This window comes from Microtus pennsylvanicus, chromosome 9, assembly GCF_037038515.1.
Source record: "Microtus pennsylvanicus isolate mMicPen1 chromosome 9, mMicPen1.hap1, whole genome shotgun sequence".
NCBI classification, from domain to species: domain Eukaryota; kingdom Metazoa; phylum Chordata; class Mammalia; order Rodentia; family Cricetidae; genus Microtus; species Microtus pennsylvanicus.
The window spans coordinates 10,273,339-10,345,427 of NC_134587.1; the positions used below are offsets into that span (position 1 = coordinate 10,273,339).

The 72,089-nt window shown below is 43.7% G+C and overlaps 1 long non-coding RNA gene across 2 annotated transcripts; it reads left to right on the top strand.

The window, feature by feature from the left end:
* The first annotated feature begins 1,370 nt into the window (after positions 1 to 1,370).
* Positions 1,371 to 54,707, top strand: LOC142856736 (uncharacterized). Of its 2 annotated transcripts, none has more exons than XR_012911712.1 (5): positions 1,371 to 1,612; positions 19,197 to 19,356; positions 42,307 to 42,564; positions 49,552 to 49,702; positions 54,527 to 54,707. It is a non-coding gene; the product is annotated as an uncharacterized LOC142856736 (long non-coding RNA). The 2 variants fall into 2 exon arrangements; XR_012911713.1 differs by lacking the exon at positions 1,371 to 1,612 and adding an exon at positions 3,001 to 3,041.
* Positions 54,708 to 72,089: the final 17,382 nt, after the last annotated feature.

Here is a 72,089-nt window from a genome sequence, read left to right on the forward strand (position 1 = left end):
TTCATTTTGTCCCATAAATGCAGGTACATTGCATATTCATTTTCATTCAGTTCTAGAAAGTCTTTAATTTCTGTCTTGACCCCTTTCTTTTGTTGTTGCTGAGTAGAGAGTTTTTTAGTTTTCATGAGTTTGTAAGTTTTCCATTGTTTCTGTTGTTGATATTGAGTTTTACTATGTGGTGGTCAGCTAGGATGCAGGATATTTCAATTTCCTTGTATCTGTTGAGACTTCCTTTGTGTCCGAGTGTGTGATCAGCTTTGGAGAAAGTTCCATGAGGTTCTGAGAAGAAGGTATGTTCTTTTGTGTTTAGGTGAAATGATCTTTAAATATGTTAGAGCCATTTGATTTATAACCTCAGTGAGCTCCAACATTTTGCTGTTTAGCTTTTGTCTGGATGACCTGTCTATTGTCAAGAGCTGGGTAGTGAAGTCTCCCACGGCCAGTGTGTGGGGGTCAATATGTGATCTAAGCTGTTGAAGTGTTTCTTTTACAAACTTCAGTTCCCTTGCGCCTGGTGCACAGATGTAAAGAATTGCCATGTCCCCTTGGTAGATTTTTCCTTTGATGAGTATGGAGTGGCCTTCCCATTCTCTTCTGATCACTTTTGGTTTGAAGTCTATTTTGTCAGATATTAAAATGGCATCACCAGCTTGTTTCATTCATTTGCTTGTAATATCTTTTCCCAACCCTTTACCCTGAGTGCTGTCTAGCCTTGATGTTAAGGTGTGTTTCTTGGATGCAGCAGAAGGATGGATCCTGGTTTTGTATCCATTCTGTTAGTCTGTATCTTTTTTGGGGCTGGGCGTGGGGGATTGAGACCTTTGATATTGGGAGATACCCATGAACTGTGTTTGCTGATTCCTGTTATTTTGTTGTTGTAGTGATGTGTGTGTGTGTGTGTGTGTGTGTGTGTGTGTGTGTGTGTATTTCTCCTCTTTTGATTTGCTGGTATGGGATTATTTATTCCTTATGTTTCCTCGGGTGTGGCTACCTCTTTTGGTTGGAGTTTTCCTCGAAGTACCTTCTGAAGAACTGGATACTTCTTAACTTTGGTTTTATCATGCAATGTCCTACTTTCTCCATCTATTTTGATTGACAGTTTTGCTGGTTATAGTAGCCTGGGCTGGTATCTGTGGTCTCGTAGCATCTGTAGAACATCTATCCAGAACTTTCTGTCTTTCAGAGTCTCCATTGAGAAGTCAGGCGTTACTCTGCTTATTATGCTTTCATAGATTTCTTTACGGGTTTTATTCATTTCCTCTTTAAGGTCTGTCGTAGTTTGAGTGTAATTGGCCCCCATAATCTCTAGGGAGCGGCACTACTGGGAATTGTGGCTTCGCTGGGGTGGGTGTGGCCTTCTTGGAGGACGTGTGTCGCTGTGGGTGCAGACTCAGATTTCCTACGCTCAGGATACCGCCTAGTGTTTCAGTTAACTTTCTGTTGCCTCCAAGATGCACGATTCTCAGCTCTTCCAGCGCTAAGAAGTCTGCCCACATGCCGCCATGCTCCCACCCTCTGGAACTGTAAGAGAGCCTCCCCAATTCAATGTTTTCTTTGTAAGAGTTGCTGTGGTCATGGTGTCCCGTCACAGCAATAACAAATCCTCACTCAGGTAAGGACCACTATTATATTCATAAAGGCTGTTTTATGGTCTTTGTTTTGTGCGTCAAATATGTTGCAATACTCAGGGCCTGCTGTGGTACGTTGCTGGGCTTTCACGGAAGCATATTGTCTTGACTGTTATTGACTGTGTTTTTACACTGGTGTCTAGGCATCTGGATTCGGAAACATAATGGTCCGTGCTGGTATCTGGTCTTGTCTTTGTTGGGTGGGTGTTTTGTTTCTTGTTTTCTATTGCCCTCTCTGCTTCTTAGGAGAGTGTTGTAGCTGTGTGTTGCCTGGTAGAAAATTATTTTAGGATCCCGATAGGTGTACTCACTGGGGTCCTGGGTATTATTGGGAGCTGACAGAAGGGTCTGAGGGAGTCCATAGGAGGGGGTAATCAGGGTATTCCACCAGGATCTTCTTAACCCCCTGGGAATGGGGGCAGAGAGTGAGAAAAAGTCTGGTATAGAGCTGGAGATGGGACTGGGAATTGGATTTGGAGGAGAGACGGAGAGGGAAGATCTGAGGCTTGCCTACCTGCTTTGCTGGCCTACTTGCTCCCCTGTCAGGCAAGTTGGAGGAGAAGAACTTTAGGATCTGCCAGAGACAGAGGGGCAGGTGGGCAGAGGCCACCCCGGGTGGTCTGACACACAGATGGGGGTGAGGTTGGGGGATCCGAATTGAAGCAGAGGAAGGCAAGGTGAGAGTCTGCGGTGAGGCTACCACTTCTCTGGCCAGAGAGGCCTGCAGGTTCCCGGGGAAGGCCTGCTGAGGTTGGGGGCGGGGATAAAATGGTGAGCAGGTTGAAGGATGGTTAGCACAGATCCATGCGATCTGATCCGTTGGAGATGGGGACAGAGAGGAAGTGGAGACCGAGGAGGTGGCTTGTTAGAGGAGGCGGGATTGGCCTCTGAGGAGCGGAGGGAGAGGTGAAGATCTGCGGTTAGCACACCTCTTTCTCTCCGTAGTTGATTTTTTGGTTTTTCAAGACAGGGTTTCCATTGTGCTCTGGCTGTCCTGGAACTCACTTTGTAGACCAGGCTGGCCCTGAACTCACAGAAATCTGGCTGCCTCTGTCTCCTGAGTGCTGGGAGCACAAGAGTGTGCCATCACCCCCCCCCCCCCCATAGCCATTTCTTAACCAAAACTGTTAATTAAAGCAGAAAGAGAGGGGGACTCAGTCTGCTGAGAAACAGTTTTACTTGGCAGAGGGAGTCACAGCTTTTGAGTGATGGTTTTATTCGTGAATGCTAAAGACGTTCGTAACTGGAAGTTGTCTTGTGAACACAAGCCTGACGTTTTCCCACGGAGGATCCTGGTTGGCCCATTCTGTACTGGGGTGCAGTGATGGCTCAGCAGCTACTGTAACTTTGAAGTGCTGGGTGTCAAGGATCCCTTGGCGTCACTGCAGCAACCGGTCTGTCTACTCTGTGAACGTCAGTGACTTCTCTTGGTGCCAAGGTCACAGGTGCTATGATACTGGGGTGATTTGTTGTCCATATTTCTGGTGGAAGGAGTTACTAAGTTTCAGTTGGAGGTTGGTGAGAATCGGCTTTTTCAGAAACCTGTGGGGCAGAAGGTGATGTCTGTTTTGGTCAAGGCCAGGACTTTTTGAAGTTTTCTGCTTCCAACCCTTTCCCCTGGGAAATGTTTGTGTGACCTTGGGTTTATAAATACATAAAATAGGTTTGCAAATAAAACATGAATTGTTAGTAAGCCATATGGAAACATTTTAAAACAATTCTTTGCTATCACATAATTTACTATTTATGAGAGAGGAAAGAAAATCTGTATACTAAAGAGATGATATACTTTGCTTGTTTTTTGGTAGAGAAGTAAGTCTTGGCTGAATATTTGTTACTGTAGGATGCTGAATGCCTTCTGCATTTTCCAGAGTTGATCTGTATTTTGATTTTAAAATCATCAATGCCAAGGAAGCCACTTCAAATATATATAAAGTACAGAATGACAAAGCTGTGTTTAGAGCCATTTCAGGAATTGCTGGAAAGTCTGTGTTAATCCTGAGTAAAATTAATTCAGTGCTTTAAATTTTTTTTTGTTTGTTTTACAAAACTTAAGTCAGGTACTCAAATGTCAACATTTAAAATTAAACGGTCTCCCACAATCCAATCAAAGATACTGAAGATCCACAAACCGAGGCTTGAAAGCGGGAAATGGTAAAAATCTTTGTTTTCTGTAATTGACCTGCTGTGTTTTTATAAGGGCAGACCGCTTTGTGTGTTCGGCGAAATGGGCTTCTCAGTGTGCAGTACTTTGGAATCGGAGCTGAGGTGTTTCAGGCAGGGTTTGCTAGCATAGTGTGTGGACGCAGCATGGGCCATGCACAGCAAACCCTCGAGTCGTGTGTTTGGAACCCAGGTGGCCATGAAGAGGCAACAGGGCCAAGCGCTACCAGAAACACCGCAGATTCATTGCAAGTTTGAGATGGAGTCCATTTTTGGTTGTTGCAGGCTCAGAGATGTTTCACTGTTGCCATTTTTCCCCCCAACTTCAATTATGTGACCCTCGTTCAAGAGGCAGGGATCTAGGGTGACCTATTCTCTCACTTTTCTGCACGGCCCACTACATCCCCATCGGATGCGTGTACTTGTTCTGGTCCAAATCGCCATCCACTCTGTAACCACTATGTCAGCATCTGCAGAATGTACGTTTCCTGTCACACACCCTGCTAGTCGCTCGCTCCTCAGCTGTCTGCCTCGGCTGTTAGCATAGAGACCAAAGGCCTGGGTCTCAGCCGCGTGGGCCCCTTCCCGTGTTGTGACCTCCCCCTTCTCCACGGGGCTTTTGCATGTTTGCATGTGTGCGCTCTTCACTGTCTTCACGGGCTATTTGGGAAGTCTTCCAGGTCCTTTCCGATCAGGGCCACTCCTCAGAAGTGCGGTTGCGCTACTTTGTGTCATTCATTGGTTGAATAACGTCTGTCAACTCAACAGCTGAAGCATCCAGAAGGAAGGGTCCCATGCCACACGCAGGACAGCGCTTGACAGAGAGTAAAGGCTCGTTAAATATTTGAGTGAAGAAACAAACTAGTTACTAATCCTAACAAGCATTTTAGGAACAGAAAGTCCTCTGATGGGGTAGGAGTTAGGAGAAAGATTGTTAGAGGCTGGGAGGTTAATCTGGGTTGTCAATGTTACTGGATTGGGGACCGGGTAGAAAACGGGTAAACCGTGTTCCTACATAGATCAGAGAGGAGGTTTCCTGAGACAATTGGAGTGTAGGTAGGTGAGCGGAGTACAGAAGACCTACCCTGAACGGGGTGGAACCGTCTAGCAGTCTGGGGACCTGGCGGAAGGACAGCCGAGAAGAAGGGGGTCCAGAGTGCAGGCCTGCTCCCGTTGCACGGCACCGCAGGGCACTCTGCGTTCTTCAGCCTTTGAAAAGCACCGCACCAGCGCCTCACAGGGTCTCCCACACCTTCGGCCTCCAACTGAGGCTGTATCTTCGTTTTTTCTTGTTCTGAGGCTTCTGGCTTTTCCCACTAAGTAGTTCCTGGCTTTCCTGGCTCCCCTCCAGCCTACAGACAGCCACTGTGGTACACCCTCAGCTTCTGAATATGTGAGCCAACCTGGTAACCCCATCTTATTTGGTGGAAGCTATCGGTTCTGTTCCTCTGCAGAATCCTGACTCACAGCAGGGCCAGCGATCGGCCTTCCTTTAGGGCAGAGGCTAAGCAAGCCGGGAAGTAGGAAAAAGCGTTTACCCTGAATTGATGTCTTTTAGTGTAACAGCAAAAGGGAACTCTTCCGGCATTAACGAGCCCCAAGAACACCGCTGTGCTGCATGAGAGAGTGACTTACGTGACTAAGGTCATCTCCAAATATGAAGAAAAGGTGAAGCTACATTACTGATAGTCACATACTTAAAAGCTACAAAAAATGACTTGAAAAAGGTACTTGGAAAATAAATATTTAAGTTCTTATCATGATACTGTACATGTGCTTATGTGTATACATATGCTTATTTCCTGGAAATACATTATTTGATGTCAACATGCAGATATTTGTCATTATATTTAAAGCGTCCCTTTAACAATATAGCTGGGAGATGAAATTTTCCGTGGGGTGATGATATCGGGAAAGAATGATATTAATCAGGCCACATTATGGGTAATTTCCTCCTGACTAGTTCTTCTGTTCTGTGATGAGGTCTGCTCAGCGCCGTGGTGGTGATTCCCACCTCCAGCCAAACGCGATGCAGATGTAGCCTCCCGGGGAGAAGGCAATCGCAAGGCTGGGTGGTAGAGGTCCAACCTCCATAGCTAAGAAATGCCCCGCTGTCATACTGGCTTGGGTGACATCGTGGTGAGCACCTGTCACATTCAGGGCTTAGCAGCAGACGCCAGGTGGAAGTCAAGCCATCACCGCGGCGACAGCATCCGTCCTCCTGTCCTCCGTAAATAAATAATTACTGACACTAGACTGTTATATGAGGACTCTTTTTGGGGGGTGGGGGGGAAGTCTATAGTTATTAGTGCTGGGTTGGCACAAAATAGAGTGCCTTTTCCCTGATCCCTACAGGAAAAACTGAGTCACTGAGCAAGCTGTTCTACGCTTCAAATATGAGGCAAAGCTTGGAGCATTAATTCCCAAGAAACTGTTGCCATGTGATATTCCAGGTTTGCGAGCACCCCAGAACCTTGTCCAGGGCTTAGACTGAGCACCAAGTTAGCTGGTTGGTTTCTTTCCGCCTTGGCTGAGTTTCAGCCTCTTAAAGCCAAAGCACACAAAAACCCTCCCTTGCATGGGTCCAGTTGACGAGCCCAGTGTGGAAAAGCCATTGCTGCGCCAGCTGGGGCGAAGGGCTTGGTCCGCAGCCATCGGTGACTCATCGGGGCATTTTCGTTCCCTCTTCTTCACTGGGCATGGACCCAGCGGCCTAAAGCAGGACCTATGAAGCTGTCACAGCCTGTCGTATCAAAGTGACTTGAGGTCCTCTGGCCTGGGACCATTGAGATGATAGACTGTGGCTGTCTTCCCTGGGAACGCCCATGTAATGCCTGTTCAGGGAGCACTTCAGTCACATGCTAGACTCCTGCAGTTGTGGCTGGGAATTATGTATTGCTTTTACAGAGGAGTTCAGCTCCTGTCTGAATGAGTCCCTCGTACTTTACAGACGGGTCCGCACGCCCGTATCTAAACTGTGTGCGATATGACTGGCCATGGACTCACAGTACAAAATCTTTAATGAAAAGCTACTCAGATTAAAAAAAAAAAAGAAGTTGTCATTTTGCTTATAGTATTTTTTTAATGAAGAACTGAGAAGAATTAGTGTGTGAAATGAGCTTTAGACTGGAGATTTATTACAGTACCTGTATCTTAGGTCTGTTAGGGAGAATACTAATGTCAGATGGAGACCAAAGATGGAGCTACCAATCAGGTTATTATGCTTCATTTTTATTGGGTAATTTCAGAGATTATCTATAAATAATCTTTCTTATTTCTGTGTCATTAAGCTAAAACAGAAGCTGGTGATATATATAAAATTTAAGACAAAAACTTAAAATAAAAAATCCAGAAAAGACTAGAAGACTAGCATTGACCTAGGAGATCTCATTCTAATCAAATATAAAACACATGAAAATTCTTTATAAAATTAAAGTTCTCTCTGGGTATGGAAGTATATGCCTTTAATCTCAGCAGAGACAGGCAAAATCCTGAATTTGAGACCAACTTGGTCTACAAAGCAAGTTCCAGGACAATCAGGGCTGCCTGGAGTAACTCTGTCTCCAAAAACCAAGCAAGCAATAACAAAAAACAAAATCAAAAAACAAAGTAAAACAAAACACGCCTCCCCCCCCCAAAAAAAACAAGAAAGAAAAGTGAAATTCAAGTTCTAACGTGTCGAAGAACTGGCTGGGGATTAAGGAAGTGCTTCTGTTCTAGGTACACAGTCCACTCAAGCTCATCACAAATGGCCAGAGCGAGAACTTTAAAACCACCGTGACAAGGATAAAATTAAACTTTAGTCCCCTTTTCTTCTTTAGATATGGTCTCATATTGCTCAGGGTGGCCTTGAACTCTTGGTCCTCCTGCCCGTACCTTCTAGGGTGTTGGAATTCCATAAAAGTGCCATTACATACATAGGCCTTTCTATACCCTAGGGTGTGTGTAAAGTAACAGAGCCTGTGTTTTAGACTGTTTATCTTTTAGTTGGAATAAGAAATTAAAGAGTTGTTTAGGGAGCATTTCTTGGAAGGAAGAATACAGATGTTTCAAGTTGCGGGATGAACGGAGTCTCCAAAAATTGGAAGAAAGATCTTTCCTCCAACTACACAGACATTTTAAAAGAATAACGACATCATTTCAAGAGTCAGTAAGACATTCGTGGGCTGGAGAGATGGCTCAGCGGTTAAGAGCACTTCTTATTCTTGTTAGCAAGTGGGTTCGATGTTAGTAGCACCCACATGTTGGGTTACAACTGCCAAAACCTCAGTTACAGCATGCACATGCTATAGAAATCTACTCGAGCCAACAGTCAGACATAAAACACAAAACCTAAACAAAACATTTTCGGGAGATTTTGCTGAGCATAAGTATTTTTATTTAAAAAGCTGCGTTTTCATTTAAAAAGTTGGCTTATCTGTGGTTTGAAATACACAAAATAGAAATGGGTGGGTTCTGAACTGGAGTTCATATCACTAATTTATGAGAGTGGTGTGGTTGGCAACAATTTAGTATGTCTTGTAGGGCCTCCGTCAAAAGCCAGCCTTAGTTCCACACCTCTGGTTTTGAAATGCATTTCCCCTCAGTAATTGTGAAGCCAGCAATGACTCTCTGCACCTGGTTCATGGTGCCTTTTACTGCTCACAGTGTTCCGTGAATGTAACACCCGGGGGTTTGGATGAGTTGGGTGAGTGCTTTATTTCTGCTCCACGCATCCTGAGATAGCGCGTGTAAATGGGTCTCCATTTTCCAAAGCTGACTGAGCACTGTGAAGGGATTTGTGGTCCCTGTAGAAAAGGTATTATAAAGCAGAGGGGAAGAAAAATGGAAAATACAAAAAGCTCAGAGAAAATTCCCCAAACAGCACAACAAAAAGATTTCCTGTAGCCATGGAGAGCCCTTTAGCACCCCAAATCCCATTTGAATGGCAGTCCCCACCTCATGAATAACGAGAAGAGAGCTGGCTACAGAGAAGATGCCGATGCACGAGGTCCCATCTGTTGTTTGCTTGTTTAACTTCTCAGGTAGGTTCTGGATTTTTGCAGGAGCTTTGCACCTTCTCTTCCTGGCCTCCGGGAGCTCAGCATCCCATCTGTTGTTTTTCTCCTCAGTTAGTGATGTCTGGACCTCACACTCATCTGAGGCCAGAGTCTAGAAGGTTAGACTGGGCAGGGGAGGCTGCGGACCGCACCATTTGTTCAGACTCCATGAAATCATCTAACACTCTCCCTCTGGACTTTGCTCATTAGACTGCAGACTCTTTATTCTTCCTGCCCTCCTCCCTCTACCTCATAAAGAGTTTTAGATTTATCATAGGAAGACACTAGGCTTTGCTGATTTTCTTTACCTTGTTTTTCTGTTTCTTTCCATTCTGTGCTTATACTTTTACCATTCTTGTTTTTTATTCAGTGGCCAAATGAGATGCTTCCTAATCCTCCCCCCACCCCCCCAAAAAAAGAAAAATAGGGTTTCTCTGTGTAGCTTTTTAGAGGCTGTCCTGGAGCTTATTTTGTAGACTGCGCTGGCCTCGAACTCACAGAGATCCACCCACCTGCCTCTGCCTCCCAAGTGCTGGGATTAAAGGTGTGTGCCACCACTACCTAGTTGGTTTTAAAAACCTCCCAATACAGTCAGTGATGGATATATACCTCTCTGTGTGTTGCAACATCGATGAGGTTTGATACACTGGATTTTCATTGCTTTCTGCGGAAATCCATTCTTTTTGAGTTGTGGTGTTGGGAATGGAATCTAGTGCCTTGTGTACAAGTGTGTTCCAATGAGCTATGACCCCATCCCTTAGCTTTCTGTCACTGACATCTGATCTCATACCATCCACCTGCCCTATGATCAGAAAGCATGTTCTTTTTGATACTGGGTTTTGAATGTTTGTCCATGTGCTTGTTGGCTTAGAATTGTGGTCAGTTTTTTCATATGTTCTCTGTATGTGCTTGGGAAGAAATATGTGTCCCTTAATTGTTGGATCTGGGGTTCTAGTCTCATTTGTCAGCATCCTACCAATCTGTTAACTCATCCTTATATGTTTGGGGTCTTCTAAGCCATCTTCATATTGTCTCACTTACAAGGTGCTTCGGAAAGTTGTGTGCATGTATGTGTGGGCTCTCACAGGGGTTTCCTGGCTTCTTTGGACTTGACCAGTGGGGGATGCTGGAATGAGACCTGGAATCCTTAGTCCTCAGCTCCTTCCTAGTGGCCTTTTGCCAAGGTCTGCAATCCTTTAAGGCCTGGGAACTCAGAGCTGGTCTCATGGATACATCACTGCTCACAGTTATGTGGTCATGTCTGGGAGTCACCTGTCACGTCTGGAGGTCACCTGTTAGGGTCCTTTTCCATTCTTGGTCGGGATCCCTTGTAAAGCCCAATCTGCTGTGGGACAATGGTTTGTACCCTGTCACTTGTATTTTAATAAAACACTGATTGACCAGTAGCTAGGCAGGAAGTATAGGCGAGGTGACCAGGCAGAAGGTAGAGGCAGGGCGATAAGAACAGGAGAATTCTGGGAAGAGGAAAGACACAGTCTGCAATCCTCACCCAGACACAGAGGAAAGAAGATGAGAATGCCTCACTGAGAAAAGGTACCAAGACATGTGGCTAACACAGACAAGAATTACGGGTTACTGTAAGATGTAAGAATTAGTTAATAAGAAGCCTGAGCTAATAGACCTACCAGTTTATAAATAATGTAGACCTCTGTGTGTTTCTTTGGAACTGAATGGCTGTGGGACTGGGCTGGACAGAAACCTCTGTCAACACCAATCTTTTCACAAAGTCATTGTACGACCCAACCGTGACAATCTCAATAGATGCCCAAGTCTCAGTAGTTTACCCTGAGGCAATACCTGGCTCTGATATAGACCACAAACTGAGACTACCCAGGCACCATCCAGGAACAGACCACCCAAAGGAAGGAAATTCCTAACATTCCAACCATTGTAGATAGGATCACCTTCGAGCACACATCCATTGCTTTTCACCAGAACACCCCTAGACAAATGTCAGCCAATCAGGAGTCCTGAACCTTAGAAATCCGCCCCCACCTTTGCTGCTACAAAAACCCAACTCTAACTGAGCTCAGGGTTTTCCAACCACTCCAAATACGATGGACACATGGAGAGTCGGAATTTGTAAACTTGTGTAAGAATAAAGGCTCTTTGCTTTTACATATAGGACTCAGTCTCCTAGTTGGTTTGGGGGGGACTCCGTGATCTGGGCATAACACTCAGGTGTGGCACCTTTATCTGCTGAGGGTTTTCCTACCTTTCTCACAGGCATCTTACTTAAGCAGGAACTTTGAGCTCTTTTTGAGTAATGAGAGGGAATTACCTTGAAATTCCCTTATCTAACTCCAGGGAGATCTCTTCCCAGAAAGAGAGTTAACAGCTGATCACCCAGGATTAGTCTGCTGGAGAACCTGCTGAAAGTCAGACATTAGCCTAGAGGGACTGTTACAAGACAGTGTCTGTCCTTTTGGCCACTAATTTCTAGATAGATACATCTTTATCATTACTGTTAGAAATTAAAATTTGTAAAGATTAAAATGTTAATTAATGTTAGTCCATTTATTTAAATAAGTTATTTAGGAATAAGCATAAACTCTTTAACATAGCATTTTAAAATGCTTTAGAAATTTATGAAACCAATGTAAAATGTATTATTGTTTGGTGATTCATGTCTTAGTTTGTTCTACCATACCTGAATACATGGATTCTCACATCTGTTTCTGTGTGGGCAGATTTTTCTTTGGGCCACCAGATCACCAAAAAGGACACAGAGACTTATCATTACACGAAAGTTTGGCCTTATCTTATACTTGTTCTTAACTAGCTTTTATAACTTAAATTAACCCATATTTTTTAATCTATGTTCTTCCATGTGCCCATTACCTCAACTCCATTTTGCCCATCCTGCTTCCTCTGCATCTGATTGACAATTTCCCTTTCTTCTTCCCTGAGCTTTCTCTGTCCAGAAGTCCTGCTGCTATCTACTGTCTAGCTGTTGGCCATTTGGTTTTTTTATTAAATCAATCACAGTGACACAACTTCACACAGTATAAAAGAATATTCCATAACATTTCCCCCCTTTTGTCTAAATAAAAGAAGAAAGATTTTGACTCTAACATAATAAAAATATAAGCAATAAGAGCTTTATTATTCTAAATAGTTTGTAATAATAACTTTCAAGGACTAAAAATTTACATTACATTGTTAAATGAACTGAATAGGTACAATGCCTTAAATACAAGTAGAAACATACATACACTATGTTCTAACAAAAATAACCTTAAATTTGCATCAATATACAAAATTCTATACCAATGTAAAATATTTGAGACTAGTGGTTGATCAAAAGTAGACTCACCAATTTTTACCCCTTTATTCCATCATTTTTATACTATATTCCCCCTTTTTCCCCTTTAGAAAGAGATCCTTGAATCTAATCTTTTTTTAGCTTTCTCCCTGACCATTGGCAATAACAATTTGTAACCAACCCCCCAAATGATGACAAACATCCATAGCCCACTGAATGACCAAAAACCACCCACCCCACTTCTTGGGAATGTAGGTGTTATGTTCTCTAGAGTGCTTTGCCCGGGGCAATGGCATCTTTGGGAACCCTGAGAAAATGAGGATAATGGTTAAGTCCTGGGAGAGCTTAGCTGTAACATTTGTTGTCTAGTCTCTGTGCAATGGGAAAGAGCAAGGCTTCTCTGCAGTCCTGGCTGGAATAGTCTGTGAGGCTGGACCTTCTCAGCCAATGGCCTTGAAGCTGTACTGGATGCAGAACTCTGAGGAAGCTACAACAGAGGCTGGATCACCTGGTCCCCTCCCTCTGAAAACACAAACTTTCGAAGGTAACATACATATCTGCATTAGTACAAGTATGGAGTGATTTTTTTTGTATTATGTTTGAGCAGGTAAAAAAATATATATATGTATTTATATACCTGTCTTGTAGTTTTTTAGGATTATTTCTTTTTGTCTGTAGCCAGGATTTGCAGGGGTTCTCTATCAACCTAGAATGAATCCACAGCCTTTTGGAAACAACAGCATAACTTCTTCCCCAATGTAATATATTTTTGATTTCCATTTTAAAGAAATTTTAAAAATATATTGATTGGTTTAATTTAGCAGCTATTATAATCCAGTGTCTCTCAGCAGCTACTTCTCTTATCAACAATCAAAAAATTTAAAGTCAACAAGATACTTTATCCAGACTTTATGTGTATTTTCCATCTTTACGTGGATTATATCCTTTTTATATTGTTTTATTCTTTCCTTAAAGACTATATCTTACTATTTATAAACTAATTTTTTCATGGCTGTTTATACCCATTTTCTTTTCTTTTTTAAGCCTACACACTTTTTTTTTTTGAGACAGGGTTTCTCCATAGCTTTTGGTTCCTGTCCTGGAACTAGCTCTTGTAGACCAGGCTGGCCTTGAACTCCCAGAGATCCGCCTGCCTCTGCCTCCTACCTATGCACATTTTAAAAAACACACTGTAACGTTTTTAGAGATTTTTTTTCCATCTGCATCTGTCTTTACTGAGCATTTGTAGCATTCTCTGATCTTGTGGGACAAATCTCACACTGCTTCGTCGGCCATCATGAGGTTCATTCAGCTTAGGGTATGGAGCTGGCGGCTGGCTCCAGCCCACAGGCAGCAGCTGGTAGCCACACCTCTGTATGCCTCTGAGCACCAGCCCACCTGAGAGACTGAAGGACTAAGAAGCTACATCAGGCTTCTTGTCTAGAATTTCCCTAACTTCCTTAGGCCCTATGTTTGGATATTCAAGCTTCATGTTGGATGCCATATGTAGGTGGATTTTTCTTTGGGCGGCCAGCTCACAAAAAATGATGCAGAGACTGATTATTAATTAATGGAAGCTCGGCCTTAGCTTAGGCCTGTTTCTAACTAGCTCTTATGACTTAAATTAAGCCATATTTTTAAATCTATACTCTTCCATGTGCCTGCTACCTCATCTCTGTTTTGCCTGCTTTCTTCGCATTTGACGGGCAACTCCCCTTTCTTCTTCCCAGAGCAGCCCCGCCTGTACCTCCTGCCTAGCTATAGGCTGTTTAGCTCTTTATTAAACCAATCACAGTGACGCATTCCGCACAGTGTAAAGGAATATTCTGCAACATTTCTGCATCTGTTTTGGGTAAAGAATCTGGAAAAAATTCTCCTTCACAGACTGATGTGGGTAGGAAGGGGATCGGCAGCGTTTTCAGATAGATGATCATGGATATTCCTCTTGGATGCTTCATTAACAGCAAGTGGGTTTTTTAAAAAACTCACTTATCTTGTTTTACTTATATGAACATATACTTGTATGTGTGTGTGGTACAGGAGGCCAGAAGGAGGTGTCAGATCCCTTGAGATGGAGTCATAGGCTACATTTGTGGGCCATCTGATGTAGATGCTGGGATCTGAGTTCTGGTCCTCTGACAGAGCAGTAAGTGCTCACAAACACTGAGCCATCCCTCCAGCCCCAGCAGTGGATTTTGTTTTGTTTTTAAGATTCATTTATTTTTATTTATTTATTTTGATTTTTTTGAGACAGGGTTTCTCTGTGGTTTTGTAGCCTGTCCTGGAACTAGCTCTTATAGACCAGGCTGGTCTCGAACTCATAGAGATCCGCCTGCCTCTGCCTCCCGAGTGCTGGGATTAAAGGCGTGCGCCACCACTGCCTGGCTAAGATTCATTCATTTATTTATTATTTATTTATTTAATGTATGTATGTTGGAGAGGGACTGCTAGTTTGTTCCTGGCTGCTTAGCCCCGAAATAATCACATAAAAACTGTATTAATTAAATCACTGCTTGGCCCATTAGCTCTAGCTTCTTATTGGCTAACTCTTATATCTGAATATAACCCATCTCCATTAATCTGTGTATCACCACGTGGCAGTGGCTTACCTGGTAAAGTTCTGGTGTCTGCCTCCAGTAGGGCTCCATGGCTTCTCTCTGACTCTGCCTCCTTTCTCCCAGCATGCCATTTAGTTTTCCCTGCCTACCTAAGTTCTGCCCTATCAACAGGCCAAGGCAGTTTCTTTATTCATTAATGGTAATCACAGTGCACAGCAGGAAATCCCACATCATATGTACGTGTGTGTATATATACACACAGGTGTGCAGCTGTCTATGGAGAAGAGGGTGTTATGTCCCCTGGAGCTGCAGTTACAGACAGTTGTAAACCTACAGGTGTGGGTGCTGGGAAACCAACAAGAGCAGCTAAATCTCATTGTAACAGGGAATCATGAATGATTTCAGTGAGCTTTTTTCCTTTTCTTCACAGGGGTGTGGGTGGACTCCACGGTCTCACACCGGCGAGTCACATCCCCAGGCTTATCAAGTGTGTCACAGGTGGTTATACCAGCCTGTTGATACCTCTTGCCCTTTGAATGGGTTCAAAGTTCACAAGGGTACATTCGCACCCAGAAGAGAATGAGGAGGGTGTGGGCCACTGCCGTAGTGACAGCGTTGTGGATATCAGACCTTGCCTCATGTCTTGGAAAGGCTTCGTTTTGGACTCTGTGGGGGTTTTTTCAGCCTTATCGCTGAGATGACCAGGAGAGGCCTGTGCTACCTCTCTGTGAAGTGGGTTTTAGGATGATTTTGTCCTTTCCATGTGAGCCACCGATCAGCCTCTCTTCTGCTCCTGAGGCACATTCACTCTGGAGGCACAGTTCAGAGAAGGGACGCCAGGACCCAAGCTGCTCTCTCCTTTTCTAAGCCTCAGCATCCCCAACCCTTTTCCGTTTCTCCTCTGGCCGCTTCTGAGCTACAGCTTGGCACTGTAAGCACCTGACTTCTGCCTGGAGTTTCCCAGTGCTCCTCTCTAGTGAGGAGACCCTAACTTCCAGAGCAGAGCAGGCCAAAGGCTGTTGCTGGAGGACGCCGACTTGATGACTCATTTCAAGCGCTAGTGTATTTATGGCCATATTGAAACCTGCATATCAGTTCCAGTGAAACACTGTCCGTGCAACGGCTTGGATTAGTCACCTTCGATGACCCATGTATTAAAGGCATGTCTCCCAGCCCACACGTAGGTAGGAGAACCCTTAAGGGATGGAGCCTAGTCGGAAGTCTTTCAGTCATATGGAGGTGTGTCTTGAAGAGGATTAGTGGGACCCTGGTCACCTTCTCTTCTTCCTTATTTCCCACTATCATGAGGTGAATTGCTTCCTCCACCATGACTCCCTGTCATGATGCCACAGACCCAGAGACAACCATCTTCCATCCAACCTCATGGATGGAAGCCTCCAAATCTATGAGACAAAATTCTTCATCCTTCTTTTCCAAGTTCTCATCCCAGGTATGTTGTTAGAGTGATGAAAATCTGAGTAGTAAAATTCTGATGTTCTAAAATCATTCCCAGAAACACAATACGCATGGAGTCTTGCTCTTTAAGGATAGAATGAATTTAACTTGACATTCAAGGGCACATTCTAGACCTTAGCCCAAAGACTGTGTCCGACAGTAACACTCCTTTCCCCTCTCAGAATCACACGACAGCAGCGAGAACTTCCCCCAAACAGACAAACGAAATCAGCAAAACAGACTCACAAAGAACAAAACGGGCAGGGCAGACTCTCTCTGCAGCAAATGATTCACGTCTCAGCCGAGTCTGATGGCCACTGAAGCCACCCACAGCGATGTCGGAGATCATCAACAGACTGAGAGAAACTTTAGATCAAATCATCACCAAATTATTTGGAGGGGAAATGAGCCCAAATGCCCAGCCAAACATAAAAAAATATATGGATGGAAAAGAAATGGCTGAACACACTGAGTTACGTAAGAGTTTCAGAAAGAATTCATGGGGTTTCTGGAAGCACAATTTCATCACGAGCTGAAGGGAAATGAAAAGGGAGACAGCAGGCGTAATTGCTATGAGCAACAGCTTCCCGCTGAGAGAGAAGGGCTTTACCATCAGCTCGCTGAGAATACATCCAGGCAAATACTGAAAACATGGAAATAAACACTTCTCATAAAATCAGAACGCGAGGACAAAGGGGCACCCAGAGACATGCCACGTGTAGCAGAAAAGAGAGCGAGCAAAGGCCAGGTGAGGTGGTAATAGAAAAAGAGAAGCGAGAAAATTACATCTCGGTGGGCATCATTAGGGTGAGGGGAAGCAGGCAAATGGAAGGCGCTTAAAACGTAAGGGAGCAAAACATCAGAAAATGCCGCGGGTCAAATCCCGGAAGAGCAAACGGTGCCACAAAGAACAATTCTTTATAACAACAGCAGCAGCAAAAGGAACAGGGTGGAAGGGCAGGAGGGAAAATGGCAGCTAGGACTCAGGGAAATTGGGTCATACTGACTGTCTTATCTCTGACTATGTCTCCTTGGGCACCCATTCTGAGCTTCCGGGTCAGGCATCAAAGACTTAACCCAAGACTGGTCTGTAGCATTTTGATAGCCTGACCCCTTTGAGCCCCTGACAGACTTACAAATCCTCGTCCCAAAGAAGTTCACACATGTTTTCGCTGGGTGGTTTTTTCTGTTTCCAGACTCATGCGTAGTTTGAAAGGAGACGATGGACTTTTAGGGTGGGAATTATAACTTCGAGTCCTCCCAATGGGCAAAATCCTTCGACGACTTCCGGTTGGCTAAGCGTTTCCATTCTCTAAGCCATGTTGAGCTGAACCAAGCTCCTGTCTCGGGAGGTTCTATTGGAGCTGTTGGAGGCCGTGTGGAAGGGAGCCCTCTGGTTAGCAGCATAAGGACGGGAGAAAGGAAGCAGGGCTTGCTAAACTGTTTTGCAAGCGTTTGCTTTTTTTTGTTTCCCCCAGCATCACCGTGTTTTTCATTTATTCCGCATTCCAGAAGCAATTAACCTGCATCCTATTGGGGTTTAGCCATCTCGGTTGGGCGCTTTCTACCCTTTATGATCTCGGATTCTTGGCCTCGTCTTATCTTCTCATCTGCTTTGAAATGGAGTGATTGGGAATCGAGCCTTGGAAGTGGACACGTTTAGAGAGAACAGTCCGCTCACCTTAGGTGGTGCCAGGATACATAGAATGAGAAATACGAGGGAGGCGCAGGCTCTGCTCAGCGAGTTTGTAGCAAGGTTGAGAAGAGAAGACACAAACCTGCCAAATGTGATGTCAACATCAAGGGTTGGGTGGGTTACAAGAGAGAAGATTATAGTCCCGCGTCTTCAGAGAGCATGTTCCGCCATCAGGGGAGCCACACTTGCCATTGAAGCTGAGGCTTGAAGAGAAATGAGAAACAGGCCTCGGAATACTTAGTGGAAAAAAATGTGTCTTGGTGCTGGGCAGGGCCAGGCCAGGAAGGGTGTGCAGGCGAGGTGTGACTTCCGGCAACAGTTCTGTTTAGAAATTGGTGAGAAGAAATGTAAAAAATTTTACAAATGCGTTTACTTATCCATCAGTTTGTGTGGGTGTGCAGTGGCATGCGTGTGGGTCCCCACATGTGTGTGGGTGTGCGGTGGTATGCGTGTGGGTCCCCACATGTGTGTGGGTGTGCGGTGGTATGCGTGTGGGTCCCCACATGTGTGTGGGGGCTGGAGGACAATCACAAGAGTCAGACCTCTCTCTCCACCTTTGGAGCTGGGTCCTTTGCCAGGTTGGGGGACAGGCGTTACTTATTGCCAAGCCATTCAGCTGGTTCAAAAGGGGGATGTTGTCATTAAAACTCTTTTTGTGTCTCCTTCCTTCTTTGCTGGGGCCCCTACTCGAAGTGCTGCCTGGAGATTTCACAGATTAACATCATTATAAGATCCATCTTTAGATTGTAGATGAACATCTGCCAAAAGCCTTTAATCTCAGCATTCAGAAGCCAGTGTTGTTACATAGTGAACACCCCCGCCCCCAACCCATTTATCCACTCAGTGTTTATTGAGTACCTACTATGTGTCAGTCATTGTGTTACATTATGAAAATACAATACATTGTAAACAATATCTAAGTGCCCCCCTCCGGCCAATGGACACTGTGTCCGAGAGACTCCATCCAGACAGAAGGGTGGATGACGCTCACTGACAAGTGGATTAGAAGTCTGTTCTCCATTTGCCCTGGTCTGTTGGTTCCTGAAGGTTGGCTTGTAGGACCTACATGAAGCAGCCAGGGACAGAATCTCCAATTCTAGAAGAGGATTAATGTGCTCTGAAAACATTGAAGTCAATGCTCGGAACAGAGTTTCAGCATTCGGCTCCGACCTAAGGAAGCCGGCAGGGTGGCAGGAAGGCTGGAGAGGGGCAATGCAGTGACCATGGTTTTACCATGAATAAAAACAGCAATAGGAACAAGTAAAGCATTTGAAAAAAAAAAAGGCTCCAAAACTAGGCAGCACAAACAGAGATAAATAAAACACACAGTAAAGAGACAAAATAATAAAATACTATAATTTGGCCTCCCAGCATGAAGAAGAAAGCGGAGACCAGAAGAACGGATTAGAATTCATGAGCCATTTGTTCAGCTTCGAATTGATGGAGCCCCGGCTGACTGGAGAGGCCGGAGTGAAAACTGGCTGAGGTCCCTGCATATACGGACCGGCTCGCTCATTCTTCCTCTGACAAGGTTAGTGTTATTAGTATTTTTTAAAGTCACAACTTTGGGGCTGGCAGTGTGCCTCGTCTGTGTTATTTCATAAAGTCCTGTAGGAAACGCGGACAGGGGCTCCGAGCTGCCAAGCGGCTTCTGAGCTGGCCCACAGGCCTCTCACACGCCCTTCGTTCCCTCTGTGCTTCGCTGCACCTTCTCAGGTCTCCAGGGTTTTGGTCCCAGCTGTTCCTGGGTTCTGTGGGAGCAGCCCAGTTTGTCTCCCCTAACCACCTCCTCTCTGCCTTTCTCCTGCCTGGTTACCGGGCTTCCAACCACTTCCGGTCTTCCTATGTCACATCGCTGCTGCTCTGTTATTGTCTCTTCTCATCCCCCCTGAATGTATTTCTTTTAGAAGGGAATTGTGACGCGCATGCTCAATCTGGAAACCTCTAAACGCCAGTCCTGAGAAGGCCTCTGGTTTCTCATTGCAGTTCTATGCGGTGAAAGAATTCAGGGAAAAGAAAAGAAGTCGTCCAAGGTCTCACACGTGTGAGAATGAGGACGCACAGGCAGGGTTTTCTTCTGGCTTCAAAGTCTAGACTTTGCATTTTATGTTAAATCTCCTTCTGCTACAATGGAGTTCATCAGCTTTCGGCTGAGCTTCAGATCTTACGTTATTACAAAGAAAATAATATGCTGAGAGGCAGGAGTGGTCATGAGATTTTGTTCATCTCTGGGAGAAAAATACAACCAAGCCTGAAAATTATACATGTAAAATTTTATATTAGTTTGTTCATTTGAACTGCGTTATTAATGTGTGAACTGTTGTGAAAATACATGTCATTAAGGGAATTTTCTGGGTACAGTTAACACGGCCTTTTCTCCAAGACAGCAGTCATTGCAGGCAGGGCTTTGTGCTCAGCCCGAGCAAACATCCATCTTTGTTCGTGTGCTGCTTTGGCTTGTTCTGTGTGCACATCATGATGTCTGAACACTGGGTTTTCTTTTTCTGTTGTTTTGAGACACAGGGTTTCTCTGTATAGCCCTGCCTGTCCTGGAACTCATTCTGTAGACCAGGCTGGCCTCGAACTCAAAGACTGGCCTGCTCTGCCTCCCGAGTGCTGGGATTTAAGGTGTGTGCTGAATTCTGAGTTTTCTAGATCAATCTTCGTTTGGCTTCTAAAAAGCCATATGAAACTGTCACCTAAACCTACACTTATAATTCTGTCATTATTTGATCAAGGGCTGTGCGATGGCTCAGCAGGTGAAGGCCGCTGCTGCAAAGGCTGACAGCCTGATTTTGACCCCGGAACCCATGTTAGGGTAGAGGTTGCGAGTCAGCTCCGTCAAGCTGCCCTCTGACCTCTATAAGCTGGCCCTGGCATGCACAGCCCCCGACACCTCACAGACGCACCAATAATAAAACAAACGTAAATATTAAAAATGTCTTGATATGGAAGTTGAAACCCTTGAGTCACTGTTTTAGCCGTCATCCACTGACATGAACGGTTCTCAGACCAAGGCCAGGAACGATACACATCTAATGAATACAAACACAAATATTTAGGAGGAGGCTGCCTGTATATCAGTTTAGCAGAGCATCAGTAGTAGATTTCCTATAGAGGTTGTGACCTCCCTCAACATAGGCATTTTTTTTGTTTTTGTTTTTTTTTTTGAGACAGGGTTTCTCTGTAGCTTTGGAGCCTGTCCTAGAACTCACTCTGTAGACCAGGATGGCCTCGAACTCACAGAGATCCGCCTGCCTCTGCCTCCTGAGTGCTGGGATTAAAGGTGTGCACCACCACCGCTCAACTTCAATTTAGGCTTTTGACCAGGTTTATGGTACCAGGCTAGGACTCTTTCTCATAGAGGACCAATCAGAAGGCAGTCGGTTTCTCCCAGAACAGTCATGCCGCTATTGCACCGTGGGTGCCACCTTGTCTGGAAGGTTGGTAGGAGAGCAGGTAAGAGAGACAGTTGGTGAGATTGTTGATGCCTTTTCTCCCCTAGCAGTCGGCATAGTACCTTCTGGCACTGGTAGAGCTAACCATCTGGGAGGTCTTGGTTTCTTTCTATGTAGTGTCTTTAGCAATTGGGTGTTACCATCAAGTTCTGGAGGACAACCAAGAGATGTAGCCACAGCCTGTGTTGTTTAGGGAACTCCCTAGCCAATAACCTACAGGGAGGCAGGCATCGCATATCAGGTACTGGAATTTCAGTTTAAAAAAACCTGTGACATCTGGGAGCAGCATTAACCATGCATACAAAGTTCAAGATCCATTTGATTTTTAAAGTATATGTTTTTTTTTTTTTTTTTTTTGTTTTTTTTTTTTTTTTTTTTTGGTTTTTTGAGACAGGGTTTCTCTGTGGTTTTGGAGCCTGTCCTGGAACTATCTCTTGTAGACCAGGCTGGTCTCGAACTCACAGAGATCCGCTTAAAGTATATGTGTATATAATTATACATATGTTTATTATATATACAAAACATATAAATGGAAAATATATAATATAAACTAGATAAGATCATTACATTTATAAAATGTAAATATATTATAATATTATAATAAAAGATATAATAAAATATAAAATAAATTTGTGTAAATATTATTCATAATAAAAATATCTATTTAGTTAGCTTATAAAGTAGTAGGCTTCTGCATGACTTCTTAAATACATTTTTAGTGTTGGTCATACACACACACACACACACACACACACACACACACACACACAGTTTCACAGCCTAGGTATATAGTAGGCTGGCATCCAGGATTACATAAACGCCTGTGATGTTTACACAGCTATAAAATTGCCTGATATGTCCCTTTGCTTAAGGGCCATATGACTCTAATTGCCATTCTTTGTACAACACAGTAAGCATACAGCAATAAAAAAAAACAACTGGGGCTGCAACGCATGGTTTAATGAGTCTACAGAGTTTTGTTTTCTCCCTGGTCTGGCGTCTTCCTTACCTGTCGGAAGCAGTCTTCTAGTGACAGGGACCTCATCTCAGCTGCGAGTGGGTGAGAGTTTGAGCTATGGCTCCAGACAAGACTGCCAGTCCTCCGCCCTGCTGCTAAGTGTCCCCAGGAGGCCTCTTGCTGCCATCACAGAAATCTTAAACTAGTTTCCAAGTGCTCCCCGGGGGCAGTCTTCTCTCTTCCTTTCCTCCCACCTCCAGTTACCCTGCTATATTCCCGCAGACAGGCAGATGGACCTGAACAAACTTGGGCACCGAATCTCTCCTGGTGAGGGGACTGAGAGTGTGGGCTGATTTAGAGCCTGCTCCCTGGATACTGGCAGCAGAATCAGCTGAAGTGAGTTCCAGATGTCCAAGGGAGTCAGGGTGGAGTGACCCACCCACTTCTAGACGTCCAAGGGAGTCAGGGTGGAGCGACCCACACACTTCTAGATGTCCAAGGGAGTCAGGGTGGAGCGACCCACTGGAGCGACCCACCCACTTCTAGATGTCCAAGGGAGTCAGGGTGGAGCGACCCACCCACTTCTAGATGTCCAAGGGAGTCAGGGTGGAGCGACCCACCCACTTCTAGATGTCCAAGGGAGTCAGGGTGGAGCGACCCACCCCCTTCTAGATGTCCAAGGGAGTCAGGGTGGAGTGACCCACACACTTCTAGATGTCCAAGGGAGTCAGGGTGGAGCGACCCACCCACTTCTAGATGTCCAAGGGAGTCAGGGTGGAGCGACCCACCCACTTCTAGATGTCCAAGGGAGTCAGGGTGGAGCGACCCACCCCCTTCTAGATGTCCAAGGGAGTCAGAGTGGAGCGACCCACCCCCTTCTAGATGTCCAAGGGAGTCAGGGTGGAGCGACCCACCCCCTTCTAGATGTCCAAGGGAGTCAGGGTGGAGTGACCCACACACTTCTAGATGTCCAAGGGAGTCAGGGTGGAGCGACCCACTCCCTGACGAACCTTTCTCAGCTTGCTCTCACCTCGTGGCGAGCTTTGCCAGGGCCAGCTCCTTCCCCTCATGGGCCTCCAGTTCCACCATCTTTGTTTCAAAGCAATCCAGAGGCTCTTCCCTTTCCTTCTTCTCTCTCCCGGAGGAAACAGAAAGAGGAAGGAGACAGGCCTTTAGAGGTCCACTCCTCATGGACTGAAGGGTGATTGGCGGTGGTGGGGGAGGTCCTTGGATTTCATGTGGTCAGCACCTTTGTGTGCTGAGCCTAGAGCCTTCTTTAGGTGGAGCGTCTAGGCAGGCCCAGTCCTGTGGGGTCTCCCAGAGAGTCTGAGCACACAGGCCTTTCTCCAGCTCCTCCTTGGTGGATCTCTGAAGCCTCAACAAGCTCCCATTTATTTCTTTATCCTACACACGCTGGGGGTTCAACCCACCGTCTCTCATTTCTGAGGCCTGATTGAGGAACTATATTCAAAGCAGGCCGCATTTCTTCACACCGACTCCCCTTCAAGGGGGTCTACAATGTCTGCTGTTTTATAAGGTTTGTGTTGTTAACCTCTCTAGATGACAACACAAATCACAAACACAAAACACATCAAGAAACAGCCACCTGGCCACGGGTGGTGTCGCACCCCTGGGGACCCAGCTGAAGGGTTTGGAGTTCAAGGCCAGCCAGGGCAGAAGGACAAAGCTCTTTTAAAACTTAAAACTAACAACGAAAAGAAATAGCGGCTAACATTGTCCTGAATTTTATCCCAAGATGCAAGTAGGTAGAGGCTTCTTTTAATCCTCCTTTCTTTAAAGCCTCCTCCTGTGCAGCATGGTGGCCACTCCTCTGGCCTTTGTTCTGTGAAGGTCCCTCTAAGGGACGGAGACAACAAAACACAAAGGTAATTTTACCCTTTTTCATCCCTTGCACAATCAGCCAACGTAACTGGCCCCACACAAGTGTACTTTTTCTCACACCGGGGAATTCTCCCTCAGACATCAGTATAGTTGAATTTTCGTGTCGGCAGCCGAGACTTATTACTAATTATGAAAGTTTGGCCTTAGTTTAGGCTTGTCCCATTAGCTCTAATATCTTAAACTAAGCTGCTTCTATTAATCTGTGTTTTTGCCACATGGTTTTATACCTTTCTTTCACTCTGCACGTCCGACTCCCTCCGTGTCTCGTTGGCCTGTCTTTTACACACCTGAATTCATCCTGAGTTTCTCTCTTTTCCCGATTCTCTCCTGCCTAGCTGCTGGCCATTCAGCGTTTTATTAAACCAGCCACAAGGACACATCTTCACACAGCGTAAACAAACACATCAGCAGGACAGCTTCTCACACAATCCAATCCTGACACTATCTGCCTGGAGAAGCTGTCCAACCCCACTAGACAAGGGCTCAGTACTCAAGACTTCCTCCCTTCCAAATGTCCGTGCTGCAGAAGATTATGGCATGGACTGACTGGCAATACTCAGGTTTCTATGACCCATTTGCAGCATTTGAAGGGACACCAGCCCACTTGAGCATGGCTCTGGCAGGCCTTACCCTTCTCCTCCATTCCCCCTACCTTGCTAAAAACCTTCAGATTACATCCCCAAAGCAAGCCACAAAGGTTGGCCCCCTTGTTTGGCCACTCCCTCCTCCTCCTCCTGAGGCTGACTACCAAGGCCCAGCTATCAAAGTAATGAATGACATTCAGCAATCAACAGACCCCTTGGCTCACCTAATTAACATGCCCAATTAAAGTTAAATACCTCATCCTAACCAGGGTTTTCCCTTTTCCCTTTATAAACTGCCGTTTGCCTGTTTGCCTGTCTGTCTCCTCTATCTTTGCCTGTTTGCCTGTCTGTCTCCTCTATCCAGGGGCAGTCTGGTACCCCCTGGGACAAATACCCTTGCCCCCTCCTCCTCCAGGTCCTTTACCACCATATCCTAGACCATTCTAACACAGTCTTCCCCTTTTCCTCCTCTTAAAAGAGACACCTGCAAGGTCATTTGCTGCTGTTTTCTTCCTAAGTCAGAAAGCAGCCGCTTTAACTTTTCTTCCCTGTTTAATAAAGAATCTCTCTGTGAAAACAGGTGTTTGGGGGTGGTTTGTACTTAACTGGGGTGTGGGAGGGAGCCCCCACTGTACAGGGGTCTCCTTCAGAGTTTAAGTAATTTGGTAGAGCGGTAGTCTCACTAGGATTTCTGCTGAAATGATAAAACACCGTGACCAAAAGCAACTTGGGAGAAGAAAGGGTTTATTTCGTCTCATGGTTTATAGCCCATCATGAAGAGAGTGAAAACTTGGAGGCAGGAAATGAAGCAAAGACCATGGAGGAATATCGCTTCCTGGCCTGTTCTCTAGGACTTGCTCAGTTGCTCCTTTTTATACAACCCGGGGCCACCTGCCTAGGGGTGGCACTGGGGACAGTGGGCTGGGCTCTCCCACAGTAATCATTAATTTAAAAACTGCCATACAGGTTTGCCTACAGGCAGTCTGATTGGAGGCATTTTCTCAGCTGAGGTTCTTCCTCCCAGATGACTCTGGCTGGTGTCAAATCGACAAAACAAAGCAAACTGAAAAACCCCCACCCCAAACTCAACTAGGGCAAGTGTCCAGAAGAATTCACTTTAGGTAATCAGTTATTACAAGGACTTTTGTAGCTGGGCATGGTGGGATATATATACCTGTAGTCCTAGCGCTCAGAAGACAGAGACAGGAGGATCACTGCAAGTTTGGGGCCAGCCAGGGAGGCATGGTGTGACCCTCTTTCAAAACACAGAAACAAAACTAACTGGTCATGGTTGTCAACGCTTTTAATCCTTGCGGCCAGGAGGTGGAGACAGGTGGATCTCTGTGAGTTTGAATTCACATAGTGAGTTTCAGGATAGTCAGGGCTGTGTAGTGAAGAGACCCCCCCTTTTTTTTAAAAAGGGCCCAAAACAAACAAATAAACAAACAAAAACAAAACAAAAACCAACCACCAATAACAAAAAAGTTACCATAGCAACAGAAAATGGACTTAGATACTTAAATCTGGGCTAGGAGGAAAGAGGGTATAGTAGCCATGTAAGCAGGGTCTGAACTGTTACCGGCTTGTGACTGGTCTCCACCACCCAAAGAGCCTTGTGACTATAAGACACTGACTTTTCCGGGGCCACCCCTGTGTGAAGTAGAGGAGGTGAGCTGCGGAACCAAAGTGGCTCTGAAGTCCACCCATGTACAGCTTAGTCTGGAACCAGCTGCTGAGCTGCTCCATCACCGCCTGTGGGTCACACTACAGCCACCCGTCACCCTTCCGACAGCCCTCTTGGGTTGTTCTTGCCTTTCACGTGTCCGTGGTTTTAGGGAGGCTGGCGCCCGCTCATCACTCCGACTATCCAGTGCCTGTGATCCATGAGGTCCTAGCTCAGCTCTGCTTCCTTTGTTCTCAGTGACCTATTACCCAGGCGCAGCTCTTGCCCTTGGGTGCTCGCCGCAAGGCTTACAGCTCACAGAACAGTAACACTGCTTCTGCAGGGGGAAAGGTGGCTCTCTCGTACAGTGTGGGCAAAGGTGCTGGTACCGAGAGCCATTTGGGCTTGCTTCCAAAATTCAAACCAAACACACAGGCGTTAATTTATTTTTAGATTTGGAATTGTTTGGGAGCAACGCTCTGTTTTCCATAGCCTCTATTGTTCAGGTTTTTACAGAGGTTCATAAGGAAATGTTTTGAAATACCACAAGAAAGTCTGGGTTGGGGGGGGGGGCAGACGACAAGAACAGCGAGGAATATTGCAGAGGGAGCCTTTCTTTTTGATGGCCGTGGGGAGATGAAGATCTTGGAAGGGAGCCGGAGCTGTCATATTTCTGGCCCATTGTAAAGCCTGAGGCAATTTGGCTAAACATCAAAATGTGGGGGCGTTCCTTTGAATTAAGCTTTGCTGCACAGAGAACATATAGGAGGCATTCGATTTTCATGAAATTTGCAAGTGTTATCTCGTTCTTTTTTTTTTTTTTAGTGTGCGTGTGTGTGCGCGTGATGGCATGTGTCTGGAGGTCAGAGGACAACTTTGCTGGAGTCAGTCACTTCCACTTTTATGTTAGGCTGGGCATGCGCAGTAAGCGCTTTTACGCACACAAAACCACCTCTCTGGCCCTCCTCTCTCTCTCTCTTTTTTTTTTTTTTGACTCAAGAGGAGCGGCGTCTTGGATACAGAGAACTTGGTTACACACAGGGGGCATCTCTGAGCTGTGGAGGGCTTTTTTCCCCTTTAGTGATGACTTGAGGAAGGAGGCCAGGAGAACATACTTGCCACAGAGAGCAGTAGATTTCTTAGTATCTCGACACAGAGCACCCGGTCAGAAGCCGGTATCATGCGCGACTGGTGGCTTACAGATTTGTGGATGCTTCCCTCAGAGAAAGGTTTTCAGAACGAGAACTAAACCACCATCATTTTAGGCATAGCTTTCGTTAAATAAATTTGATAAGATCAGAGTAGTTCTATTTTGTAACCACCTCGGTGGGTTACTCAGTCTAGGGGTGTAACCCGCCTGGCTGATCAGTTATTCCAGGGTCCCGGAGAGGCACTATCTGGAAGATAATGGGCGAGAGAGAGGAAGGAGGCCATGCTAGGTTTGTCAGAGCCTCCATTTATTAGAGACAGGGTTACAGCTTATATAGGATAAGGAATTGGGGGGGGGGCACAGGGGCCTGGACTCTTGCTGGTCACGTAGGCCAGGAGGTTACGTTCGGTCAGGTCACGTAGGTCAGGAAGTCACGAGTTGACACACCTAGTTCTCTAGATAGTTTGGAATGTGGGGCGGGTTCCGCTAACAGACAGCTCTCTATTAACAGCTAATTGGGTGTGGGGTAGGCTCTGTCAATAGAACGGTTCTTAATACAATTGGGGGTGTGGGGTTCTCTGCAGACTCCCCAGGGCGATGGTTCCTGTAATAATTTTTGGGGGAAAAACGGCTCCTGACATATCCCCCTTCCTTTTATAAAGGCAGGCAGCTATCAAGTGGAGGGCACCAGGTCGGAGTCCAACCATGGTGTCAGATCTAAAGGAGAAGGGACTGGAACAAGGAGAGACCCTCCTTTCGATTTGATACAGGGTCTCACTCCCCCCCTCCCCCCGTCACCTGAGAGCAGGTGTACTACCATGTCTGGCTACTTCAACTTTTCTTTTTAAGATTTATTAATTTCGTGTGTATGACTGTTTGCCTGCAGGTAGTATATGCCCACGTACCTGCCTGGAGCCTATGGAGTTCAGAAGATGGCTTTGGATCCCCTGGAACTAGAGTCACACAGGGTTGTGAGCCACTATGTGAGTGCTGGGAATTGAACCCAGGTCCTTTTGTAGGAACAAGTGCTCTTAACCTCTGAGCCATCTCTCCCCTACTCCATTTAAGTGGGGTTTCATTACTACAGAGAACAAAAGGAGAAAATTTAGTGCTTATTCATTAAAAAAAAATACCTTTCCAACATATTTAATCATAGTTGCATAATAGCAATTGGGGGAGATCTTTCAAAAAGCATAGCTAATGCAGTATTTTTTTACTTTTTAAAATTCATTTCCAGCTTTTGGGTTTCTGTGGAAATGTAAACATACCCACAGCAATGGAACAGTAAAATGAACCCTCATGTACCTGTCACCAGCTTCAATAACTGTAAACTCTTGGTCAATCTTATCTGTCCTCCCCCCCCCCACCAGGCTTGTACTCTTCCCATTATTTTGAAGCAGATCCTGGTCACTGTACAATTTTACCCATAAGTATTTCAATATGCATCTCTAAAAGATAAGGATCCTCCCCCCCCCAACATTTTATTAGGAAAAAATTGGAAGCATACAGCAAAGTTGGAAGCCATACGCCTAACCAGTTATATTGCTTTGTTGTATAGACATCCATCTGTTCCTTCATCCGTCAGCCCTCCTGGTTTTAAAAAATGCATTTCAAAGTAACTTGCAGACATCTGTAGACTCCCCTTTAAACACTTCAACATGCACATTATGAGCCAGAGTTTAATAACTGTTTATGACTTTCTTCCCATTGAATACAACATTTACATCACTGAAATATACATCTGAAATACATACTGGCTGCATTCGACAGATGTAACTCACACTTCTGTTAAGACACAGAATATTGCCCTCAGTCCAGAAAGTTCCTCTTTTGCCTCTTCCTACTCAGTTTTCACCAACACTCACACCCAACTTCATTTTCTACCATATGGTTTGGTAAAACAGTACTTTAGAGGTTTTATCTTGTCTGTTATGACCAGGGAGACTCAAGAGTGTGTATAATATAAACTTTCGTTTAAAATTTTTTCATGCAGGGGACTGAAGTCTGGTCCCCTGTATATTAAGCACGTGCTCTACCCTCCCAGTCCCTAAACTTTCTCTTTGATTCACTTCCTCCTTTCTCCCTTGTTCTGGGCTTGTACAGTGTCTCCCAGTTTTAATAGGGTACTTCATATTTCTAGCCCCATGTCTCCCCCCAGAGTGGACTCCTGTGTGCTGTTAGAATTTTGGTCGGTGTATCTATGAAGAATGGATGCATCATGGAGAGACGGAGCAGTGCGTGCTATGCGGAGAGAAGCAGACTGGAGACTTGATGCTGGTGCCAGTGGGAGAGAGGGGTTGTCACAGAGTCTCCCGTGTCCCTCCTTCTCAACTATGTGTCTGTTGTCATCGGTATCACTGTCAAAGTAGCTCCCTTGTTCTTTACAGTCAACAAGATCAACTCCAGGCTGCTGCACACGACCCCTCTGACCCCACCAGGCAACATGCTTCACCACTGACCTCAGTCCTCTCTCCCACTGTCACCAGCATCAAGTCTCCAGTCTGCTTCTCCCCGCATAGCACGCACTGTTCCGTCTCTCCATGATGTATCCATTCTTCATAGATACACCGACCAAAATTCTAACAGTACACAGGAGTCCACTCTGGGGTCTTTGATGAAGTTGAAGACAGATAGTTATAGTTGTCCTTAGTTATGATAAAAGATAAATTAAATATGAAACTTTAGATTCACAAAGAATATTGTAACAATAATTCTTGCTTGATACCTGTTTGGTTATATGTAATTTTACTATGTTAAAGTTAAAGCCTTCATTTTTATTTAAACAGAAAAGGGGAAATGATTTGGGGCTCCTCTCTGTATGCTACCATTGGTTAATAAAGAAGCTGCTTAGGACTCTGGCAGGGCAGAATAGAGCTACGTGAGGAAACTAAACTGAATGCAGAGAGAAAGAAGGCCGAGTCAGGGAGACGTCATGTAGTTGCTGAAGGAGAAAGACGCAAGCCACAATCTCATGGTGATACACAGATTGATAGAAATGAGTTAATTTAAGATGTAAGAGCTAGCTAGGAATACGTCTAAGCTATTGGCCCAACAGTGTTGTAATTAATATAGTTTCTGTGTGATTATTCAAGTCTTGGTGGCCAGGAAACGAATGAGCAGTTTTCATTACAGAAGGAGAGGCAGGAGAATGAAGGGTAGACAAAAAGGACCTGGTAACAAAAGGCTGGATTATATATGGAAGGGCAGCCCATCCCCTGGCCTGGAGCAGTTAACAGTAGGGAGGGTGATATACCAGACATACTTTGCAACAGGTAGGGACTAAGGAATGCTGGGAGAACCTGGCAGCCAGGTCCACTTTGGTATATTAAATAGTCACTTCATTTAGTCATTTGTCCCAGGTTTGATACCTAACAGGCAGGTTTATTTGCATTTAAAGTTGTATTAGTTTTTTTTGTAGCTCTCTGAGCATGTCAGAAAATGGCAGGCTTGGTCAACACTGGCTTGACCTTTCCCAGGAAAGATCCTTTGGGAGTATAGGCAGGAGTTACTCTGTCCACAAGATTTCTTACTCCATCTCTAGCCAATAAAACAGCCAGACTGAAAAGTTTTCCAAACAACATTTTAAAAAGGCAATTTAGCATTAAAGCACTTGCCTAGCATATGCGAAGTCCTGGCTTCAATCCCTTGCACCTCAAAGAGGAGACAAAAGTTATTTGTACCTTCTTTTCAGAATGCAGACTACCCGGTCCTTTGTAGTATATGTGTCAGAGAATCCCTGTCCCCTGAAACTCCAGCAACCACTTGACTGGATTGGCCTCTCTTCTTCCCCTGACCCTGTCCCTGGGTTTCTAGTACATGGCTTCTTTCCTGTTCATGTCTGGCTGAGGTCATGCAGCGTGCTGAGCTGTTTGTGTGTGAGCCACATCCCTCCTCTGTGTATTCCTCTTTTCAGGCTCCCTCTCCACCTGGAAGTAGTGCTTCCTCTTTCTAGGTTATGCTGAAACCCACACTCCTAAGGATTTGAGGGTAGACAACAGATGCTTCTAAAGGTCTAGGAATTTGCAAGTTTGCATCAAAGACACGCAAAAGATATTTTATATTTTTAATTCCAGAAATTCCTATATTTAAAGAACCTTGTACTTGCTTGCTCATAGTCTCTCATTGCCCAGCTATCTTATCTTTTCTACTCATCCTAAAATGCCTACTTTTATTACAAATCAATTTTGTTTTTGCTTTTCCTGTTTCTTTTCTAAGTTGCCCTTACTCTAGAAAGCATCTTAAGATAATTTTTCTGGCTACAGCCAAAAAAGAAATTATAGTACCAGTATTAAGATTGTGGTGGGTATGAAGAATTTAGTATATATCTATATCTATGATAAAATATTTTATAGAATATAGGCACATATTTACATAAATATGTTTATTAAGTTGCATGTAGTACAGCATTAATATTTTCTATATCAAAGGTTTATGTATGTATAAAATTGTGACTTTAATTTTAGGTGAGACAATATTTTGAACTCTATATTCTTCCTTGTAAAACAGAGAGAATTCCAGCTTTTGGAAGGGTCAGTGATATATATTCATCAGGGCTTTCTAGAGCAACAGAACTAGTAGAATGAATATCTATACTCATTCTATATTATATAGAATGAATAAAAACCCATTCTATGTTGCATATTATACATAATTATGTTAAGTATTATTATTACATTCTGTATTTCTATAACATAAAACAAATATATCATATATTATATACACAATAGCATGAATATATTCATTCTATATATAGAGAATATATATATATAAATACTTATATTATGTATGGGATTTATTGGCATGGCAGACTGGCTTCCAGGTTATGGCCCTACTATTCCAACAATGGCTGTCTCCTGCGGAAAGTCCAAGAATCCAGTACTTGTCCCATCCACAAGGCTGGACGTCTCAGCTGGTCTTCTGAATATATTAGAATCCTGAAGAAGTAGACCCCATTACTAGGAATGGACTTGTACAGAGAGAGTGAGGACAAACAGGCAAAGAATAGAAGCTTCTTTCTTGTTTTAATCTGGGATGCCATGAGAGGTGGCGGCCAGATTAAAGGTGGGTTCTTCCAACCTCAAATGATTTGTTTTTAACTAAATATTCCTCACAGGTATGGCCAGCAGCTTGGGTTTTTAGTTAATTTCAGATGCAGTCAAGTTGACAACCAAGAATAGCCATCACATGTCCACCCCTTGGCAACCTGACATCTCCATATCATGCTAATTTTCAAATGCAAGCAAGAACCAGGTCATAATCATGCCTAACATGACATAACTATTTCATGGACAACTGCAAATGCTTTATATATTTTAGACTATGTAGAAGTTAACTCGATTCGGGAAATAACCAGGCTAGCTAAAAGATAAACAATTATATTTTTATTTATTATAAGGGGAAAACTCATGAAACTGAAACAAGAAGTCCAAGCTCAGCTGTGCAGCGAGGGAATGAGAGAGAGAGAGAGAGAGAGACAGAGAGAGAGAGAGAGAGAGAGAACCTGGGTAACACCCTGACTTGGTCCCACCTCTTAAAGATAATTGGTTAACAAGGCTTTCCCATCAAGACTAGGCAGCAATATCCTTTGAGGGACATTCTTTTAATATCTCAAAACTTAATTATGGCAAGCCCTGATAGTTTCTCAACTATCTTATTTACTCTTCTGTTGCTGTGAGCAGACACCAGGACCAAGGCAACTTATAAAAGAAAGCATTCAATTGCTTATAGTTTAGGGGGTTAGTACATGATCACATGGTGGGAAGCAGACAGGCTTGACGCTGGGGCAGTAGCTGAAGCTTTACCTTCTGATCCACAGGCAGCAGATTGGGGGGGGGGGTTACAGGGAGATAGAGAGAGAAAGAGATAGAGACAGAGAGACAGAGACAGAGACTGAACTGATAAGGGCTTTTGAAACCCAGTGATGCATCTCCAGTGAGGTCAAACCTCCTAATCCTTCCCCAAACAGTTCTGCTCCCCACGACTAAGAATTCAAATATATGAGCCTAGCAGGCCTTTCTTATTTAGAACACCACAATACATGTGGAAACATTTTGTATACTAAAGATATAAAAATTAACTTAAATATATAGCAACAGCTAAGTGCTTAAGAGAATGAATACACACACACACACACACACACAGAGATACATAAATATTATTCGCTCAGAGAAAAAGAACTGGAGCTGGACATGGCATATTTATAATTCCAGGAGTTGGGAAGCTGAGACAGGATAATTTTCATGAGTTCAAAGCCAGCCTGGGCTACAGTGTGAGACTTACATTAAAACACACACACACACACACACACACACACACACACACACACACACACACACACACATATAACACATACACACACATATATGTATGTATATACATATATATATGCTTCATCAACCAATACTTTAAAATATGCCAAGTAATATGGTAGATACTTAATAATTACTTGCCCAATCGGAACTATTATTTTGGTTTAATAGGCTGACAAATGTATCAATCATATTTGCTTATAGGCTAACAAGTATTTATTGACTTATAAATCTAGCCATTGGATTTCTTGTTCAAATTAGTTGATATTTTCGATCTTTGTGCAGCGATAGGAAGTCTAAACCGTGGGGCAGAGCCATGGCAGGACAAGATTGTGAAACATTTCCTCTACTCTTTGACAGAGTATTGGTTCAAAGGAGTGGTGCAGTCAAAATTGTAACCAAAGGTGGTTTATTGACTATGTCAACTTGACACAAACTATAGTCATCCGAGAGGGGGGAACTTCAACTGAGAAAATACCTCCATAAGATCTAGCTGTAGGCAAGCCTGTAGAGTATTTCCTTAATTGGTGATCAGTAGGGGCGGGCCCAGCCCTTTGTAGGCGAGGTAATTCCAGGGCTGGTGGTCCTGGGTTCTATAAGAAAGCAGGCTGAGGAAGCCATGGGAACAAGCCAGTAATCAGCACCCCCCATGGCCTCTGCATCAGCTCCTGCCTCCATGTCTCTGCCTTGGTTGAGTTTCTGTTCTGACTTCCTTCAGTGATGAGCTACAATGGGGAAGTACAAGTTCAATAAACCCTTGCCTCCTCAATTTGCATTTTGGTCATGATGCTTCCAAAAAAATCTGAAGGAAAAATATTATTACAGTAGTTTTGGATGGACTCCCACCTTAATGTAGACTTTGGGCCCTCTCTCCCATTGCCCTGGTAATACTAGAAATGTAAGCATCAGCTTTGCCCAGCCTTAGGCATTAAAACCCCATACAAAAACGTGGGGCTGTCAGGGCTTTGCTGAAACCAATAAAAGAAAACCACTTCCTCCTGATCCAAAGAATGAAGTTTACCTTTGACCCTGGGTGGAGACATGACATTCTGACCTATTCCCAAGATTACTGCATTATATATTATTGCCTCTTCCCTTGAGAATAATCCAGCTGAGACAGTCAATCATAGGCCTAGGAGACAAGCCCCGCCCCTTCTGCCCAGGAAGGCTGATTCTGCTGAAGACAAGCCAAGGAGAGGGGAGGAATAATTATCCTCAAGGAGATAAAGTGCTTACTCTTTCCAAATACTCCATGCAATTGCTTGCAGATCTTCCATAAAGCAGCATTGCAGAGCTGGCCTGCTTTTCTCAGAAAAACACAACTCTCCCTAGCCTCTTCCATTGCCATCTCTTGACTATTCAAATAGTAAAATTCAAAACTAAACAAGGGACTTTTGCATTTCCCTTTCTTACTTCACCGGGTCCTGCATGAGAAGCAAGGGAAACTGGGTCAGAACAATAAGGACCTAGCTTGCCAAAGCACAAATCATTGGGTAGGAAGAGTAATTGTGTAAGGTGGCCGATTGATAAACCGTAAACAGGGAGGAGGTGGTAGAACTCTTCTCTGAAGACAAAACAAACAAAAACCAACCAAACAAACAGTTAGTACAGAGCCTCGTACTTCTGAAACCTGGTCTCACAGGAAATCAGGGATGAGACACCATCCTGGGCTAGCTGTCTGGCTGTCCACGAATCCTTTGTGCACACAGAACACTTAAAGGAGGCTCAGTATTTCCGGGTGGTGGTAGATTTCACCTTTTCTGTTCATCCCACGCTTTCAGAAGAAACCATTCCCCCCATGTTTAAAGAGTGAAGTGAACTGCAGACTCTTGTCAGTGAGAACCTGCCACGGTCCCTGGGGACACAAGCATCGTCTCTACCTTAGCACACGCGGCCTGCTAGTTTAGGGATGATAGAACCAAGGCTGTTGGAACGGTAGTTTTTCTGAAGAAGGGCTCATAGCTTACTCAAGAAAATGTTCACAATGACATGGCTTTTGCTATTTTCAAAGTGTCTAGGTGTGTGTGTTTCAACCTGGTTTTCTGTAAATATTTCAAGATGGTTGCTCTCGACGGGGAGGAAAGAGGCGGTGCATTCCTTCAAGAACGAGGCCCAGCTGCTGTCTAGATTTCATTTCAAGTGACTGGTTCCTGAATGATATTTGCGTCTTTGCTGACGTTGATTTTAATCCAGGCCTAAGAAATGAAAGAACAATTTTGTTCTTAGTATTCTGGAAATTTCCTGTTTCTGTCGAGCAGGATCAAGGACCCTGAGGAGTGAAGAGACCCTTGTGAGGGTGGGCTCCTCCTGGACTTGTGAGGGTGGGCTCCTCCTGGACTTGGATGTTTTGGCGGCTGATGGAAGAGTTGGGGCAGAATCCTCAGCTATGAGGTGCCTCTCCCATGTGTCCTAGTGTGAAGGGAGCATTTTATTTCTCAGACTATTTATTTTTCTGTTAGTGTTTCACTGGGGAAGGGGTGGTATTTTTATTTCTCATTATCTAGTTGATTTGAAATCCATACCACGAAGGAAGGAAAATTACTAGTAGAGGCTTCGGAGGAGCGGTTACAATTACAGAAATTATGTTAGGAAAAAGAATGCCATCCTCGAGAAACTATTACTTCTCTGGTGGAGACACAATTAGGGAACAATAGAAGGCAGTTCACAATCAAGAGCTGGCTGTGTAGGGTGGGCAGAGAGCAGCTCCACATGGATTCGGGGAAGGGCCGAAGATAAGGATACAGCTCAGCATCTCTGGCAGCCATCGGCTTCCAGGGAGGAACGTCTGCATTTTCCTCGAGACTTAGCCCACTTTGCGAATCTACCCTTAATGGACGGGATCAGAGCTTTTTCTGCTCGGTGGCATACCAGTGACAGTAGAGCCTGGCTAAATGGGATGCGGAGATAAGTCACCTACAGCAGGTCTCCCTGGCATCCAAGTGAGCACGCATCAAGATGGCCTCCGCATGACAAGCACTCGCTTCCGTCTCCCTGACAACAGTTTCTGCAGAGCGGAAAACCATTAAGAGGTGGATCACTGCAGTGATAGCCTGCATTTTCCAAGGGATAAATCTTTTCTGCAGCAGAGGGTGGCAGCTACATTTCAGTTCCCTGGCTCCCCTCCTGTATGCCGTGCCCAGAGTGGCTCAAAGGCCAGCAGTGGCTGATGGAACTATTTCTCACAGGGTGTGAGGCAGCGGGGAGAAATCGCTCCTGATTTACAGAGACACCACCTTCCTCGCACTCAGGGTGAACATCCGCTAGGCCATGAGTGTGAGCGGTTTTCAGCTGTTCCCTAGAGAGCGGATGCCTATAGCTATCGAAAGATTCTGAAACATCCCAAGTTTTGACCTGCATACACCCTGAAAGAGAAATTCTTCATGGGGGGAAAATAAAAACCATTTTCTCTGGCAGATATGGTGAGCATGACAAGAAGCTCCAGCAATCAGGACTATATTCAAGTTCTAATCAAAGGCGGTAATTAATTGAGACCTGGCTCACCTGTCTGCCAGCAGGGCCCGAAACCTGCCTCAATTGCTTCTTTCAGTCACAGGCTCGGTAGAAGACGTGCCGTTCACGGCGTGGGCTGTCTTGACTCCTTTTCCTGTTGTTATAAAACACCTTGAAAACAACTGAGGGGACAGTTCACAGTTCAAGGGCTTGATCCACCATGGCAGCCAGTCAAGGCATAGGAACTTGAAGCAACTGGCCACCTCACATCCACAATCAGGAAGTAGACAGGTACAGATGCCTCTGCTTGTTAGCTTTTCCCTTTTTGTAGTCTAGACGCCAAGCTCAGGATGGTGCCCTCCACTCTTAGGGTCAGTCTGCCCAGGTCAGTTGACCTTCAAAGCAAGCCCTCCCAGGCGTGCCCAGAGCTAAGTAATTCCTCACAAGTGAGCCCAGGCTTGTCTTCTAGGCCACTTCTAGGCCAGATCCTGTCAGGTTGACAGCGCTAACGCTCGCAGTAGCCGCGACCTCAGAAGAGTACTTTGCTTGGCTACGGTTTTGTTCTTTTCTTTACCAAGTGTGAAGATATGAGCAAGCACATGGGTTATTATGGTGACCGGATTATATCTACTGTTATACATGCTTGGTGCGAGGGGTCAAACCCAGGGTTTCATGCACGCTGGGGAAGCACCCCCAATGAGCTGCATCCCTGTCCCATGACCGGATTTTAGTGTGCTTTTAAAAAAAAGTTAAGTTCCTTTTGTGAGAAATGTCTTTCTACATCAATGAGTAAAGGCATGAATAGTAAAAGAACACTTTGTTTACTAACCATAAAAACATTTTTGCTTTTTTAATCTCATGATCTGGATTGAGTGGCTGAGTTGAATCAGGCTGTGAAAGAACAGCTTGCGTTCAAGATCCCCGAGTCCCAGTAATTTCAGAAATCTAAATGGAGACTATTACCTGCCAATTGAGATAATAGTAACGACAGCTCATAGTTCTCGAGGCTTTTTCATGTGCAGACGCTATGAGTTTACATGTTATTTCCCCATAACCCTCATAACTATCATGTTCCTTTGTGTTACTTTTCTATGGCTGTGACCAAACACCGGGACCTAGACGACTTATAAAAGAAAGCATCTAATTAGACATGCAGTTTCAGAGGCTAAGAGTCCATGATGGTGGCCCAAGGGCATGGGGACAAGTTCACAGCTTGAGTCACCAGTAGGAGGCAGAGAGGGAACACTGGGATTGGCAGGAGTCTTCTGAGGCCTCAAAGCCCACCCCCCTCAGTGACACACCTCCTCCGACAGGGCTAAACCTCCTAATCCTTCCCAAAGAGGTCCACCAATGGGGCTTGAATGAACATGAAATGAAATTTAAGCCCTGGCAATGCTGAAGCATGCATGGGCAGCCCATATATGGCGGTTCTATTGAACTTGTCCATACTGGGTTTCATTCGTGGTCTAAGTTGATGAGGATGACTGACCAGGTCTCTCTTTCTCAAGAGGGCACCAGATCTCATTACAGAGGGTTGTGAGATCTCATTACAGAGGGTTGTGTTGCTGGGAACTGAACTCAGGACCTTTGGAAGAACAGGCAGTGCTCTTAACTGCTATTAAGCCATATGAGCCCATGGAGGTAAACCGCTGCATCCTTGTTTGGCAGACAAGGAGAAAGACATGAAAGATATAAACTTGGCCAGAGTTATAAGACCAAGGGAGTGGTGGAGCTGGGCCCACGCTCATGCAATTTAATGTCAAATCCACGTCCTTAACTGTTGAACTCTTCCACACAGCATACTTTAAAGAAAATTTATGTAAGCTGGGACATGGTTCAGCTGCTCAAGCAGGGTTTACCTTTTCTTCAAGGCAGAACATGTTTGTCTTGGTGCCCAAGAAGGCATGGTCTAGGTTCTTCAAGATCTGAGCAGCTTTCAGCTGGTTCAGGTAACTGTCTCTTAAATTCTATGTCCCTGCCACAGAGACAGGGATTAGAAAGAGGAAATCTCAGAGAGAGAGAGAGAGAGAGAGAGAGAGAGAGAGAGAGAGAGAGAGAGAGATTTTATTTCCCCCCAAGAAGTTGTTCAAATCTAATTGTGGGTGGGATAACTACTTTCAATCGCTCGCTCATTCATTCAGGCCGGCGCCGTCACTTGTTTGACCTTGTTTACACAGTCTAAGAAGGTCATTCCCGGGTCAACTAATCAAGGCTTGCCACCTACTCAGAAAACAAGACCCTGACTGTAAAAGTCAGATTAACCCGGTTATTATCTGGCTTGCTGTATTTGCACTGGCCCTGCCCACATGTGCCCACAGCACCTCATCGTTCCTGTAAACGTAGGCAACTGTATGTTTTTCCTACTTGCTAAACAAAAACCATTAAGTATTGATTTTTCTTCAGAGAGTGCGCCAGAGAAATTTCCCTTAAGGATTTGAGCGAAAACAGTGAAAGTATTGTTCAATACATCATATTTCTGGAAAGGTTACCACTGGTTTTTATTAGACACATGGGCTGAATTCCTTTAAGCATGCTTTTATTCCTCTTACAGGACTGGATTTGTTTAGTGTTTGGTTTTCACTGTCGTCTTTAAGGAATCAGTAAGGAATCTGCGCACGGTAGCCCAGGGGAGGGGCCTGAGGCCTGCGCACAGGTCGCGTCTCCTTTCCGCCCGGTACCATTTAGCCACACCCGGGATTAAGATTATCTGGCTGGGCTAAACAGAGTCTTGTAACAGCTAAAATCCCAGCACTCGGGAGGCAGAGGCAGGCGGATCTCTGTGAGTTCGAGGCCAGCCTGGTCTACAAGAGCTAGTGCCAGGACAGGCTCCAAAGCTGCAGAGAAACCCTGTCTCGAAAAACAAAAAACAAAACAAAACAAAAAAAAAAGAATCGTGAAAAAGGAAACCAAAGCTCTCTTTAAAAACGAAGTGCCTAGCTATCTCTCCTCCCTTGAAAACTGCCTTTGCCCCATCTCTCACTGTTTGCCTGACCTCTGTGGGTATCCCAAAGGCAATAATACACTTGCTGGAAGATTCAAAGCTAAAATCCACAAATGAGAGAAAGCATGGGATCTTTATCTTTCTGAGCCTGTGTTCCTTCATTCAGAATGATTGTTTCCAGCTCTATCCGTTACCTGTGAGTTTCATGATTTCATCTTTCTTAATAGCTAAATAATATTCCATCGTGTGGATATGTCACGTTTTCGCCATCCGTTCATCAAGGATGTAAAAGCCAGAGGCCGTGGGTGTTCGAAGGCAGCAGTGTGGGCAGCTGCACGTAGGAACTCTCCGCGATGGTGCCGACGGCTGCTTCTGTTGTGTCTGGAAGACCGTTTCCTTGGAGTCACCCTCCACCTCCGGCTCTTGCAAGCCTTCTGCTCCTTTTCTTCGTAGATCTCTGAGTATCTTGGTTGGACAAGCATGCAAAAACCAGTAATTGCGGTGACAATTCCCATCCTGCATGTGAGACTCGAGTCCTGCCTGTCCCCATAACGACTTGAAAATGAGGAGTTACTGAACAAAGCGCTTGGGAAGGCTTGTAATTTCAGCTAATTAGCTACTGCATTTTAAAATTAGTTTGAGAAGTTTTGTACAGTGTGTCTCTGTCATGCCTACCCTTCCCCAGCCCCTCCCAAGTCACCCCATGCCTATCCGGCCAACTCTGTGTTCCTGCCACATCCATCTGGTCCAGTTTGCTCTGCCCATCTTTCTTGGATGTGTGGCCTTCCACCAAAGCGTGGTTGACTTACCAGAAGCAGCATCTTTTTTCTTTTATTCACTGCTGAATTTTTCCATATTTTTTATTTGAATTTTTTTTCTCATACAATGTATTTTAATCATGGTTTCCTCTTTCGCAACTTCTCCTGCATCTCCCCGACCTCCTTACCTATCCACCCAACTTCATGCCTCTTAAAACAAAACAAAAACAAAGCAAAAGATGAAAATCAAAAGAAGTAAAAAAAAAAAACAAAACCCAATAGAACAAAAGCTGCCAAATCAAAAAGTCTGCAAAATAAAACAATATTTTATTTTTAAAAATATATACTAAATTGTGATATATATTCTTTTCCTTGAAACAACCCAGAGTGATACAATTGGGATAAAAAGAGAAGTGAAAAATATCTTCATCTCTAGATAAGATGGACTGTTTCCCTCAAACACACTCATCAGTTTTTTTCTCTTACCTTACTCAATAATTGTGATATAATGTTGAATCAAGCAGGAGAATGGAAAGCACAGCTATATAAACTGAGAGACCCTTGTTAACCCCTGCTTTCTCTAACCAACACAGAGGATAAGGTTAGGAAGACATGACAGTCACCATCATGGAAGGTGATTGCTCCCCGGGTTTCAGGAATGTGGCTTCTGGTGTCTGAGGAAGGCCTGAGGTGATCACAGCAGACAGCAGACAAACCCTTGGAGATTCCACCTCTGAGCTCTTCCACCAGCTTGAGCCTCTTCAGCGGGAAGGAGACGATGCGGAAGGGAAACCTCCACCTTTTCTAGACTGCTAGTGTCTAATTTTGGTGGCTCATGGGTGTTCACGGGGCGAAAATCTACCATTTTCCCAGATTCAAGAAAACCAAGTTCTAGTGAATTCGTGGTATGTTGCTTCTCCTATGTTCATGTGAAAGATAAATTCTCTGAGTGATGCAGAGTTCAGTACCAAGAGAAAGAAAGAAACAAAAGCCAGGCAAATAACAATCTACAACAAAGACACCAAAGAAATCAACCAGGGGCCAAGTTTACCCTTTCCAGAAGAATTCTCTACCGATGGTCGATTTACAAAATGTTCTCTTAACTAACAGGACCCTCTGTGGTGCTTGGTGTGTCTTCCTTTTGCAGAGACCCAGTTAACATGTGGTGTTTTGAAGGCTCTTGAATATTACAAACTCTCGTACTTAGCAAGGGTACAGGCGGGGCGCGCAGGCTACCTCTATTTTTCCTTGAGGTTTTAAATGAAATCAGTGGCCTCACTTACTTGTCTCAATTTTATTTTCCCATTAGGAAAGAACACGGCTCAGACGGATGTGCTGGAGGAAACGCCCCAGGAAATCCCAAGCAGGGCGCAATCAGTCACCATTAATGCCCAGAAGGATCAAAGCTACTTGAAGAAATACAGCCACTTACGGATGGACGGGAAAATTGAATTCATGAAGCCGTGCCTTCTCCGTGGGCGATTTCCCGGAGCTGAAGCACTGGAATTGCACGCTGACCGTGAGTGCCAGGCTTTCCCCACTGCAGTTAGCACACTTTAAAGATCAGGTATTGAATTTTAGCTGATTCCAGCATCATCTTTTTCAACGCTATAGACAGCTGTTAAACCATAAAACATTTTGAGATTTTTTTCTCCTCTAGGGTCTAGGAAATATTGTGTGAACAAATTGATTACTTTAAGATGGGAAGGTATTTAGTAGACATCTTCAAGTCGGTATTAAACCTTTTAAAAACCAATGAAAAGTTTGATATTTAAGGAACATTTGCTTAACCTATGTAACCTAGAGGTAGAGTAATTTGAATCTGATGAAAGGGAATTAGAACAACAACCAACCATTTGATGAGGGCATTCTCATAGAATTCTAATGGAACTCAAATAATAAGCGTTTTCATGGTTTTCTTGCATGCTTATTTTTAGTCTTGGATTCTCCAAGTTACTAGGGAGTTGCTCGCATGCATGGGAAATGCAATTCTCCTCTTGTGCAAACTTGACACAGTGCTTACCCCTCTGCTTTGATTGCATTTGCGTGTTCATTAATGTAATCGGAACATGTAGCTTCCCCCGAGTTTTCACAGGCTCTTCCTAATCAGCTGCTGGTGTTTTCCCACATGTCACATCAGGGTAGTCAGGCAGGGCTAGTTATTGATGAAGAGGGACAAAGTTATACAGAGGAAGGGAAGAGGAGAGGGCTTTCGGCTCACTCCGAACCGATGCGGGTGGGGTCCGGTCAGTTCCCAGAGGGCTGATTGGAGAGCCAGGCAGCAGTCATTCTAAGCCCTCAGCTTGAACTACTGAACTGGGGTGTCCGAAGAGACGTGATGTGGACATCAGTGACATTCACTCCAGAAAGAGGGTTCATCTCCAAGAGACGATAGCTATCTTTCTTCCCCAGCTGGTCTCCAAACTGCAAATCCAAGGGACTCCTGGTCACCTAAGTGTAATCTGGGTTATTTCCAGTGTGTTTTTAAGGCTTGACAGTGATGTTGCAAGAAAACAAGGCTTCTGATTTTTCTCAGCCTCTGTCATCTGATATGGGTGAGTTAGTCTGAGGGCACTTCCTCACAGAGTATATGTATGATAATTACACAGTCTGTCTTTGCAGCCAATCAGGATATGCTTACACAGCTTAAACAAACTGATCAGAAGTTAGAAATTAAGCCCAATGGATACAGTAAAATAAAATTAGAGAAAATTTTCCAAGTTAAACAAAATGTTCGAAAACTCTTTTTTTGATCTTTTATAGATTAATAGAGGCGGAATGGAAAGAATTACAGAATTCCTACTCTTACCTGCTCTCACGTTTGCTTGTGCTAGCCTCATTTCCCTGTCTGATAGACTTTGTATGTATGTCCAATGAGATAAGGTCATGGGAATCCACAAGCTTTTCATTTAAAACCTTTTTTTTAATGAGTACCAGGCTAGCTTTGAACTCATGACCTTCCTGCCTCAGCTTTCTAAGTGCTGAGAATACAGGTGTATGCCACCAGTCCCAGCTAAAACTCCACCAAAATTGCTCTTAGTGAAATTAAATGAAAATGATTTGGTTGGCCAATTTGGTTGGCATCCTTCTTTCCAGTGATACCTTTTACTATAATTATTGCTATCATTATTATTAAAATTTTGTGTTTGTGAGTGTTTTGCCTGCATGTATGTTTGTGCACCATGTGCATGTAGTACCCACGGAGACCAGAAGAGGGCATCAGATGCCTTGGAACTGAAGTCACAGATGGTTGTGAGTAACCACATGAGTGCTGGGAATTGAACTCAGGTCCTCTAGAAGAGCAGCCAGTGCTCTGAACCTCTGAGCCATCTTTCTGTTCCCATCCCTTTTAAATGCATTACTTTCTTTTAGAAGTGACCAGTAAGTGAACTGAAGTAACAAAAAAATTAGACCCCAAAAGGTACAAATTAGGAGAGACTGATTTCAGACTCTTAATGACTTCCAAAGATTGCTAGGAGATCGTTCCCATCTATGGCACATGACTGGGATAGGTCCTGATGACCTGACTAATATAAACAAAACCTTAGATGATGACAAGGACTTAAATAGTCCCAGGAAATTATCAGCTGAAGGAGAAAGTGAACCCTGGCTAAGAGCTTATAGTAATTTTTTTGGAGAGATTAACAACAACTATCCAAAAAGCAAGGTTATTCAATTTATAAAGATAATTAATTGGATTATTCCTCACATAGTATGGGACACACCAATAACTGGAGCCCCTACATTCTATACTGGTGCAAATCAATCAGGAAAGGCAGGTTACAAATCAGAAAATTTAAGTTGAAAAAAGCCCTTATAATTCTGTCCAAAAGTCAGAATTATATGCTATTTTCATGGTACTTAGGGATTTTAAAGAACATAGCTACTGATTTGCAATATGCAGAAAGAGTTGTTTTGTATATTGAAACCACTGAATTTATACCAGATGATACTGAATTGACTTTATTATTTATTCAGTTATAAGATACAATCAGGAATAGAAAACATCACATATACATAGCACAGTCTGATCCTAGATGGGTCTGCCAGGTCCTTTAGCACAAGATAATGCAGAAATTAATAAATTATTGATTGAAAATGTGCTGAGGCCCTCAGAATTTCACAATAAGCATAATTTCAATAGTAAAGATTTTAAAAAAAAGACTTTTCCATCATGTGGCAACAAGCCAAGGGAATTATAAGGAAAGTCCTACTTATTCTTTATAAACCAAACGCTACTACCTGCAGGAAGTACCCCAGTAAGTATTCAAAGGAATGGAATCTGGCAGATGGATGTGTTCCATTTTTTAGAGTTTGGAACACCACACCCTTGATACCTATTCACGTTTTCAATGGACAACTGCTTTGAGTTCGGAAAAAGTAATCACACATTTGCTAGAAATTGTGGCCATCATGGGTATACCTGCACAAATATAGACATACAATACTCAAGCTTTATGTCTCTAAGAAAATGAAACAGATTTTTTTGTTTATTATAAGGTATATTACAAGTATACCACATAATCCTACAGGGCAGGCAGTTATAGAAAGATCAAATTGAATTCTAAAGGATATGTTAAATAAACTGAAAGGAATAATAAAGACCCCCAAAGTGGATTGCATAATGATTAATTAACTTTGAATTTTCTAAGTGCTAATAAGAAAGGAACATCAGCTACAGAGAGACATTGGATAGTAGAATAAAAAAAACTATGGAATTAAATCAGCTGATATACTTAAAGATGTACTGACTTTGGAATGGAAACCAGGATATTTATTATGTTGAGGAAGGAATTTTGCTTTTGTTTTTACAGGAGAAGAAAATCTACAGATACTATCAAAAAAAAGAATAGATGGCATTTAAGCATTTTTAATAACGTAAGTTCTTTTGTATGACAATGAGGCATGTCTGCTACTGGTAGCACCAATCTACTTCAGAGAAGATAATGGACATCAAAGAAACTCCACATGGAGTTTGCTTTCTTTGTGACAAAGTAAGCCACTGGGCAAGAAAATGCCCTTGTCTCAATGGCTGACAGTATCTGTCCTAACTGGACAAGAAGGACGCAAAAGAAAGTGATTGCCAAACTTGTCAAGACAAAGAAGGTCAGCCTTTCAGAATATCCTGCTTCACACATCTGTAGGATATGCTAGGCCTATAGGCCAAAGATGGATGCCCTAACATCGGAATCACATGCCTTTAATACCAGCACGAGGGAGGTGGAGACAGGAGCAATAAGGCTGGGCAGGGAGAGGAACATAAAGGGGGAAGAGACAGGAACTCAATGGAGTCTGAGGTTGGTGGAGAGCATTGCAGGATCACCCCATGTTTGTCTGAGCTTTGGTTGAGGTAAGATCTCTCTAGTGGCTTAGCTGCTTTGCTTTTCTGATCTTTAGTCAAGCTTTATTTATTAAAACACAGATGATATACCACTATAGCAGTAACTGTTGCCCACGACGGAGAGAAGCACCACTGTCTAGGGCTGAGATTGGTACTCGTCTATGGGTATAAGCATTACTACATAGGAGGCAGCTCGATAACATGCTCATTTAGTAAGACAGCTTACAGTAGGAGGCATGAATTCCCTCCTACGGAGCAGAAAGCAGTTGGTTACTCCAATAATAGTCATGCCATTATTGTACCATAGACACATCTTGCCTGGCAGGTTAATTATAGAACGCAGGGTTTGAGTCTAGTTAATACCATTGGTGCCTTTTGTTCTCTGGTGACTTTATAGCATGTTCTAGTTCTATGAAGGCTAGCAAGCAGGGAGGACGTTCTCAGGTCAGTTTCAGCTTGATTCCTCTTTGTCCTGTAACCAAAGTATATTGTGTCTTCTGCAATAAGGCCTTACCATATAGTTCTTACCATCCAAGTGGGAAAACAAGGCCAATGGCAATAGGCTGTGTTATTTTGAGGAAGTCTTGGGCTACCCTGACCAGTAATTTATATTGACATATCTTACTGGCACTGAGATTTTCATTTAGTAACCCATGTCTTCTGGGGGAACATTGTCCACCCATGTGGACCACCCTGTTCAAACTCCTTTTAAAAATGATTATGTTTTTACCCTAGCTTAAAGAAGTAGTGGATTTCCATATACGTTTCTCATAACAGCTTTATTTTGGTTAACTCGCTTCCCATCCATTGTCTCCCCTGTCCACTTACTCCTGTTGTGTTAGCGACGGGGCTGTGTCCCCAGCACCCCAGCCACCTGCTAGCTTATGCCCGAAATAACAACACACAAACTGTATTCATTTAAACACTGCTTGGCCCATTTCTATCTAGCCTCTTCTAGGCTAATTCTCACATATTAATTTAGCCCATTTCTAATCATCTTCATAGCACTGCTAGGGGCGCTTTCCAGGAAGATTCTAGCCTACGTCCATCCTGGATCGGAGCTTCATCACATGTGTCTGCCCAGGCGCGGGGAGCATGGCGTCTCTGCCTGAGGCGTCTTACCTCACTTCCTCTTCCTCCCAGCATTCTGTTCTGTTTACTCCACCCACCTATGTTCTAAGCTATGAGCCCAAGCAGTTTGATTATTACTTAACCAATGAAATCAACAGATTGATATATGACACTCCCACATCATACTCCCACCCCTGTTTAATCAAACCTTAAGTCCCCAGTGTCTCCCATCCCCCTTCGTATCCTGTGTACCAACTGCTTGCTTTTGATGGGCCTTGTGGTGCACATCTATAATCCCAGCATCCAGGAGACTGGGGCAGGAGGATGCCTTGACTACCAGTCTGTCTAGAATTCGAGTGAGACTCTGTCTGAAAAACAGACAGACAAGTACGTGAGTTAAAAGGTATGGTTGTACTGTGTTTTAAGCTCACAGGTTTGTTGTTAAGTGTCTTGAAAGCCAACACTTGTTTTGAAGCATTTGGTGCTCAACTGAAGCTCTTGGTTGACCCCACTATCTAGTAGCAGAACGAAGGCCTTGATCTAGCGCGCTATGCTGACTACCAGCTGCACAAGCTCAGGGGGCTTGGTTTCCTCGTAAGAAAAACAAACCAGGTTGTAGACCACGTTGACCTCTGGGTGTCCCAAACTTGCACACTCCAGGGAATCACGTGAAGTTCTTATTCAGATGCAAGGGACTCAATCATTTGTGGATCTAGTTCAGAGACAGATTCTGGCTCAGAGGTGGGCAGTGGGGCCTGGGACTGAATGTTCACTGCCCTTGCTTTTTCAAAGGCCATAACTTTGTTTTCCCTGCTAGAACGCTACATGAAAAACAAGTTATTATAAGCTGGATACCATGACTCACACTTACAATTCCAGCACCCATGAAGCTGAGGCAGTGGATTACCCAAGTTTGAGGCCACATAGTGAGTACCAGGCCAGCCAGTGCTATAAATAGCAAGACACTGTCTCAAACAATAACAACAAACAAACAAAGCTACAACAACAAAACACTCATGTTTGATTCTGTGAGCTCTGAGAGGGTGAGATGCTATTTTTTCAGTGGAAACCAAGGCAGAGAGCATTGAGGATACTTGGGAAGTGGGGGGTCTAAGCCCAGGAAGATGGGCATGAAAGAATGATGCTTGTCAAAGGGAAAGGTTCTCGGTTTGAGTTGCGCTGGGGGTGGGGTCTGAGGTGAATTTGGGGATGGAGGTGGGATTGAACCCAAGAGAATTTGCAAGGAGAATTGCATCTAATTTCCTATTGTGTTTAGTCCTTAATTGGGACAGAACAACACGAGCCCCATATCTCTTTGATACTTTCCAAGGAGAGCCACCGTAAAACTTCAGCATTTCTGAATTTAATCCATTACAGGCTCCTATACTTAATGAAATTACAACAATTCAACAAATGATATAATTGCCATAAATACTGCTTTAATATAATTATGTGTAGCTCACTGGAACATGCTATTGCATTCCACAATATAATTATGACATATGCTGTTATCAAATTCCTTATCGAAGGCATGCAATGAATGCAGCTAACATGTTAATCAGGTGTTAGGGTTTCCACCTGACAATGTCCCAATTTAACAAAATGATAGGATAGCAAACACATTTTTCACACAGCTAGGTGTGAGGACTGAGACAAAAGTGAGGGTGATTACGGTTTGTAGATTTGGAAGTGAGGCCTCTGGATGACCCCCAATGAATGCCTGAGGGTAGTTAAAATGCAGTTACCTTTCTACATTTGCTGCTTTTTATATTGTCTTTTGGATCATTTCTTAGGATAAATGCTCTAAACCCAGATGGGCACAAGGCTCAGCGTTATACAGTGTCAAAGAGCATTTTAAGAGAGATGTTTCAAAGAGAGCCTTCTGTTGGATTTGTCTGTCCTAGCCCCTATTGGGAGCACTGTAAATTTGGTTATACTCTGATTTCTAGCTTGTAGGAGTACTGCAGGGGCCTCCCATGAGTGGGTGATCTCATCCACAGCTGGCTTCTGAGCCCTTCAGGGAGCTGACTCTTCATTGTTTAGAGGCAGAGCCTCACATGTTGCAGGACAGCTTTGAACTCAGCATGTAGTTGAGTATGACTCTGAACTTTGGATCTTCATGACTCTGTTTCCCAAATGCAGGGATTATGGGATTGTGTTACCATGCCCAGTTTATATGGCACTGGGAACTGAATCCAGGGCATGGCAAATGTGGAGCATGTGCTCCACCAGCTGAGCTGTATCACCAGCCCTCGAAAAGCTAAGGTTTTGAAGGAATAGCCCACTCTGGGGGGTAAGTATCACTTTCTTCTTTTCTGCTGCAAGAGTCGTTCATTGATTGGTCATAGGTGATATCCAGATAGCCTAAATTGATGGCTGGCTCCATCTGATAGTGATGATGACGAGGCTTCCTCCAGCATCACTGAAACAAACGCTTTTCTCTCTCACGTCTAGCCTGTGGCATGACCAGAAACGAGTCACACACTATGATAGTAGCTGGCACCCAGGGGTACCTCTCATCTTCATGGAGACCCAATTTCATGAATCCCACTTTCTAGATGGGGAAACTGAGTCTGGAGATATTCTTCTCCTACTGTGGGGGCACTCAGGGTGTCAGCAACAGTCCTGCAGAGCTAGGATTCCAGCTAAGGGAGACCACGGAATGGAAGGCCTTTGGACCACAATTTCAGAATGCTGTTCACTCTGTTTTATCTGGGGTATCAAGAAGTTCTTAAGTAACATCTAATTACTGACTAGTTCTAAGATGTGGTAAAATGAAAAGTGAGGTCAGGGCTTTGTTGCCACCGTGCAGGCTGGCAGACGGTGAGAAGCTGTGGCATTTTACAGCAGGAAGCTCTTGTTTAGCTTCAGAGAAACCTGCACACCCGAGAGAGGAAAACTAGGGACCTTACAAAGTATGATTGCTTACTTTTCAATTTCAGTCTTTCAAGTAGTCTAATACTTCCTGGGACAAATAGAGTTTACTATGGAAATGTTTTCTTTGAAGATGCAATTTAAAGACAGATTTCTTGTACTCTCATTTGTGAATATATTGTCAACAAATTGCACGTATTTATTCAACTTGTCCAAATAAAAGTCCAATAAGGCTCAGAAATAGATTTCTCAGCAATTTGAATTTCTGATGCAGGGAAGGCAGCGAAGAGCTTGCTGCTTCATTCCTTCTCTTTGGATTAAAATCCAGGCAAAATGAGAGGCACGAGGAAACATTTGGGCAGTGGATTTGTTAGTAGCTTTCACTGTGGTAATGGTTCCCTATGTGTAGATACATGTATATAAATGCGAACTACTCATCTAACCAAGTGCAACTTTTTGCATGGCATGTCTCATTAAAGCAATAAAGTCAGTAGACAAAAAAACGAAGTGGAATAAAACTAATGCAATATAAGAAAATCATTAAATAATTTGAGATAGGGTTTCCCTGTGAAGACCACACTGATCTCAAACTCTTGCCTCTGTCTCCTCCAGATTGTGGGAATATAGATGTGTATCACCATGCACACAAGCTTGTGATGTGTGTGTGTGTGTACACGCACATGTTTGTGTGTGCAAGTGTGCGTATCCATGTTTGTATGTTTGGAGGCTAGAAGTGGATGTTGTATCTCCCCTATTGTTCTCCACTCTATTTTTTTTGAAACAGAGTCTCCCCTTGGCCTGGAGTTCTTTGATATGCTAGATTGGCTGACCCATAAATCCTTGGGATTCTGGGGGCTCAGACTGCTCTCAGAGGGGATCTTCCCCCTCCTTGTCTCTTTCCCCTTTGCTGTGGGACAATGATCTTGTATCCTGTAAAGCTTTATCTCTTGTATTGGTTTAAGAAAATGCTGACTGGCCAGTAGCCAGGCAGGAGGTATGGGTAGGGTGACCAGAATAGGAAAATTCTGGGAAGAGGAAAGGTTTAGTCTGCAGTTGTCACCTAGACACAGAGGAAGCAAGATGAGAATGCCTCCCTGATAAAAGGTACCAAGCCACAGGGCTAACATAGACGAGAATTATGGGTTAAGATGTAAGAGTTAGTTAATAAGAAGCCTGAGCTAATAGGCCAACCAGTTTATAATTAACATAGGCCTCTTCGTGTTTCTTTGGGACTGAATGATTGCGGGATCAGGCAGGACAGAAACTGCTGTCAACAAATGGCGACCAAATACTAGGCTGACACGCATGGCCTGCCACCCACCTCAGGTCCGGGTCCCTGTACACCAGCTCAGGGTTAGGAGAGAAGCAGCCGAGAGCATGCCAGCAGCTCAGCACTCTCTGCCTGGGTAACTGGCCAGACTGGGTCTGCAAGGTGTACACAGGCAGGAGAACATGCTGGATTCTTGCCTCCACACACAGAGATTTCCAGGCCACTCAGTGTGCTGCATGGCAGATTTAGCTTTTACTCAGATAAAAAGGGTTTATGTACTGCTCTCCCAGAGTTGAGGTGGTGAGGATGGCTCCTACCCAGCAGTCCCAGAGCAGGTGATAAACTACCTCAGCCATATTGAAAGACTCAGAGAGGTGGAGCCAGCATCCAGGGCTACTGAGACCAAGCTTCTTACCATTTTAAAAGTGCTCCTCGTCAGAAGATTATTTTTTTTTTATTTTTTTGGTTTTTCGAGACAGGGTTTCTCTGTGGCTTTGGAGCCTGCCCTGGAACTAGCTCTTGTAGACCAGGCTGGTCTCGAACTCACAGAGATCGGCCTGCCTCTGCCTCCCGAGTGCTGGGATTAAAGGCCTGCGCCACCACCGCCCAGCTGGTCAGAAGATTATTACAGATACATAATAAAGACAAATTCAGATGTAAAAGACCTCTAAATGGATCACAGTGATGAATAAATGTATGTAGGCTTATGAGAGATAAGAAACAGTTAAAAGAAAAGTAAATGGTTTTAAAAAAATAAAACAAAATCTTTAAAGAGACAGAGTAGACAGTCATAGATTAAAAGAGTATAAAGAAAAATAAGCCACATAAAGATGGAATATACACAGAGAGTATGGATTATGTATATTATTGTGTTTTCTTTGAATTTTTTTTGACTGTGAATGAGTTAAGTACAGAGAGACATCTCATTGCATGAGCTGCTAAGCTAAACCAACATATATATATATATTTATAAAAGGTATCTTGACTTTAAAATTTGGGCCTAAGAATATGTTGCTTTGGAAAAGAGGTTCTGCGGTTCTGCTTTTGTTTTCACAGAAGATGAGAACCTATGGATTCCTTCCAGACTAATGTGGTTTGATCAACCAAAACCCCCCTGAAGAATCTCTGATAGGAGTGTATTTCCCATATGATACAACATTTCAGAAGATCTCTGTTGGAGTTTTCTCTGAGTTCCAAATTCAGAACAGTCTCAAGACTGTTGGATGAGATGATCCAGCCTCACAGATTATTCCATATTCTTGACCATAATTCTTAATTTTCTTTAGGTCCCCATAAGATTATCAGCACCCCCAATTAGTAGGAAGTATTCTAGAAAACTATGCCCAAATTCCCCCCAAAAATGGATTATGGATGTTTGTCTTTGTTTAGAGTGTTGGTTACAAGCTGTTATGGATAATAATAATAAAAAAGCTAAACAAAGGAGATTAGATTCAGAGTCCTTGTTTTTTTTTAAGGGGGCTAACGTGTGGTGGGATAATGGTCTTGTATCCTGTAAAGATTTGTCACTTGTATTGGTTTAATAAAATGCTGATTGGCCAGTGGCCAGGCAGGAAATATAGGTGGGGAGATCAGAATAGGAGAATTCTGGGAAGAGGAAAGGCTCAGTCTGCAGTCATCACCCAGACACAGAGAAAGCAAGAGGAGAATGGCTCACTGATAAAGGTACCAAGCCACGTAGCTAACACAGACAAGAATTATGGGTTAAGATATAAGAGTTAATCCTAGCACTTGGGAGGCAGAGGCAGGCGGATCTCTGTGAGTTCGAGACCAGCCTGGTCTACAGAGCTAGTTCCAGGACAGGCTCCAAAGCCACAGAGAAACCCTGTCTCGAAAAACCAAAAAAAAAAGTATATATATATACATATATATATGTATGAGTTAGTTAATAAGAAGCCTGAGATAATAGGCCAACCAGTTTATAATTAATGTAGGCCTTTGCGTGTTTCTTTGAGACTGAACAGATGAGGGACCAGGTGGGACAGAAACTCCTGTCAACACCCTTTCCCCTCCTCTCTTGTCCTCCTTGCTCCCCCATCACACACACACACACACACACACACACACACACACACACACACACACACACACACTCGTTGCTCCAGAATTTGAAATAATTTTTGTTTTCATATATGAAGGTGAAATATGACACAAAGAAGATGCAGACCATTCCTATTTAACCCCCTGGAGTTGGCAGGCAATGAAATTCAGGAAGGCCACTTGGAATCTGAAATACCAGCATTCACCTCCACGTGTGCCTGTGAGATGAGTTAATGTTTGGCAGGAGTGAGGAAGGCTTCAATCTGCATGGTAACAAGAAAAGGGGACAGAACGGCCTGCAAAATGGAAAAACTTACTTGCATTTGCAAGTAATTAAACACACAAATCTGAAAGTCTAAAGAGCTAAATAACAGATTTGGCAAGCACATATGTATTTTTTCTGGGCTGAGGGAAGAGTCATTAAAATGATATATTTTTTATAGAAAACAGAGAAATTTTTGCTTTTTTCTAGGAATGGAACTTTGTGTAGCTTCAGCATCCATCCTGGCAGTAGGACGTCAGGGACAACGGTGGGGACAGGGGAGGGAAATGAACCTTTGCTGTGGAGTCCGACTGGGATCTTACCAGCTGAGAGAAAAAAAGCTCCAGTCCAATTAAGAAAATTCACTGTGGAGTTTGTCTACACAGAGACATTATTTCTTTTATATGGAGACATTTCAAACTTATGAACAGGAGAGAGGAACCAGTGGGGGAGTTTAGGGACTGGGACCTTGAAAACGAGCCATTCTGTTTCTTGTCCTTGACAACTAGTCCTGTCTTGGCTGGAAGCCGTGAGTGTCCTTGGTTCTGTTGGCAGAGTCACGTCCTGGCTGGAGGCCTGATAGACCAAAATATTTAGGGACACTGGTTTATGTGCTGGTTTATTGTTCTTAATCTTTCTTCCCCTTTACATAGCAGGTTTAATGAGCACAGCTGCCTGGAAGCATTGCATGATGGGACTTCTGGAGGATGTGTCTGGAACCCCAGTCAAGATGCTGAGCTGGCAAGTTGCATGGCAAAGGACCAACCAGCTCCCCCCAAGCCCATGCCTCAACCCAGTAAAGTCTTCTTAACTCCTTGGGGATTTTTCCTAACTGCTCACCTATAATAAAATGTTTTCTGCAACTCACTCTTCTGCTGTCTGGGAAATGCAGCCATGAGTTAAAGGAGGAGGAATTTTAATGGTCATTGATTACCAGCCATCTAGTTCCTGATACCGCTCACCTGAGGAGAGAAGACTGTCACAGGGCAGAAGCCCCTTCACCTTGCTTTCCCCCTTTATCAATAAGAGTGTTAAAAAACCAAAAAGTCATGCGTAAGGCCTCCATGTATATGATCTCTGGGTACTTGTTCCTTTCCAGGTGTAATTCCTGTGAATTTTTCTGGGAATATTACAAACAAAGCTACACACTTCATTTGCATCAAAAGAAAGTGCTGGTGCTGGCTGGTTTTGTGTCACGTTGATACAGGCTAGTCATTTGAAAGATGGGAATCTCAGTTGAGAAAATACCTCTGTAAGATCCGGCTGCAAGCGAGCCTATTGGATATTTGTAAATTAGTAATTGATGTGGGAGGGCTCGGTCTATTGTGGATGGTCCTATCCTTGGGATGGTGGTCCTGGGTTCTGTAAGGAAGCAGGATGAGCAAGCCATGGGAGTAAGACAGTAATTAGTGTGAAGGCCAAAGTTATGTTTTAAGTTTAAATTGCTATAATTAATAGATCCATAAAACAAAAATACTTCAAACCTGTAAGCCCCACCTGCCCAAGGACAGATAACTTCCTGAAATGCTGGGGGCTGTTGTTCATGTAAGATAACAAGCTATGTGTTTTCACACCTGTACACAAGCCTGGTTGTCCCAACTGCTCAAAACGTGCCTGATCATACGTAGGCAGGAAGTATGTCAGGATGAAGGCAGGAAGTATGGAGTCTTGTGGGGTTTGCCTTCATAAGACCCTGACTAATGTAATTCACAGCCATACTCTGGGAATCCCAGGTATGGATGTGACCAGTGTCCATCATCCTGTCCAGTATTTAATAAAGCTTGTTTCAAATCTGGTTTAAAAAATTGTGGTCTTATTCTCACCTGGTAGAATTAACATTTTCTGGAGGCCCCAGTGAGATAAGATCACCCACCCAGGTTTTAAAGACAGACCTTTACTCTGGGACTCCATGGCTGAAGGGCCACCTCAGAAGGTTACACGCCTTGAGACTTTCCAAGGTTCCAAGGCATGCTTTTGGGTTGCAGACTGTTAGAATGAACTTCCATGCTGAGAAAAGCTGTAAGTATCAATGGGGGGCTTCCTTGGTAAGTCAAAGTAATTTTCTGTGATATCTGGCCTTTGGGATCCCGATCTGGGATGGGAGAAATTCAGCGAGACCCAGTCCTCTCCTGTCCAGGGCAAAAAGTATGTCGTCACCCACCCACCTTGTTCTGGTTATTTAGAAAGTTTTGTGGTTCTGTGTTTTCTGTTGTGTTCATAGTTTTTGCTGCAAGCATGTGACAGAAATGTGTCCGACTCGGTTGAATGTATGAATGATGGTGGCCACCGCATGTTTTGTTTCTGATTGGTCTCCTATGAGTGTGGATGAGCTTTCTGTGTTCTGTGTTCTGCCAGCCACCACCACTAATAATGTTTGCCATGGCTGATTTGATGGCCAGGGCTCAGAATTGTAGAGAGGCTGCTTGCTTGTTCCTGGTGTGTCCAGACTCGAAAAAAAACACACACAAACTGTATTAATTGAGTCACTGCTTGGTCGATTAGCTCTACCTTCTTATTGGCAAGTTCCTACATCTTAATTTAACCCATTTCTATTAATCTGTGTGTCGCCACATGGCTATGGCTGTGGCTTATCGGCAAGGTTCCATCTGGCATCTGTCTCTTACATAGTTTCTCCCGACTCTGCCTTCTTTCTCCCAGCATTCAGTTTAGTTTTCCCCACCTAGCTCTTGTTCTGCCCTGCTATAGGTCCAAGGCAGTTTCTTTATTAATCAATATTAATCACAGCATACAGAGGGGAATCCCACATCACAGAATTTATCTCTGGGCTTCCTGGTCACTGGATTCAGTTTAGCAGGGATTCAGATGTCTTTTGGGTGTGCATGACATTAAAGTTGTTTTATGCTGTCCTACTTACCTGAAAAGCTGGCTCTGGAGTCAGGTTATGGCTCTTCCTCCTCTAGACCCAAGCATGCTTGTTTAACCTCCAACCATCCCATGTCAGGCAGGCCACCTGATTTTGTGACAGGGATCAGAGAGCAAAACAAAACAGCTAAAACATATTAGACAACTGGTTTCATTTAACTGCCTAAAACTTCTGCTAAGTTATAAACCTTATCTCAAGATTTGTAAGACTATTAGGTGAATTTCCTGTACTTCAAGATTTGTAAGTGTATTGGGTATGGACAAAAATCTTGTAAAATGTGTAACAAAAAAGTTAACTTGAAACTTGTAACACAAAGGGTTGATAATTAAAAAATCTATATGTAAGTAATTTTAAAGGAACCGTGTGGTGTGATGCCATCTTAGGATATAGTAACATGTATCTTGCTGTCATCTTAGCTGCTGTTTGCCATGGAGATGGAGGCAGCCACATAGCTGGCAACATTGTTAGGTTTGGAGAGGTTGGATGTGATGTAACTTTATGAAGGTGACCATAAAGTATAATCTAACCAAGGAGGCAGCAACAGGTCTCCAAGATATTTTGGGTTAGGATAGATTTTTGTATGATAATTCTTGTCCTGAAAATAATTATAAAAACAAGGTTTAAAAACAATGCTTGTTTAGTAAGGTATTAAAGCGGCACCTCTGTGTGTTTCCATACAAGAACATACCTTGTGCTGACAATCAGTCCTTGTGATGTTAGAGTCACAGTTGGTATTGGTTTTAAAGGCAAGACAGGGGCCATGCAGAGCAAACTGAGGTGTGGCACTGAGTGTCAGGGCTGAAGTTCCTAAAGAGTGTCCAGGAGAGGGACCCTAGCAGTTTTGAAGATGCCAGTGCCATGGGACAGCCACCAGAAATAACAGCCACAATGAAGTTAAGCCAGCTGGGGTCTAAAGATAGGCTGTGCGTGCTGCTGAGGGTGGGGATAGAGAGGTGATCTGCACCCCAGGGGAAGCCCAGAGCTCGTGGTTGAACCAGAGATTGAGCATGCAGTTGCTTGCGCCCTTGGACTTGGGTTTTACCTTGTCCAGACTATGGATGTGCCCTGCTTCTTCCCTCTTGAAGTAAAAAGTGTACTTTATTTCTGATATTATAGGAACCCACAGATTTTAAACTTTTTTTAAAAAGAAATTTTAGAATTCTATTAAAATTTTAAATAAAGCTGGGTGTGATGGTGCACGCCTTTAATCAAAGTGCTTAAGAGGCAGAGGCAGGTGGATCTCCATGAGTTCGAGGCCAGCCTGGTCTACAGAGCAAGTTCCAGGACAACCAGGGTTACACAGAGAAACCCTGTCTCAAAATAAATAAAATAAATAGATATTTTCTTTAAATATTTAAGTTAATAACGCTTTGGGTAGTTTTAAGTTTATAAAATGTGTTAGGATGTCTTTTAAAATATATAACCTGAATAAATAAATAAATGGCTAAAGATTTAGGGACACAGCTCTGAGCACCAAACACTAAACACCAGAAACTGGGATATTCCTGTCTTGTGATTCAGCAAGAGAGTGACAGGCAGTCTGGCTAAAGAGCCGATAGAATGTCTCCTAACCTAAGGTCTCTTCAGGCCAACAGAGTCTGACTAAGAATGTATGTCTAGCCTCCTGCTCTTTGTTAACTTTGTTAAGCTTTAGCGGTTCCGCTAAACTGAGCCATATAAAAAACTGATATTCTGTAATCGCATACCATGAAAGGACCAGAAAATTAAGTTGCCAGTCTCCCTACGGACTGCATTTATGGTCTGATATTTATTCTGATGCTAAATAATCTTCAATGAAATCTTTAAGGCGCAAATTTAACAGAGATAAAGCTGTAAAAATCCTAATTGTATAAATGCTATACACTTGTTGTAAACTGTTAAACATAATTAAGACATACAGGTGAATCAAATTCTTCAGAATTAGGCTCGTAGCTATGCTGAGTTAAAACAAAATTCGTTTACAATGACAAACTTTATTTATCCTCCTGTATGTGTTTTCCAGGTTTAGCCTAAAGCTAGTAACTAAAAACAAAGTTTGTTTAGCTTAGATATACTTAACAAAGTGTGGCCTTCAAAATCTTCAGAGATCTGTTGATATGGCATGTAAAATGTTTAATGAAAAAAGTGTTTCACAACACACAAATGCCAGCGCCTAGTGGTGACCTTAAGGTCTCCAAAGAAGACTATGGGGGGGGGGTAGGACTGGGATGACACTGCCTGGATTGTGGTAAAGCTAACCACTAGGATAAACAACCCCATGCCTTGCTTACCACCAGGCCTGTGCCCAAACTGTGGACAAACAAGCTGCTAGAGACTTGATTGCCATACTTTCCCTAGACAAGGTAGGCCAATCTCTCAAGTTCCTTCTTCACAATCTCTTGGGTTTCTTGGGCCTGGTAACCAAAGACTGATATTTCCTTGGCACCCGAGCTCCTAATGCAACCATCATAGACCATGGGAACCTCCTAGGATTTGGGTAGCTGGTAAGTGGGTCACTTTAGCTGATACAGAGGGGTTTGGTTTAACACTCCCTGCTATAATTTTCTTTCTCAGATGTTTAATGGTGTTGATTTCCAAGCCCCTGCGCCCAGCCACTGCAAATGGGATTCACTGGTATATAGGAAGGATATTAATACCGACTTTTGTATGTTAGTTTAGTATCCTGCCACTTGCCTGAAATTATTCATTATTCCTAGGAGTTTTCTGGTAGAGTCTTTAGGGTCTCTTATGTGTACAATCACATCATCTGCAAATGGCGATACTTAGAATTCTCTTTTTATTTTTCTTCTTTTAAAAAATTTATTTAGTTCTTCTTCAGAACAAAAGCCTACGACTTTTATTTTGTGAAAGAGCCTGCTTCTGTTCGCTGTTCTGTGGTCACACTTCAGTGACAGAGGAACTCTGAACTCTAAGCAAACCACGCCCCAGCATTTTATACGCAAGGGGGCTGGTTAAAATTCTAGGCCAGTACTTTGATAGGTTCACTTTAAAATGTTTTCCATACCAACCGCTTACAACTACTTAAAGTATGGGCTGGTGGGGTGGCTCAGTAGGTGAAGGGACTTGCTACCAACCCTGACACCCTGAGTTCGATCCCCCGGACCTGAATGATAGGAGAAAACTAACTCCTAAAAGTTGTCCCCTGACTGCCATTGTTCCTAATATCTGTTTATTTTTGACTTTGATTTATTTGTTATTTTATTTTATTGAGCTATAGAATTCTTTCTTGTTTGAATCCTTGTGCTTGCTTCTTTTGCTTTATTGTTTTTGCTAAGACTTCCGGTCCTCTATTGAATAAGGTGAATAAAGTGGACACCCTTGTCTTGATTTTAGTAGAAATGTTCTGAATTCCCCCATTCAATATTATGTTGGCTGTAGGCTTATCATGTATATATATCTCCCATTATAGTGATATACATTCCTTGTATTATGAACTCCATCAAGACTTTTAACATGAAGGAATGTGGTATTCCAGAAATCCTTTCTGTACGTATCAGGGTGGGTGACCATGTGATTTCTGTCCTTGAGCCCATTCATCAAATATTTATTGATTTGTGTCTATTGAACCACCCTTGAATCTATACACTGTACCTAACTTGATCATGGTGAGTGACCTTTTTGATGTGTTCTTGAGTTCAATTTGCAGTATTTTGCTGAGAATTTTTTCATTCATATTCGTTAGGGAAATTGGACTTGTAATTTTGTTGTTGTTGTTGTATGTTTACCTCCTTTTGGTATCAGGGTAATACCTACCTCACAAAAAAAGTTTGAAAATTTTCCTTCCTATTCTACTTTATGGGGTGGTTTAAGAAGCATTGCTGTTGATTCTTTTTGGAAAGTCTGTTCTTGGATCTGTACTTTTTTGATGTGGGATTTCCCTCCATATGCTGTGATTACTGTTAATGAATAAAGACATTGCTTTGGACCTACAGCAGGGCAGAACTTAGGTAGGCGGGGAAAACTAAGTTGTATGCTGGGAGAAAGGGGGCGGGGTCAGAGAGAAGCCATGCATCTGCCAGAGACAGACGCCAGAGCTTAGCTGGTAAGTTACAGCCATGTGGCGATACACAGATGAATAGAAACGGATTAAATTAATATGTAACAGTTAGCCAATAAGAAGCTAGAGCTAATGGGCCAAGCAGTGATTTAATTAATGCAGTTTCTGTCATTATTTTGGGGCTAAACGGTCAGGAACCAACAAGTGGCTCTTTCCTACCATACTTTTTTTTTTAAGTTGGAAGAACTTAAATTATTGATTAAATCTCACCACCTGCGATAAATCTAGTCTAAAAAAATTAACTCCAGCACTAGAGAGGAATGTAAGACAGGAGGAGACAGCTCTCAGACATAGCCTCATTTTGAGACTCCTGGAGGTGGGATCATAATTTCTGACTGAGGGTAGTGGTAAGAGCCGATGCCTGACTGCTTTTGCTTTTCTGACTTTCAGGTTGAACCCCAGTTCCTGTCTCTGTGGTTTTTGTTATCTGTGCTATGTGTTGTATTTTCATTTGCATTTGTTTCTATAAATTTTTAAGGTTTATGTCTTGACTTATCCGTGGGTTTGTCTGTATTCCAAGGTTTCTCTAGTTGGTTGGTGTTTTTGTTCCAAGGGGATCAGATACAATCAAATAATCATTTCATTTTTCTCTATTTGCTGAAACTTGCTTTGTATCTAATGGAAGATCCATTTTAGTAGTTTGGGTTGGCAGTCGTCTTTCAGACTTGAAATAGGTCATTCCAAGCCCTTTGGCTTTTAATTTCAGTTGAATGATCTGCAGTTATTTTGAAGGGCTTGACTTTTTTTGTGGATTGGTGTTTCTCTCTGGTTGTTTTAATATACTTTCTCTGTTCTATATGGCAAAAGTGGTTTGTTTTTGCTTGTCTTTTTGGTGTTCTAAATGTCTCTTGTATCTTGTTTAGTATTTATTTTCTTGACTCTGGAAAAGTTTCTGCTAAGATTCATTTGGAAGCCGGGCGGTGGTGGCGCACGCCTTTAATTCCAGCACTCGGGAGGCAGAGGCAGGCGGATCTCTGTGAGTTCGAGGCCAGCCTGGTCTAGAAGAGCTAGTTCCAGGACAGGAACCAAAAGCTACGGAGAAACCCTGTCTCGAAAAATCAAAAAAAAAAAAAAAAAAAAAAAGATTCATTTGGAAATATTTTCCACACTTTTAGAATGGGATTCTTCTCCTTGTTTTTTTGTCTATAACCTATAGCTTTTGTCTTTTCAGACTGTCATGCATATTTCGAAATTCCTACTGGTACCTTCTTATAATTTTACATTTGTCCTTGTTTGGCCATTTGAATTTTTCTATCTTATCTTCAAGCACTGATATTCTGTACTCTTCCTGATCTGTTTGACCAGTGAGACTTTCCATAGAGGTTTCTATTTGACTTATATTTTTTATTTCCAGCATTTTAGATTTTTTTCTCAGTGTTTCTATGTCTTTGTGGAATTCCTCTTTCTTACCTTCTTCTAGCAGTGGTTTCTGTTTCTCTTGGGAGCTTATTCTCTTCCTCATTTCTTTGTGTTGTTCCTGCATCACACAGAACCCCCAAAGACCACCACAGAGCTGGCATCTGTCATCCGACACTCCCCACACAGCGGGTGGGGGAGAATGCCCACCCCCAGGCTTCAGGGTAAGAAGATTTTAAAGGAAAAACTCGCAAGCATGGTAGCACAAGCCTTGGTATTTCGGGGTTGGGTAAAAGTATACAACTTTTAAATTTGTTGGTTGAGGTATAGGGGAATTTAAAAACGGTGAGTGTCAGCAGACAAGAATTTCAAAACAGCGATTAATCAGGTACCTACAAGGATGTTTGAAGCAAGCAGATGTTGTTTGGACACCCTGGTGGGTCACTTTGACCCACCAGGGCTGGTACAGTTTCTTGGGAATGTTTATGACTTTCCTGAGCTGCATTCACACTCTCCCCCCCCCCCCCCCGCCCCCCAGTTAGGTCCTATCTAAAATGGAGTTCTTTCTCAAAAGGAAGTTTGTTCTGCTCTTTCCTTTGAATATACATACAGTTATTCTTTAGCGTTCTCTGACTTGGGTTAGTGGGTTAGTGATTTCTGCAGGATTACACTGCTTTGGCTTTTCCTGTTCGTGTAGTTAGACATTTTGTTGGGACCATTGGCTCCCCAATAATGACTTGGAGACATTAATTATGAAAGCTCAGGCGATAGCTTAGGCTTGTTTCTAACTAGCTCTTCTAACTTAAGTTAGCCCATTTCTATTAATGGACTTTCCATCTCAGGACCTTATTACCTCATTTCCACCCGTCTTCCTTGTGCTGCATCTCTTGGCATCTCTACCTTCTTTTTCCCAGCATCCCCTCTGCCCAGAAATCCTGCCTAGCTATTGGCCTTTCAGATTTTTATTAAACCAGAGTGACTCATCTTCACAGTGTACAAAAAGATTATTCCACAAATGTTTCTTGCAGTACTGTGTTGGCATTTCATTGCCTGAGGTTGGTTTTTGTTTGTTTCTTATTTTTGTTTTATTTTGTTTTGTTTTTTTCATCAGCTATACTATTTCAGTTGAATTATTTGCAGTGTTCAAGTTGGACTTGGCTGTGGTAGGATTGAGATAAATAATTCAGAAAATAGCTGTTGGTCCAGAAACTCAGGGTGACTAATGAAGACTCTGTGTTACTCACTCAGTGGAGTATTAAGTGTGAGAAGAAACACAGCTGCTGGATAGTACTGTGTGTTAACAGCAGTAGCTCCTTTGACTTCATAATTGTTGGAAGATAGACAGATAAAGATAGTCTAGATCATACTCAGATTTTAGTCAATCAGATCAGGGGTGGGAAGAAGTAGGTGGACGGGGATAGGGATAAGGATTAGATCAACCTGGAAAGAAAAGCTGAGGTGGGTAGAGTATCTGAGAAGACAGAGCTGGGATAAGGTCATAGTCTGTGGAGTTTAGAAACTTTTAAAAGCTGTGGAAGGTTCTAATCAGGAGGTCAAAAGAGGAGATGGTTAAGAATGAAAGAAAGAGGCACAGGAACAAGAGAGGGAATATAAGAGCTATGGGTAAAGCGTGTAGTAAAGAATGCCCTGTGGTAGACTGAGTGAGGAGACACACCTAGCAATCCTAAGACCTAGCTGAGTACATTACTGACAATAGTCAAAACCATTGTAAGACATACATGCAAGAGGGGAGATTAAAAGACAGAAAATAAGGAATTCAGAGAATATTTATGGACTGAATGGCTGGCACAGCTGCCCTGAATTAAAAATGGCATTCTCAGATGCCCCTGGCACTAGCAGGCTCCAGGTGGCTCTGTGTGCAGGGAGGACAAATGGAAATTCCTGGTCTCGGCCACCTTGGTGTTCCGTGTAGTCCTGGCACATAGGGAAGTGGAGGCTGTGATTCTTTCCTGGTGATTGCCTTAGAGCTCTGACCTCCACTGTGGCCTCTACTGACCCTGCTGGTCAAGAGTATGAGAAGAACAGCGCTTCCCTTGAGGTTTCTACTGCTGCCCCTTGGACAGATTCATTGGGCCATGTGGTGTCAATTCAAGGAAGTTTGCAGTGGATCTGTCTGGGCAGTTCTGAGCTTACACAGTGCTGAGCTTTTTAATGGAAGTGACCTCATTTAAATGTTTAGGCCAAAGACTGGAAAGTGATGATGGCTCTCTCACTGGTTAAGGACACTACCTGCTCTTGCAGAGGACCCAGGTTAGGTTCCTAGCACTCCAATCATGACTCAGAAGCACCCACAACTCTGGTGCCAGGGAGATCAGATGCTCTCTTTCAACCTCTGTAAGTGCCCGGCCCACATGGCACATATACTTACATGCAGACAAAACACTCATCCACATCATATAAGTAAATACATAACCTAAACGTTGGAGACAGCTCTGCAGGGAGGTATGTCCCTAGGACAGGAGACTGTGTAGTCTATAACTTGCCTGATCACCCAGCTGATCAGAGGTGGGACAGTAATATTTCAGCGTAGGGGCTGGAGAGATGGTTCAGAGGTTAAGAGCACTGGTTGCTCTTCCAAAAGACCTGGGTTTGGTTCCAATTGTCATATAGTGGCTTACAACTGTCCGCAACCCCAATTCCAGGGGACCTGATGCCCTCTTCTGGCTCTGTGGGTACCAGGGAAGCACCTGGCAGTGCACAGACACGCACGCACGTGAAACAACCATGCGCATAAGATAATAAAATATTTTAGTGTAAGTCTCTCTCTCTCTCCCAGACTGTGTTCTTTCCTAGTCAAATAGGCTGCCTTCTAAGGACTACATGATTGAAAAATCACTTTCTGGATTTCAGCACAAAGGGCCTGTCTTCACAGTCTGCACATGTGTGTGGTACCCAGCACAGTTACTGCCTAACCCTTATGTCTTGACGATCTTCCCAGATTTAAATCTTATTACTAATGTCAAAGCTTTTTCCAATTAAAGAAATGCTCTCAGAGAACAAAAGTAGCTGAATACAAAACTGAAAACGGGATAAAGTCGTCCATTAGGCAAAGAGCCAGGCGCGTTAACATCGAACAAGAGACGCTGCAAGAAAGTCAGCAATCATGAGGTCAGCCCTCAGCACCTGCCCGTACACACCTACTGTGTGCTGGGGGTTCATGTTTGTCAAGAGGCATGTTTTCAAAATGCCTTAGGTCACCTTTAACTCTGGCAAGATGAAAGAGGAAGGAGGGGGGAGCAGGAGGAAAGGAGAGAGAGAGAGAGATGGGAGAAAGAGGGGGTAACAACACGTTGCTGGCTGCTGGTATACATTGCCTTCCCACACTGCAAACCTTCAGGCTGAAAACTGTAATCCAAACTTTGGCTTCTGTGAAAGGTTTCTGAGGTTTTTGTGGTGAACCTGGACTCTCACCATTTTCAGAATAATGTCTTCCTTCATTTGATGGCTGGATGAATTGACTGCAGTGCTTCAGACAGAGCCCAGGGCTTGACAGGCGTGCTAGACAAACGCTCTGCAATCCAGACACGCCCTCGGCCTTTCGGTTCCTTATTCTCTTTTTCCTCAGAAAATGGGGATTTGATGTTTCATGAGATTATTTGTGATTTACATCAAAAATGAGTAAAAATATATTTAATGAGAGGACAGAAGTCTAGATAGGTTCATTTGCAGTGGCTTGCTTCCTTAAAACAGAACAAAACACACGTTTATTTGTACGTGTACGAGTGTGTGGATGCATGGACGTGTGCCACTGAGTCCACGCGAAGGTCAGAGGCCAACTTAATGGAGTTGCTGCTCTTCTTCCTCTGTGTAGGTCCTCCTGGTCCCCAGCTGAGGTTGGCAGGCTTGGCGGCAAGTGACTCAATCGAATGAGCCATCTTGCTAGCCCTCAGTAGCCTGCTTCCTAACAGACGTATTTTTCCTGTTGTGTCAAAGTCTGTGTTTTCTTTTTTTCCAAAGTCTGATATTTTTGTATAAAAACAAATAAGCCCAAACAAAAAACACAATATGGTGTTGTATCCAAACTTAATTTATTTAACTTTCATTAATTAAATTTTGTCAATTTGCTTTGCATAATGAATTCAAGCTAAGTTACTAATGAGAAGGATTCTGGCAAAGCAAAAAAGGATGTGTGCGTGCCCATGCATTCATGCCCGTGTGTGTTGTCTTTGTATGTATGTTATGTGTTTGTGGGTGCCTGTGTGTATTTGTATGTTGTCTCTGTGTAATGTTGTATGTCTGTGTGAGTGTATCTGTGCATCTTGCCTCTGTGTGTAGGGTGTGTGTGTGTGTATGTGTGTGTATGAGGTGTATGTATATATGGTATGTGTGTATGGGGTGTGTGTATATATGGTATGTGTGTATGGGGTGTGTGTATATGGTGTGTGTGTGTATGAGGTGTGTGTATATACGGTATGTGTGTGTGTGTATATGGTATGTGTGTGTGTATGGGGTGTGTGTATATACAGTATGTGTGTGTGTGTATGGGGTGTGTGTATATGGTGTGTGTGTGTATGGGGTGTGTGTATATACGGTGTGTGTGTGTATGGGGTGTGTGTATATACGGTATGTGTGTGTGTGTGTGTGTGTGTGTGCTTAATTAAAGGATGGAGGTGGGGCTTGGCAGGGGTCCTTATTGGTAAACAATGTAAGTCAGTAGCCTGCATGGGAGTTTCCTGGAAAGAGGAAGCTCCCGAAATGGCTGTCCATGAGGCGGCCGCTCGGCTGTCCGAGGAGGTGTCTGTTATCAGAGGGAAATGTGTACTTTTTGAGTTGAGGTCGGTTCTGTGCCCTGAACCGGGTGATTTTTCGTTTTTTGTTCTGATAACAAGCTGGCGCTAAGCTTCAGTGAACTGAGAAATTGTAAATTCTTAGAAAAGGCTGTCTAAAGATAACAATTCAATGTTTCTTGGTAATGTACTCTGGATGAATCTGATAATTTAAAGCCCACTTCACCGAAGTGGGAGTGCTGCTTGCACCCTCTCTTTATCTTCAATTATGTCTAATCTGTTTCTAATTCAAACACGGTGCCGGTGTTGTCAGTTCAAATATAGATTTTAAATGTTTTATGCTTCTCCACTGGGAAGGTTTAAGATGTATGCGGGCTGTCTGTCAGGACTGTGCCTGCCAGAGGAATCTAATAAAGTTTTAGGTAAATTGAAAGGAAATAAAAGAGTACTTAAAACTGACATGATTCCCAGTTCATGAGACGGAACCTGCTTAACGAACGGCAGTTTGGGGAAAGTTACTGTGCAGTGTGTGGGTCACCGGCTTCTCCTCTACAGAGCTCTCCTTGAATAAATACCTCGTGCCTTTCAGCTTTTACAGGCAGGAGTTCAAAAACCAATTTAGAAATCAGGGCCGAGTCGGGCTTGCTGCAACCAGGGCCTCATAAGCATATAGGTAGCAGGACTATAATCCATGCCATCTCATTCCACACGATGACACTTCCATCTCGGAGAGCAGATTGGAAAACAGAGTTGCTTTTCAATCACTGAATGGGATGCGGTCGTTGCTGGTAATGGAATCCTTTCTCTGCTGATTTATGTAGATGCGCCGCGGGCCTCTGAGCGCCATAGAATATCAAAGCAGAAACAGGTTCTGAGATGGTATTGGGCGGGGCTCGTGTGGAGGTTATGTGTGTCCCGAGTACTACCTTGAGAAATGTAGCGAGAAGTGGGAAGGAATGTTTTATTGCCGCTCAGAGGCTGTTCCTGTCTTCAACACTGCCATTTCCTTGCCAGGAGTGTCTCATAGGGGCTTAAAGGTGAAGGCGCTGGTGCAGCTTGTTACTGCAGAGAATTTTGGGGGGGCTTGCTTCTAATCCCTTTTGGACCGCCAGTGGGTCTATCTCTTGCTGCATTGGGCTGTCTCCCTGGGTTTGGTTTCAGAAGGATTGTACTGGCGTGGTCTTTAAATGTTAATTGGAATTTGTGCTTAAAAGGAAAAGGCTTTGGAGTTTTAAAACCATAATCCTTCCAGGTGCCCAACCTCTCTTGCCTCCAAGTTTTATTTTTCAGAGCCACAATATTTTTATCTGAGGTAAGACCTTAGTATGATGAAGAACAGTGTAACTGAGCTGATTCCCAGGAGAAAAATAAATTTAAGTAAATTTGAATTACTGCTCCCTTAGCGTGCTTGGTTTGGCCCTTTTCAGAACGGATAGTAAAAAATCTAAAAGGGCACTTCTTTCCTGGCGACCCCTTGTATCTTCTTTTTCTGTGAAGTCTTAAGGTCAATTTCCTCTAAACAAGCAATACTTTCTCCTTACCCAGACTCTAGAGAGGCAAGAAAATTCTCCGCCGTGCTTGTTGATCGTAGGCGTGTGGCTTTAGACAATCCGGAAACACATGTTTCCAGCCATCTCAAGGGCTGTAGACCGTGCGGTTGGGAAGTTGGACTCCTGCCCCCCTCCCCCGCAGAGAGTATGGTTTATTCTTCCCCCACTGGGCGTGGCTTATGCCTTTGTGCTGGGCACACAGAAGACATTTCACAGATGGAGAGAAAGTGAGAGGCCAGCTTGACGGCTGGGCACACACTCATTCTAGATCAGGGATGCCCCCAAAGCCAAAAAATGCCGTCCGTGGTTCCCAATGAGCCTAGGCACCCTCTGTCTGCAGCTCTTCTCTGAACTGTGTCTTCAGTTTGGGCCCCAGCCCACGTTCTGTCTGGGAATCAGGATTACTGTCCTAAAGGTTACTCCCTGACCCTCTTCTAGCACAGTGGGTAGATCTGTCTTGTCTCAGGTTTTATTTTTGTTTTTGTTTGGTTTTCTCCGTACAAGAGCATCTCCTGTGTCCCTCTTGGAAATACAACCCCTTTGGACCATATAGTCCTTTAAAAAAAAATAAGAAAGCAAGTACCAATTAAAATCGTATTCACTAATCCTGAAGTTGTTGTTGGGGGCGGGGGCTGCTTGTTGGTCCCTGCCGTAAGTTGTCATTTGGGGGAACTTAACTGGCTGAGGTTTTCTTTCCAGCGCTAACCATTGTGAGCCTCTAGGGTGGGTAAAGGGCTGCGATAATGTCACTTTACTGGTTTTTCAAGTCTTAGCAAGTTTTTCAGCGGAAGGGAGGGAAAAAGAAGGGAAAAAAATCAAAGAGAAAGATTTCAATGGGTGCTGGCTGAAGGCACATTATTGTTAGACTCTGTCCCCAGTAAGGCGAGGGAGTGGGAAGGAGAGTATCAGAATGTCATCAAGATCAAGGGCAAAACGAATAAGTCACAAATAGCGAACACTGGCGGGAAGTCACGCCAGCATCCATAGTCAAAGGGAAGTGTTCAGGGGTTGTCAGACTTCTGACATTAATCGATGCCCCCAAGCACAACAAGGAGAAAATGTATATTATGTGGAGAGATTTTTTTTTTGACCAAGTACATTATACATTGATGAACCATTTATACTCCCCCGCAGAAACAGTTAATTTGGGGATGTAGGCTGGCTGCTTCAGAAACTTAATGAAATGACACTCAAAAGTGGAGCCGCTGTTGTACATCCAGCGAAGGCGAAGTGAGAGGAAAAGGCAAAACTGGGGCGGAGGTTGAGAGTAGGAGAGAGAATTAGAGGGCTTGGTGGAGAACTTGGCGGTTGTCTTTCTGTTGACGGCTGATGGCAGAAATCTACACACACTCCCAAACACAGACTGCAAATGCGTGAGCGGCATTCGTCCAAGGACAAAGACGGTGTCTTCTGGATTAGAAAGAGATTCAAGACATCTCCGTCCACCTTGCGGCAGGTTACCAGAGGCCAGGTAGCTTGTACAGGAAAGAGATTTATTACCCACAGTTTGGAAGCCTGTCCAAGGTCGAGATGCTGACATCAGCAATGACCTAGGTCACCTGTGGTAGGGGAGGCGGTAAGAGAGGAAGGAGAAGGAAGGGGTTAGGGAGACAGAACTGGCTTTCAGAACAAACCCAGTAATCATGCTAGTCTCACGGTGGCAACGTTAAAGCATTCATGAGGAACGCGGCCTCATCATCTCTCCGGAGACCCAGCTCTCAGCACCGTAGTAGCGGAAGGTCTCATCTGGCTTTGGCGTCCTATTTTAAGCTTTAGAAAAGCATATTTATTTTAATTTTATGTGAATGAGTGTTTTGTCTGCATGTTTGTATGTGCATGCCTGGTGCCTATGGAGGCCAGAAGAGGGTGTGGATCTCCTGGAACTGGAGTTACAGAAGGTTGTGAGTTACCATGTGGGTGCGGGAACCAAACCCAAGTCCTTTGCAAAAGCATCAAGTGCTCTTAACCACTGAGCTATCTCTCCATCCCCCTTATTTAAATCTTACTCCTAGCTATAAGATAGTATTCACTATTATGTGCATTATTTATATAATTTAACCTATGTGCTATGGGTTTTAAATTTTAAATAACTGTCATGTTGGATACTTCTCTAACTTACTTTTTAAAAAAAATTCTCAAACTCTCAAACCATGTTTGAGATTCATTTATGTTGAAATAGAGAGAGGTAAGTTTGTTATTTGTTTATTTACTTATTGTGTATGTTTATATGTGTGCTGTGTACTCTGTATGGCTGCTCATAACACAGCGCTTGTGCTGTGGTCACAGGACAACCTATGAGGGATCAGCTCTCTCCTCTACCATGTGGGACCCTGGGCTTGAACTCAGTTTGTCAGGCGTAGTTGAAAGCACCTTTGTCTGTTGAGCCAAGTTGCTGACCTTTCATACTTATGTTTTATTTGTTTGTTTGAGACAGGGTTTCTCTGTGTAGCCCCGACTGTCCTGGAACTCACTCTGTAGACCAGGCTGGTCTCAAACTCATAGAGATCCACCTGCCTCTGCCTCCCAAGTGCTGGGATTAAAGGTGTGTGCCACCACTGGCCTTATTTATTTTTGAGAGAGAGTCTTACTCTGTAGCCCTGGTTGGCTTGAAAATGCTATGCAAATCAGGGCAGCCATGAATTCACTATCATCCTTCTGCCCCAGCCTTCTGAATGCAGGGTCAGCCCCCGTGCCTGGCAAATAATTGATATTAATATTTTGGTTATAGTCAAGTATTAGAATACACCATTTTATTTGTTCCTTTCCCCGGGAGAAAATAATGGACACCTAGAAGAGAACAGGGGTCCCAGCAGAGACAACTATAACAGAAGACAGTGCAGCCGCAGAAAAGCTCACCAAGCTCACTTAAGCTTCACACAATGGAGTAGTTTCGTGTATAAAGACCCAACAAGCCAGGAAAAGCTGTTTTTTTTTTAAATAAGCAGTTGTGTAAAAGTGTGACTGTGGGAAAGAGGGTATAATTTGGTGGCAATGAACTGGGGGACCCAGCAGACCTTTGCTTAGGTTCTTCTTGGCACCTGGGGAGAGGATAAGGCCCTCTGGCCTGAGGGTCTTCTGACCTACATTCATGGGTGGTAGGTCACAGAATTCTTGTAGGACTGTGTTTCCGGTGAGAGAAGAGAGAACACAGAGAGTTGATCTGGTGTGTGTGTGTGTGTGTGTGTTTTCAAATCCCTTCCAGCTAAAAAGACAGTATGGTAAGGTGCCGTATTTGGGGGAATTTATACTCACCAAACACACATAGGAATTTTTTGTTCTAGCCCTATACCAATACACCTGATATAAAACATATTAATTTTGCGAATCTGATGGATTGCAATAGTACTTTATTATCATTGTAGCTTAAATTCCAGTGTCTTTTATTTTAGGAGAGGTTGAGTAGGTTTCTTTTGTTTATCATACATTTGGAAATTCTCTTTTGGGTATGTTATATCTGCTGTGGGACAATGGTTTTAAGCTGTAAAGATTTGTTTCTTGTACTTGTTTAATAAAATGCTGATTGGCCAATAGCCAGGTAGGAAGTAGGGGTGGGGCAATGAGAACAGGAGAATTCTGGGAAGAGGGAAGTTTCAGTCTGCCGTCATCATCCAGACACAGAGC